The 72,089-nt window shown below is 35.2% G+C and overlaps 2 protein-coding genes across 2 annotated transcripts; both read left to right on the top strand.

The window, feature by feature from the left end:
* Positions 1-42,563: 42,563 nt before the first annotated feature.
* Positions 42,564-46,994, top strand: LOC145795475 (putative disease resistance protein At4g27220). The gene is made up of 2 exons (XM_082879949.1): positions 42,564-42,722; positions 43,820-46,994. The coding sequence occupies exon 2, from the start codon at positions 43,834-43,836 to the stop codon at positions 46,789-46,791; it is 2,958 nt and encodes a 985-aa protein (XP_082736075.1). The 5' UTR covers positions 42,564-42,722; positions 43,820-43,833; the 3' UTR covers positions 46,792-46,994.
* Positions 46,995-51,625: 4,631 nt separating this feature from the next.
* LOC145795476 (uncharacterized) lies at positions 51,626-54,532 on the top strand. Its single transcript, XM_082879950.1, has 2 exons — positions 51,626-52,017; positions 54,037-54,532. Exons 1-2 carry the CDS (start codon positions 51,753-51,755, stop codon positions 54,321-54,323), a joined length of 552 nt encoding a protein of 183 aa, XP_082736076.1. The 5' UTR covers positions 51,626-51,752; the 3' UTR covers positions 54,324-54,532.
* Positions 54,533-72,089: the final 17,557 nt, after the last annotated feature.

The following is a 72,089-nucleotide window of genomic DNA, read 5'->3' as shown; positions in this document are numbered from 1 at the left end:
TTTTGGAAAAGTAGAACAAAAGGTGTAAGTTCTATGCAAAAGGTGTAAATATGACGGCAAAAAAAAAGAGAAAGGTGTAACCTTTGGCGAAATGTGTAAGTATTTTCACCATAAGGTGTAGACTTTCAGAGAAGGTGTAAGTTTTTATAAAACATGCAAACTTTATGAAAACATAAAGGTGTAAATTTTTTCACAAAAGATGTAAGTTATTTGACAAAAGGCGTAAGTTCAGTTTTCGGAAAAGGTTTAAGTTCCCATAAAAGTTGTAAATTTAATGAAAGATTTTTTTTCACAGAAGGTGTAACGTTGCAGAAAAGGTGTAAGTATTTCCACCAAATAGTGTAAACTTTCGTAAAAGGTACAAGTTTTTAACAAACTTTATCAAAACATATTTTCCATAAAACATGTAAATTTTCAAAAAATGTGTAATTGTCTTCACCAAATATGTAACTTATGTCAAAAAAGTGTAAATTTTGTTTTCAGAAAAGGTGTTACTCCTATTAAAAGGTGTAAATTTTTTAAAAAAATTTGTTTCACAAAAGGAGTACCTTTTCAGAAGAGCCGTAAGTTTTTTAAGTTCTTGACAAATGGTGTAAACTTTATGAAAACATATTCTCCATAGAAAGTGTAACTTTTCATAAAACGTGTAAATGTTTGCACAAAATATGTAAGTTATGTGACAAAAGGTGTTAGTTTTGTTTTCAGAAAAGGTGCAAGTTCCAATAACAGGTGCAAATTTTATGAAAAAATAATTTCACAAAAGAAGTAACTTTTCAGAAAATGTGTAAGTATTTCCCCCAATGGTGTAAACTTTCAGCAAAGGTGTAAGTTTTTAACAAAATGTGTAAATTTTATTCAAAAATATTTTCCATAAGAGGTGTAAATATTTTTACAAAAGATGTAAGTTATGTCACAAAAGGTGTAAGTTCTAATAAAAGGTGTAAATTTTTTTAAAAAAAAAATTGTTTCACAAACGGAGTAACTTCTCAGAAAAGGTATAATTATTTACACGAAAAGATGTAAACTTTATGAAAACATATTTTCCATGGAAGGTGTAAATTTTTTCACACAAGATGTAAGTTATTTGACAAAAACTGTAAGTTCTGTTCTCAGAAAATGTGTAACTTCCAATAAAAGGTGTAAATCTTTTTAATAAAATTGTTTACAAAAGTAGTAACTTTTCACAAAAAGTGTAAGTATATCAATGAAAATGTGTAAATTTTACAAAATAAATTATTTCACAAATGTGTAACCTTCCACAAATAGTGTAAGTGTTTTCACAAGAGATATAAGTAACTTCGCAAAAGGTGTAAGTTCCATTTTTTTACAAAACATGTATTTGTCTTGTTCAAATATTGGCAATGTGAGAGAGAAGCGGCGTTTCGGAGGGCTTAGTCTTTCTCTCAGTAGAAGTCCATTTCAGAGAAGACCAGTTTGGGAGGGCTTGGAATACCGACTTCAAGCCCAAATCCAACCAAGTATGTCAATGTAAAAGAGAACCATTTTTAATAGAGAGGAAGAGAGAGAGAGATAGAGAGAGAGACAGACAGACAGACAGACCGACTGACTAACTGAGATCGACAGACAGAGAGACCGAGATAGACAATGATCGACAAAGACAGCCAGACCGAGATCGACAGAGATCGACAGAGAAGAGACAAAGATCGACATAGACAAACCAAGATCGCTGGAGACAGACCGAGATAGACAATGATCGACAAAGACAGCCGGACCGAGATCGACAGAGATCGACAGAGAAGAGACAAAGATCGACATAGACAAACCAAGATCGCTGGAGACAGACCGAGATAGACAGGGATCGACAGAGAGAGACCGACATCGATGGAGAAGAGGTCGACATCGACAGAGAGAGACCAAGATCAATAGAGAGAGAGAGAGAAAAAAAAAATCTTTGATTTGCGGCAGCGGTGATGGCGGTGGCGATGTCAGACGGCGGTAAGCACCGGAGGCCACCGACGCTTGAGTGGTCAGCGGGGTCAGGATTGGTGGTGACTATTCTGTGTGCGTGTGAGAGAATAGAGAAAGGGGCGGTGGGAAACAGAGAAGAGGAGGGCCGATGGTAATAAGATTTTCAACCTTTAGCGTCGAAACTGTTATTTGTCGATAAAATTTACACTAAACTAAATTTTACACCCTTTTTCTAAAATGTTACACCTTTTCTGAAAAATTTCTAAACTTATACCTTTTCGTCAAAATACTTACACCATTTTCTGAAAGTTTACACCAATTTCTGAAAGTTTATACCTTTTCGTCAAAACACTTACAATATTTTCTGAAAGTTCACACATTTTTCTGAAAATATTTTCACATTTGAAATTATTAATATATTATATTATTTAATTAATTTACCTACAAAACGACCCCCTTAACAGGTCACCAATGTGTAAACTTTCAAAAAATGGCCTATAAGCCAATACATAAAAGGTGTAAATGCAAAATACTAAGGGTGTAAATGCCTTACATACCATATGCAAGGCACACCAGAGAAAAGTCCTATGTGTATTTGTATGCATCAAACTGGATAAGTACATAGCAGGTGTCAAATAGGTTAGACATTTTTTTTGTTTAGTTGAGTTTATAAAATTTATTTTTTTCAAAAAAATTATAAACTCGTTTCATAAAAATAATTAAAAATATATATTTAAATTTTTAAAAATTATTTTTGCTTAAAAAAGAGAAAATCATATGAAAATGATTTATTTTTCACCGAATTGGTTTTTAAATTTTTTCAAAAAATAAAATTTGAAAACTCAATCAAATATAAAATTTATGATTGAAGTTGTTATATTTAAGCATAATAAAAAATAAAATAAAATAAAAGAATTGAATTAGATTAGTCTGCAAGGCATGAATTTGTAGGTTGCAACCTACTTCCTTCCAATACTGGATTGAGTTACAAATCAATCATAAACAAGTTGTGTTCCTTAGTCTCAATACATAAACCAAAAGTATTAAGGATGTATTTAGCTCTTAAATTTTAGAAAAAAATTGTAGAGTGCCAAAAAAAAAGAAAGAGAGAGAGAGAGAGAGAGAGAGAGAGAGAGAGAAATAACCTTAGTAAATTCCACTTACAATTTTTTTTTTTTTTAAAAAAAAAAATTCAAATACAACTTAAAAGAATACATTTTAGAACATTTTGGCACAACCTAGGCAGGTGATTTCATCCATTTTAGTCTAACTTTTATTTTTGGTGAAATTTTTTAACTTAGTCAAAATATTTTATGTTTTAGGTTCATCTAAATTAAACATTTTTAAAACTTAGAAAATTTTTGAAAAAAGTTCAATAAAGACAAAAATGAGCTAATTTTGTCAATTTTTTTTTATTTTTTATTTTAATTTTCAACGTTGATTGGTCTAGATAGATCTAAAAAAAAAATTTGACATTATTTTTTAAAAAATTACTAAAAATAAAAATAAGTAAAAAAAAATAAAGTCTTATATGTTGGTGCCAAAGAAAATCCTCCAATGATAAAAATGTAAAGTGGGCATCAAAACTTTGACAAAAGGGATTGGATTGCCAATTTGGTATTTCAAATTCATAATAGCATACATGCCCCTTTTGAGTCCTATTTTATTCTCACTCTTTTAAGTGTGTGAATAATATATATATTTTGATTGGTATAAAATTATAAGACCTACCATTTTTATTTATATTGTATTTGGTTGGTGAATTTGAGGAGTTATTTGAAAAGGAAAATAGAAATAATAGGTGAAATGTGAATAAAATATACCTAATTTCACCTATTTTACACATCTTTTCTCTTTCACTTTCTAAATCTTTTTCTAAATCTCCCAACCAAACACAGCATTATATTTTTTAAAAATGACATTCACATATTTAAATCAATAATATTTTATATATTACTGACACACTAAGGCCTCGTTTGGAAGCAGTCTATTTTGGCCTAAAAGTCAAAAAGTTATTAAGAAAATTAAAAAGTCAATCACTTATACTAAAAAATCAAAGATTCTATTTTCTCTCTATTTTTTTGTATATTTTTTCGTAAAAAAAATTAAAAAATCATCCCAAATATATTAATTATTTTTACATCATATTTTAATTAAAAAATTAAAAAATTACTAAAAAAATATATTCTCAAATGACGCCTAAAAATAGTATGTGAATAAATTCATTTTCTTCTTCCACATTTGATAACTGGTTGGCTAGGTCTGATTTAGGCCAAGTTTGGCATCCTCTAAAAAATCCAAAAAGTCAAAAAGTCACTATCCTATTTAAGTCACATCATCTTATTTAAGTCACATCACCTCTCTAACACATCACTTCAAACCCAACCCAAATCCAACCCATATTTCATAAAAAGTCAAAAAGTACACTTATTTAGTCTTCCCAAACTTGGCCTTATTTTGAGGGCCCTCTTCGTACAAATTTCCAAATTTCTGACTCATCAACGCAGTTAAAGCGTCAATTTTTCCAAGTTTAAACGGCAATCTTTTATTCCAAAAATGAGTCTATCCCACTAAAAATTATCTACGTGGCTGTGTATCCTATCATTGTGAACGGTGAGATAGAAGGGTCCCAATTGGAGGGTGACATTGGCTAAAAAGTCATATTATTGGTTACAAAATTTATTAGTTACCTAAAAAAGTCCCATTGATAAAAAAAAGAAAAAAGAAAAAAAAAATAATAAGAAGCCGCCCTGGATCAATTTTTTTTGTTTGAGTAAACCAATTCAGGTTTCTTTTAGCAGAGCATGCAGCTTGTAATAAATTAAGTGGTATTTTGAAAAGTTGATAAAAAATTAATTTTTTTATTTTTTTATTTTAGTTTATTTTGTCTTTATGTAAGTAAAAAATGTGAGAGGTAATGTGACCCAAAATGGATAAAAAGCTAAAAACTATACTCTTTTTTTTTTTTTGCTTTCCAAAAGACCCCTAAAAAAAATTTAGACTTATTTTTATTTTACTGTATTTAGTTGGAGGATTTGAAAAAGAAAATAGAAAAAATAGGTAAAATATTAATAAAATATACTTATATTTCACCTAATTTCACACATTTTTTTCTTTTCTCTATCCAAATTCTTTCCAAAATCTTCTAACCAAACACAGTATTAATGAATTTTTTAAAAATAAATTTTGAATCAAATTATTACACTATTTAGGTCCATCTAAATTTAAACGATTCTAAAAGATAAAGTAGATTTTTTTTTTATTAAAAAAAATAGTAAAAACAAAAATGCAATTTTTTATGGACTTTTTCTATAAATTTCTATTTATTTTTGTCTTTAATAATTTAAATTTTTTAATAAAAAATTTCAGGTTGATTAATCTGAATAAACTTAAATATATATATATATGTGATATGATGTAAAGTTTTAATCAAATGATAAAAAAGATATAAAGTAGGCAATAAACTTGACAAAAGGGTGTCCACTTTTAGGAGTCCCAAATTCATATGCCCCGTGTTCGAAATTTCCTCCAAATTTCCAAATTTCAGCATCAGCTGACTCACCGAATGAGATATTTACTTGGATAAAAGTATCCATTTCCAATTTCTATGTCCTTTTCCTCTATTCCAAAACACAAGTCTGTCCCATCCCACGTATGACATATTTATTTAGTTATAAATATATAAATTGTATGATTGTGAATGATGAGACAACAGGGTTCCCAACATGAGGTGTTGGCACTTTGTAGGTTCATCACGAATATTTTTTTTTATTTTTATGATTTAAATTATTTATTTTATAAATTTTTTTAAATAAATTATTGTGTAAAAAATTAAATAAATAAAAAAACTTTAGCTACATTATTGGATCATATTTATCTTTTAAAAAATAAAGGGGTTTTTTTTTTAAGATCTCTGGTATTATGATTTTATAGCATAAAGGACACTCAATATTTTTATAATGTTTAAGGTCCCTTAACATCAATTCAGAGAAAATTCGATCCAGAGAAAATTCGATCAGAGAAAATTCGATTCAGAGAAAATTCAATTCAGAGAAAATTCAATCCAGTGAAATTCTTTGGTCCAGACCCAGAGAATATTCAATTTAATCCAGAGAAATTCTCTGGTCCAAACCAAAGAAAATTCAATTCAGTGTTATTCTTTGGTAAAATTTGACTGATTAAGATGGAGCCCACTGATTCACTAAATTCAATTCAGTGAAATTCTTGAATTTTCAACTGAATCAGTGAAATTCAATTTAGTGAATCAGAATGAGAATGCTCTGAATCAAAATGACCAACCAGAGAAATTCACTTGTAAACCCCTTGAAACAATGAAAACATACCTGGAAACATAGCAAGTCATTTAATCATTTTAGCTTCAAGTTCAGATTTCAGCCTTTGTAACTTCCTGAATTTATTTCAAATTCTACACAAGAGTTTACTTCATTTTTGTTATCTGCAGTTTGATGGCTTCAGTGACTTGGATACATATTCACAGAGAAAATCTCATCACCAGAGAATCCAGAGAAATTCTTTAAAATCAAAGAAATTTTCTGCATCACTAAAAAAAAAAAAATAAATAAATAAATAAATAAATAAAAAAACCAACAACAACAACAACAACAACCTTAAACAATGGCTTGAATAATTGAATGTCTTTGCATCATCCATTCATCCATCAATCCCAAAAACCCAACTCAGTCACATTTACAATTAACCAACTCTCTGCATATTTATCACGTTCCTTTTTAATTCTGTTTTTGGTCTTTGAAATTTCTCTGGACATTTCAACCCAGAGAAATTCTTCAACCACCTCACTGTAGCACACAAATAACACACCATGACGTCCACTGAAATGGGTTATTAATATGGAATAGTTTATAATTAATTCATAGACATTAGAACAGATTGAGGTCATTCTTATGCTTTCATTATCAAAATAAATATTTTCATTATTCAATTTCTGCCCACAGTGAAAGACTTTTTCATTAACCAGTAGACATAATGCCCACTGTTATATTCCCCAAACCTACTGTGATGATTCCCAGCATACATAAAAGATCTACATAAATATATGTATGTATATGTGTGGGTTTTTATGGTAGTGAATTGAAAGAGAGGAAAGAGGCATGCGTTCTGGATGTGTATATATATAACTATACATATATATGTGTATGGGTATATATAGCTAGTTCAGTTGTGAAATCTGGTTGCTTCCATAGCACTCACTCTCAAATCTGTGTGTGTTTGAGATTACCATTACACTATAGCACTGACTCTCAAATCTAATGAATGAGTGATATCTATACATATATATATATAGAGAGAGAGAGGGGGGGAATACAGAGGAGAGAGAGAGAAGCGATGATGGCAACCGGAGCTGCTGGAGGAGGCGGCGAATGCAAAGTTGCGGGAGATTTTGTTGTAGATGAAGATCTCGTGCAGATTTGGTGCAACTGAGACGACGACGATTCATGGCAACGGCTGAGCTTCGCCGATCTGACTTCGTCCCCTTGCTGCGCCGACGACCCTGGTGGAGCATTTGTTGTTGGGCTCAACCCACACCACGGCATATGGTTTCAGGAGAGAAAGGACTGTTTTTCCGATCATTTTCATTTTCCCTCTCTAGAAAGCTCTGGGTTTCTCTCTCTGTATGTATGTATGTATGTATGTATGTACATGTCTATGTGTAGTGAACTCTCTGTGTGTGTGTGTTTGATCGTGGTGACGAGTGAGAGTAGACAAAATGAAGGGGGCTGAATTTCTCTGTGATAGATGTGAGGACCTTAGACATCAAAAAATAATTTCGTGGATCTCTTCCATTACGAAAAGTGGGAGAGGGACCCTAGACTAATTTTTCCAAAAATAAACATCTATTCACAAAATCATATTTATTAAATATTTTTTTTGAAGACAAATGTAATACAATCATGTAAGTACAATTGTCCAATTGATTTCAATCGAAACATTTATGAGCCTCTTCTATTAACCAGACTTATTTGCCTATAAGTCTTGATTAATAAATTTATTATTGTAAATTTATTCATTAATATTCACTATCCTTACTCATATTCACTTACTCACTTATAAGAATCCACCATCCTCTACGACATACATAAAGAACAAAAAAGACTAATAAATTTATCACTGAAACAAAAGAGGTTGTGGTGATATAGTGGGTGTGTGGCGATAAAGTGTATATCGACGACGGTAGAGTGTAGATTTGTGGTGATGGTGGTGGATATGCAACAATAGAGGTAGTGGGTAGACGATGATAACGGTGATAGTGGTGTTGAAACAATCTTCTGTGTAAAATAAATAAATTGAAACCAAATCAAACAAATAAAATAAATTACTTACAAAATTTATTTACCAAATCGAATTAATAATTAAAAGATCAAGTCGAGTGTGTGACACTCTGTCCTTAAGACAAATTCGCCTCGCTACGGTGCTTACGAATAAAAGGCGTCTTTCTTCCAAGATACAACGATCTTCACAAATTGTAGTAGCACTCTAAACAATTTGTACGGCGAACCAAACGTGTATTCTATACTCTCAGAAATTTTTCTAAAATAATATGTAGAATATATATACAAAAGAGCACAAATGAAAAGAAAAAAATAGATTTTCGGAATGAAGAAAAATGCTGGAAGATGGTTTGTATTTACAGGGTCGAACAGGTATGTTTTCAAACCTGAATATGTATGATTTCAAGCTAGAACAGGTGAAAGATTTGTTTGAACCCAGTTTGAATCTGTTCAAATTTGCCTGGGCAGATTTAAATCTGTTTGGGAATAACTGAATCTGTCTAGTGCAAAACAGGTTAAAAAAATGTTTGGACAGTTTAATCTGTTGTGGAATTCAAACTTGGAAGAGGCACAATTTTTGGAGAAAAAAATTTAAATTAATTCAATTTTGAAATTCAAATAATTTCCCGCAAAAATTTTAAAAAATTCAAATAAATTTTTGCCCAAAAAATTAATGTTAGAACCGACTTAACCCACAACCGACACCCGCCCCCTGCCCGGCTCGGCTCGGCCAGCTAGCCAGTCGGACGAACGGCAGCGGCGACCTCCGTGTGCGTGTGGTGGTTTGAGCTAAGGTTCAATTTGTCTATAGCTCATCTTTTCTACAAACTTAGGGTGTCCTTTGGGGCCCAACGCAAGTGTTGCCACTTAGAACTTATATACACACATAAGTTCTCTTTAGTTTCCAATGTGGGATATCTATATCAAGGAAACCCACATTTTACTTCTTTAATAGTCCATTCCACGAACCCGACACGATGTCAACTTTCCATTCACTCATTAATGGTTTTGACGAACCATTTGTATCGTGTGACTTGCCATGCAGTAAGGAACACGTCATCTCTTTGGACTCACCTCAATAGACGTGTGAACCCCACTTAAATTTGGGCTCAAAGTTGGCCCAAAATAAGCCTATAAAAACCAAATTTTCTAACAATCCCCCACATGAATGGAATTTGATAGAGAGAAAATGCAACAACATGATCTAATTACAAAGAGTATAGAAATTGAAAATATTCTGCAAAGAATAGGTAGCTTTTGGCTTTGAACCTTTCCTTGTGAGACATTATCGGATTTACTAGCTAACCAGTAAACATGATGTCTTGAATTGTTCAGCCGTTTGTATAAATCAAGACATAGACTCACACAGTATATTATTAGACACAGTTTAGTTCTCACTATTGTGTTCATTTTGGCCTTGAACAACCTGGTCTTTCATGAGTACTCTAGAGAATTATAGCCCTTCACAAATCTCATAGAACCGACCAAGTTCACACTCATATAGGTAATTTTTATGAAGAGTATCATTCCATACTTCACTAGGTATTCTTAGATATAGGAATCACTAAAAGTATTTATTTAACCTAAAGCGCTGCAAACATCACTATTTTATCATAGAAATGGGTAAGAGTTTGACTCCCCAATGATCCTTATGAGTCATACACAACTTGGTTGTCCCTTTGAACCTAGATCTTGGGATCTCCAGCCAACGAGGTTGGGTCGCCGTTGTGGTAGCTCTTATTTAATAGGCTTAAGTCTCATTCCTTTCAATGAATTCTCAACTAACTCTCTTGCTAACCTTTTGGTTAGTGTATCCGCTATGTTGTCTTTAGACTTCACATATTCAATGGAAATAATTCCATTAGAGAGTAGTTGTCTCACGGTGTTATGTCGATGATGAATGTGTCGTGGCTTACCGTTATACATATGACTCTGTGCTCTACCTATTGCTGATTGACTATCGCAATGTATGCATATAGCAAGCACTGGTTTTGGCCACATTAGAATATCTTCAAGGAAGTGGCGAAGCCATTCTACTTCTTCCGCAACTTTATTTAAAGATATAAACTCTGATTTCATAGTAGACCTAGCAATGCAAGTCTGTTTGGAAGATTTCCAAGATACAGCCGCCTCACCAAGTGTAAAGACATACCCACAGATGGATTTTGAGTCTCTAGTATCTGATATCCAGTTTGCATCACAGTATCCTTCAAGTACTGCAGGATATCTAGTATAATTCAGCCCAATGTTACGAGTAAATCAGAGGTATCTAAGAACCCTTATAATAGCTTTCCAGTGTTCTACTCCTGGATTACTCGTATATCTACTTAATTTACTTACTGCATAGGTTATCTCTGGGCGAGTGCAGTTCATCAAGTACATTAAGCCTCTAATAATTTGGGCATACTCCAATTGAGAAATACTTTCCTGTACATTCATAGAAAGAAACAAATTGACATCCACAGGTGTTCTAGCAAGTTGATCATCATCTTCGCTAAATTTGTGAAGTATTTTCTCAATGTAATGTGATTGTGACAGCATAATCTTTTGATATTTTAGTAATTTTTATACCAAGAATTACATCAACAATCCCCATGTCCTTCTTATCAAAATGTTTATTCAACATTTTCTTAGTAGTTTTAATCATGTCATTATTACTTCCTATGATGAATATATCATTTACGTATAGACATACTATAACATAACCGTTGTTTGTGTTTTTAATATAAACACATTTGTCACATTCATTAATTTTGAATCCATTTGACATCATTGCCGTGTCAAATTTCTCGTGCCATTGCTTTGGCTCTTGTTTTAAACTTTATAATGATTTAACCAATTTACATACTTTCTTTTCTTTTCTTGGAACAGAAAATCCTTCAGGTTGTTCCATGTAAATTTTTTCATCTAACTCACCATTTAAGAAAGCGGTTTTAACATCCATTTGATAAATTTCTAGATTGTACAAAGATGCAATGGCAATTAGCATTCTAATGGATGTTATTCTAGTAACTGGTGAGTATATGTCAAAGTAATCAAGACCTTCTTTTTGTCTATATCCTTTGATCACAAGTCTTGCCTTGTATTTGTCAATTGATCCATCCGCTTTCATTTTTCTTTTGAAAATCCACTTGTACCCAAGAGGTTTACAACCTGGTGGCAAATCTACCAATTTCCAAGATTGATTTTGCAGGATGGATTCAACTTCGCTGTTTACAGCTTCTTTCTATAAAGGAGCCTTAAGACTGGGCATAACTTCTTTAAAAGTTAAAGGCCCATTTTCTAACAAAAATGTTAGAAAATCTTGACCGAAAGATTTTGAGGTTCTAGCACGTTTGCTACGCCTAGGTTCCTCTTCCTCATTTTGATCTATCTCTTGCTCTTGTTCTTGATCATAACTAGTAATAGCATCAAAAGATCTTTTATTAGTACTAGTCTCTTGTCCAGTTTTCTTTGGAAACACATGTTCAAAGAAAGACGCATTCCGTGATTCAATAATAGTATTTACATGTATTTCGGAATGTTTTGACTTATGAATCAAAAATCAATATGCACTGTTATTCATGGCATAACCAATGAAAATGTAATCAACAGTTTTAGGACCTATTTTAGTGTTTTTAGGACTAGGAATAGCCACTTTAGCCAAACACCCCCACACTTTTAAGTATTTGTAAGATGATACTCTCCCATGCCACAATTCATAAGGTGTCTGATCCACTTTCTTTTGGGGTACTTTATTTAGGATATAATTAGTAGAAAGTATTGCTTCCCCCTACAAGTTCTGAAGTAATCTAGAACTTATTAATATGGCATTCAACATTTCTTTTAAAATCCTATTTTTCTTTTCAACAATGCCATTGTGCTGAGGTGGGTAAGGAGCGATGGTTTGATGAATTATTCTATGTTCTTTATAAAATTCACCAAAAGGTAATTTATATTCATCACCTTTATCACTTCTAAGTTTCATAATTTTCTTACCAAGTTGATTTTCAACTTCATTCTTATATTGAATGAAATTTCCAAAGTTTCATCCTTAGTTCGAATTAAATAAACATAACTATATCTAGTATAGTCATCTATGAAAGTGATAAAATATTTTTTCCTACCTCTAGTTTGAATTGATTTAAAATCACAAATGTCACTATGAATTAATTCAAGTGGCTCCGTACTTAGTTCAATTGAATGCAAAGGAGTTTTAGTTAATTTTGCCTCTATACAAATTTCATATTTATGATTTAAATCAATGTCAAATTTAGGTAAACATTTCATATTAATTAATCTAAGCAAAGATCCATAATTAACATATCCAAGCCTACCATGCCATAAATTTGAAGACTCAAGCAAGTAAGAAGAATATGCATTTTTATTAATAACAAAGGGTACAACAATCATTACATTCATTTTGAAAAGGCCATCAGACATGTAACATTTTCCTACATACATCCCATTTTTGGTAAGTACAAACTTGTCACTTTCAAAAACTAGCCTAAACCCATTTTTACTCAACAAAGATCCGGAAATAAGGTTCTTGCAAATGTCTGGTACATGTAGCACATTATTGAGAGTGAGTTCCTTTCTAGATCTCATCTTCGGAATAATCTTTCTTTGTCCTTCAACTTTAGAAGTCGAGGAGTTGCCTATAAAAAGTTATTTACCGTTGTCAACTATAGAATAAGATGTGAACATCTTTTTGTCGGCATAGATATGGCGAGTAGCACCAGTGTCCACCCACCATTCTTTAGGATTTCCAACAAAGTTTGCCTCGAAAACAACTGCAGAAAGATTTATATCATCTATACTATTAAAAATTTTGTCCACTTCGGTCATATTGGCTTAAGCAGGCTTCTTGCTTAATCTTCCTTTGCCTTTGCATTTGCTACGGCAATCTTTGGCCCGATGTCCCTCTTTGTCATAGATGTAACATTTTCCATTAAACTTGTACTTCTTAGTTTCCCCTCCTTTAGAGCCTTGTGAGGAGCTTTCTCTAGAAAACTTTCATTTTTTGTTGCTTTTGGAGCATGTTCCACCACATTTGCCTTAGACTCCGTTGGATGCTTACCAGCCCGCTTCTCTGATTTGCGGTTTTCCTCCTCAATCCTCAAACACAAAATCAATTCCTCTAAAAACATTTCTTTGCGCTTGTGTTTGAGGTAGTTCTTGAATTCCTTCTAGCCTTGTGGTAATTTCTCAATTAAGGCAACAATTTGGAAGGATTTATTGAGACACATGCCTTCTGCATGAATGTCATGCAAAATGAGTTGGAGATCTTGAACTTGGCTGATCACAATCTTAGAATCAACCATCACAAAGTCTAGAAATTTGCCTACTATGAATTTCTTCGAGCCAGTATTTTCTGTCTTGTATTTTTTCTCCAAAGACTCCCAAAGTTCCTTTGCCGTCTTGATAGGATTGTAGACGTTGTATAATGTGTTGTTAAGTCCGTTCAAGATGTAGTTTCGGCAAAGGAAATCAACATGTTTCCAGGCATCGACAGCAATAACCACTTGCCGGTCAGTTTTATTCTCTTTCAGAGTAGGAGCATTCTCACGGGTAAAATGTGCCAGGTTGAGAGTAGTAAGATAAAACAACATTTTCTGTTGCCATCTTTTAAAATCAGTTCCTAAGAACTTCTTTGGCTTTTCACCATGATTGACTGGCACAGTCACAACAGGAGAGGGATGTAGCTCGAATTTTTTGCGCCCCTTTTAAGAAGTTCAAAATAAGCCCTACAGTTTGGACTCCTACGGTTCTGAATCTAATCTCACAAGTGCAATGTGAAATTGATAAACTCCAAAGAGTCCAACTCTGGCAAATCTTTTGAAAAATTGATTTTGAATCAAAATTGCCAAAATTGGACTGCTTTGCAAGATATAGAGTCGCCGCCTAAATATTTTATTTTTAAAAAATTTAGGAAACCCATGACGCGTGCCAAAGGCCATGTGTCCGTCATCACCAAGATTGTCTTGGCTCGGGAACTTAGGTATCAGAGGAGAAGGTCATGAATGAATTGAGCACCCCCGCTTGCCCGATTAAAGATCGGTCTCTACTAATCATGATATGAATTTTATATACATTATGTGCTTTTGTTCTGTTTATTAGGCTAGCATTACTATGTGATGCGCACACACAATTATAGACTAAATCGCAAGAATTGAAACACTTGATTCATGTTTGTTTTGAAAATTGTTTCGAATATGTACCACTTGACAAAGTGATCGCATATAAACATTGCTCAAATTATTCCAATTCAAGCAACTAGCCTTCATCCACAGTCATTCAAATAGTTTGTAGTATTTAAGCACTTAGTCTTATGGTAAGCATGCTAAACATGGCAACATCACACTCCTGCAATATGCTAAAGCGAGTAAAGGCTCACCTAGTACTCCAAGCCAAAAAAGATAAAAGAGTTAAAAAAAATGCATGATTCCTAACTATGTAATATGACTAATGCAACACATGCAATATGCAATCTAAATAGGCTCGGCTACTTAAAATGACATGTGAATCATTTAAATAGCATGCGGTCTAAGCACGTATTCACAGAAGTATTAAACTAGTAATGCAGTTAGAATAATGAACCGAGCCTCGGTGCATGCAATACAAATGGATGCAAGCATAAAGTATGCTAAACAAAACATGATATCCCTAAACTAACCATCATAAGCTAGTAAAATAAAAGAGAGAAAGACGTAGGGTTGGAAGACATACACATTATTACAACATTGTGCTCTCACGAAGGAGAGTTTGAATAAACTAAGTTAATTAACTAACTAATTAAAGCTAAGCTAAGCTAATTATTACAAAACAAATGAATTTAACTAAACTACTTAACTAATTATTACAACAATGAATTAATTAACTATTCTAGTTAATTAATTATTCTAGTTAACTAACTAATTACAAAACGAAATTGAATAACTAGTTAACTAACTAATTAGTTGCAACACTTTACAAAATTAACTAGTTACAACTAATTAATTACAACAAATATCCAAGCTAAATATTTAAACTTAAACGTACTGGGCACGCGAGGAATGCTTATGCACATGCTCAGTTTCCACTCGAAAAGCCACGTTTTGCTTCTAGAGAGCCTTTGTTGCACAATAGAACGCTAACACTGTTGGCCTTTTCCAGAATAACTTTGTTTTGCCTAAAGAATACACTGCTGAATTTTGCATCAGTGGTCGGTCGACCAGTGATGAGGCCTGGCCGGCCATCAAAGGTGGCCAGCCGGCCACTGCTGCCCAGTTCATCTTACTACAACAGAGAACAAACAGAGCATGCATAGGGTATTTTCAAGGGTTTGTTTGCACAGTTCACCCCTCCTTTTCATAAACAAATCAAAGGAGTAGTGAACTTGGTCCACAAACCATCAACTCAAGCAATTTCATTGCATGATGGCTCAAGAACCAAAGTGTGCAAGTTTAATAAATGCAAAATAGGACACAAACCTTCATGAATCAAGGGAAGTGGTGACCTTAGAACCATGAATCATTTCATCACTAATGAGTATGAAATGGTTCAAGTTTCCATGTGTTCAATTAACGTCCGATTGAACACAACCAAATTATTATCTTGCTCTCTTTTGATTTCAAGTTTTAGTTACTCCATTTTAGTTACCTTTCCATCCTTTAATCAATTGAGTCCCAAAGGGTGAGATTAAGTCCTCTAATGGAAAAAGGGCTCAAACCAAAAATTATTTTAGGCATGAAAGAGACATCATACCGTTGGTAATGAACCCCCTAAGGGATTAAACCATTAAGCATTACACCTCAATCTCATGATTTCAACAAACAAGTAGTTTGAACCGCTTTCAAAGCAAAATAAAAAGCCAAGAAATGAGAGAGGTTGCAGAGATTATTAGTGTTGAAAATGAGTGAGAAAAACATAAATAAATGTTATCAACTCAAACAAGATGGTGTCTAAGGCCTAGAACACCAAGCTTATAAAGATGATTACACTACAAGCATGCAAAACAAAGCTCAAATGCAACTAACAGTCCAAAATAGTGCTAAAACAGGTTAAAAGTAGTCCTAAAACATGCTGGAATTGAGTGAAAAATAGCTAGATTAATAAGCTAAAACATGGCACCAACTAGGCTAGTAAGCAAGACACAAGGAGGGGAGGCTAACCCCTCCAAATTTGGACTTCAAACATGATTTTGGCCACTGAAAAAGCTCTGAAAATCAATGTTTAAAAGCTCAAAAAAAGATAGTAAAAGGGTGGGAAACACAAGGGTAAAGGCCTGTAAAACAAGGTATAAAGAAGGGTGAACCACCTCCTAACCTTTAATGGCCTTAAACCTAAGCTTCAGCCCAAAAAACACAGAGTTTTGACAGCCCAAAACAATGGAAAAATAATAGGAAAAAAAGTAGAGAAAGCAAGTAAATAGGTAAAGTCTTATACCTCTTGAAGAGAATAAGCAATTTAAGCAATAAAACCAAGCAAATAACACCCTCAAGAGCTCAAACCAAGCTCAAGAATATCTCAACTCAAAGATGAGAAGATTTGGTTTAAGGGTCTATAGGCAAAGGTTGAAGATTTATAGGCAAAAGTGTAGAGATTTGGTAAAGAGAGATGAAAATTTTTTATCTCAAAATTTTCTAACCTCAAAGTATGAGAGAGCGGGCTCCTATATATAGAAAATATGAAATTCCCTCAAGGAGATCCAGCCCTACACGTGGGGATAGATGCATGCATCTGTGTAAACAGTTGGCACAGCTGGCATAAAATATCTGCAAAATACACTGGTGGCCGGCAGCTAAAAAGTGATGGCTGGCAGGCCACCAGAGGCTGCAGGCTGGAAAAGCTAGGCTTGGTCCAAAACTAGGACAACAAATGTACAGGGTTTGAAAGGCTCAAAGTTGTGGCATTCCGCTGAGGATTTCGAGCACTTGGCGAGCATAAAAACTCATCATCGGGTATGCATGCAATGGTGTCCAAGTCGTAAGGGCGATAAAAAATGGGGTGTCTACAAGGGAGTTGGCGCAGTTGTAGCCACCATACCAATACTAGTTTGAGCATCAGTTTCAGTAGCCATGAATTCTAAGTTATAAAATAAAATTTTAATTAGAATTTTACACTATACAGAAAATTAATCCAAAACCACAGAATTAAATTCTGTAAAAATAAAAGAAATAAGAATTGTAACTTTTATTTCAATTAATTTGAAAATAAAATAAAATTTTATTTAAACAAATTAATTCTACACAAAAAATTAAATTCCTGCAGCACTTCAAAAAATAAAATACTGAAACAGAATTTTAATTAATGAAAACTAAGAAATAATTTCTGAAAACCAAAATTAATTTCTGATCAACTTTACAAATAAATATTCTGAATTATTAATTACTACCAGTATATTACTACTAGTTGTCAAAGAAAATAAACAGTATATTACTACTATTTTTCAAACAGTATATTACTACCATTTGTTTTTCCAACCAGAATATTATTTTGTAAAACCACAGAAAATTAATTTCTGTAAGAAGAAGAAACGAAGAAAAGGAAACAAACAAAAAATTCTGTTTAAACAGAATAATTCGAATCTGTCTTAAGATTGTTAGAATAATCTTCTGTGTAAAATAAATAAGTTGAAACCAAATCAAACAAATAAAATAAATTACTTACAGAATTTATTTACCGAACCGAATAAATAATTAAAAGATCAAGTTGAGTGTGTGACACTCTGTTCTTAAGACAGATTCACCCCCGTTACATTGCTTACGGATAAAAGGTGTCTATCTCCCAAAATACAATGATCTTCACAAATTGTAGTAGCACTCCAAACAATTTGTACGGCGAACCAAACCTGTGTTCTATACTCTCAGAAATTTTCCTATAATAATATGTAAAATATATATGCAAAAGAGCACAAAGGAAGAGAAGAAAATAGATTTTCGGAATGAAGAAAAATGCTGGAAGATGTTTTGTATTTATAGGGCCAAACAGGTATGTTTTCAAACTTGAACAGGTATGATTTCAAACTGGAATAGAAGCAAGATTTGTTTGAACCCAGTTTGAATCTGTTCAAATCTGCCTGGGCAGATTTAAATCAGCTTGGGAATAACTGAATCTCTCCGATGCAAAACAGGTTAAAAAGCTGTTTGGACAGTTTAATCTATTGTGGAATTCGGACTTGGAAGAGGCACAATTTTTGGACAAAAAATTTGAATTCAAATTTGAATTAATTTAATTTTGAAATTCAAATAATTTCTTGTGAGAATTTGAAAAAATTCAAATAAATTTTCGTCTAAAAAATTAATGTTAGAACCGATTCGACCCACAACCCACACCCGCCCTTGGCCCGACACAGTACGGCTCGGCCGGACAGCGGCGACGGCTTACGCACATGTGGTGGTTTGAGCCAAAATTCAATTTGTCCTTAACTCCTCCCTTCTACAAACTTGGGGGGCCCCTTGGGGCCCAACCCAAGTATTGCCATCTAGAACTTATATACACACATAAGTTCTCTTAAGTTTCCAATGTGGGATACCCATTTCAAGGAAACCCACATTTTACTTCTTTAATAATCCATTCCATGAACACGAAAATGACGTCAACTTTCTATTCACTCATAAATAGTTTTGACGAACCGTTTGCACCGTGTGATTTGCCATGCGGCAAGGAACACGTCACCTCTTTGGACCCACCTCAAAAGACATGTGGACCACACTCAAATTTGGGGTCAAAGTTGGCCCAAAATAAGCTTATAAAAACCAAATTTTCTAACAGGTGGTGGTAGTAGGTGGACGACAACAGTGGTAGTTGTCATGACGCAAACCCGTGCCTATAGGTTTAGCATCGTAACCGGCCAGTAATCTTGGGATTACCCAAGGCCTCAGAACAAATCAACACATAATAAGAGGTTGCGGATGCGGAAGCAGATATGTAAAACATACATAGTCCATAGAGCTGTGCAGACATACATGAGACACAAATTTAAAGCTTATATACATAAACCCACATATGTCGTCTTATATATATCCATCTTATAGCGTTATTAAATATATACCACAAAAGAACTGGTCTAAAATAAACAAAAGTCTCAAACTATAATTTGATTCATAAAACTAGACCAGTGGCATTCCGAAAACCTACTAGGGAGGCACTGTGGTTGGCTGGACAAAACTGATCTCCAAGCAACAATTTAGGCCTTGTCACGCGCCTAATCACCTATATACATAAATAATACGGTGAGCTGGAGCCTAGTGAATAATAACAGAGTAAAGATTTTAATGAATGATGTCCATAACAGATTCAGAAATCAGATTTCAAAGCTCTTATCATGCAGAAACATAAACATGTTGGTATTTGAATCAGAAACAGAGTCATATTTATATTCATATCATGCGGGTACATCTATTAGCGTTAACAAATCGCATTGGTCATTTATTTCAAGTTCCACAATGGAACCTTCGGTACCAGGTATCATATCATATTCATAAGCCACGGTATTGTTTCCTCCTGGCGAGGGCCTCATGACCATAAGCCACAGTATTATGTCCCCTGAGCGAGGGCTTTTGCTAAGGATACCACGAATACATTTCAAAGAATTGGGCCATCATTCATGTAACTTCAACATAACATTTTGTACCATTCTTTTTAGAAACATACCATATCATATCATAATGTTCAGAAAGTATTTCATATTAAACTTAGTTTTGCAGAGTTATTACTCACAGATAGTTTGATAACAGAATAAATGGATCAACAGCTCACGACGCGTGACCTACACAAACATAGAATAGATACACATACTGAAACACACACTCAGATAGTACTTAACTTATTTTACTTCATTTTTGGTGTGTTTTTAGCCTTTATTCTTGTAACGGCCCCAAAATGCGTGTTACAATTATTTTTCTTAATTATGCGTTAATATGAATTAAATTGAGAATATCTATCGAAATTGGAGAAATATTTGTTGGGGCTACGACTTTGGAACTGAAATTGATGACCTTAATGGGTTGAGAAACTGAAATTGAGTACATGGTTATGCTAATGGAAATTTTTATAGCCATTTGAGAAGTTTAATTGAAAATTGATTTCGGCTGATTCGTTAAGGTGAGTTTTGATGGTTTCATTGCGACTTTACACTGAAATTAAAGACCTTAGAGGCTTCAGAAACCAGAACGGAATACATATTTGTAATCAGTGTGATTTTTAAGACCTAATATGAAGTTTTATAAAAATTTGATTCAGAATGAATTAAATTGGAGTTAATTAAATATTAGATAGTATATATATATATACATTGCTTAGAGTAAATCTGGATAAAGAGAGAGAGGTCTAAAGAAAGAGGGGAAACCAAGAGGAAGGTGTGGAACTTGAAGGAGAAGCTCAAGATCAAGCTTGTATTTAACAAGATTTTGCAAAATTATGCAAGATTAAGTACCTATAAAGGCCCTAGGTAAGAATCTAACTCCTAATTCTTGAAGATTAAGTGTTATAGAGTTGAATTTATGATTTATGTGTGAGTTTTGGATATATTTTGCCATATATTCTTAAGAACATGTTGTATCCTCATGTATGGTAGAGATTCATGGAAATCATGTTCATAAATTTGTTTTCTTGCATGCTTCTTGAGATTTGAAGAATAAACCCCATGAATTTCAAGGATGGGAGCTCAATTTGCATAAATGATGGTTTTGTATTTCAACTCAAGGGTTTTAATGCTTTGTATAAAATTTAAGCTCCATTTTGAAGTTATGATTTTGTTTAAACTAGATATGTTGCATTCAACATGTTTTTATGAGTTTTTGGCCTTGAAATACATGGAAATGAAATATGATATTGGAAAGAATGAGATTCCATTCAAGAGCAGATTTTTGAGCTGCAAATAGATCTAGACCGCTCGAGCGGCCAACCTTCATTTACCCAAAAATGCCTACTGTTTCACCACCGCTCGTGCGGCCAATAGGGCAAATCCAACCTATTTTTCTAGCTATGTCTCGAACTGTTGGGCCTCCGTTTGCGTGGTTTTCATGTGGTTTCCATGTGCATTCGCATCTTATAAACATGAAGGAAATTAAGGAACGAAACGAAAAGATTAGTAACGAGTAGTTGAACCAGTGAGACTGTATATTAAACCATTGTGCTTGTCTATGTTTATATAGGTCAGACGTTGCACCCTAGCCACGTGCCCCATAGAACGAACTGTGAGTAACAATGTTGTAAAGATATGTTTCAGTTATTCTTCCTGACTGTTATTATTATTGTTAAGAATTGTTTTTATAGTGATATGATTTTTGTGTATCTGACTGTAATTGTTATTGTTAAGAATTGTTTCTATAGTGACGTGATTTACTGAATAAATGGGTATTCCATTTCATACAATATACTCACGTAGCCCATACCTGGGGGTAATAATACTGTGGTTATGTTCATGTGGCCCATACCTAGGGGTAACAATACCACGGTCTACGTTCACGTGGCCCTTACTCGGGGGTAATAATACCGTGATTTATATTTACGTGGCCCTTGTCCGGGGGTAACAATATCGAGGCCTATATGCACGTGGCCCTCGCCTAGGGGGTAATAATACCAGGGCCAAATGTGTACAAGACATCAAGGTATGTGATTGTCCGTATATATTATGGGTTGAAAGACCACTATAAATACAAGTGGATCCTTATGACTGCTATGCTTTTCCTTAATGCACATGTGAATTGCTTTTAATGTTTAAGCGAACATTATTACTAACCCTTTTACTTTAATGTTATTCACTAGGATATAGCTCATTTTTTAATTTTATTTTATTTTATGTATATGTATATGTATAGGTGAGCGTCCTGGAGGACAAGCTTAGAAGGGATCTTTAGCCAAGCTACTGTTTTGAAGCCTACCAAGTTGTTTTGAGTGCCTCCGAGTTGGGGCTAGGCCTAGAAGGCCATTGTCAAGCTTTTGGTCATGATGCACATATTCAGCATGTGCATATGTTTTGTATAAGATATTATGTTATAAGTTATGTATCGTTATGTGGGTAAGTTAATGGTTATATGTGTACATGTTTATTCATATAAATGCATAGCTCATTAGACTATTGGTATTTTTGTATTTTGCTTCCGCCGGTCCCGATTATTTTTGATTGTACAGGAAGGCCTTTGGTAATCTCAGATTACTGGCCGATTATGACACTAAACCTATAGGAGCGGGTTTGGGTCGTGATAGAATGGTATCAGAGCATGAGTTAATTTACCCACACATGTGTCCACATGAGCTGTAGGGTGTTCTAGTAAAGAATTAGGGACATTGCATTAGCCTGTGTAAGTGTGTGAACTATTATGAACATGACTGACAAGGAAATGAAGATAAATTTTATGAATACATCTGAAACTGAAATGAAATGAATGCATGTGCATTGAAAGGAATATATCAAAAACTAAATTGAAATCTGTGAAAAAGAATTATCAGCCTATGATTATACGTGTTACAAAGAACAAGGAACAAATTTGACAGGAATTGAACAATGTGAGAACTGTAAGAGTGTTATCTATGTTTCTTAGTGTTCTGTTTACATATAGGAAGGAAAGGAAAGAACGGTCAGTGCAAAGGCCAAATGATGTGGACTGTGTGAATATGTTTGAAATAAAATGAGAACGACAACTATGGGAACTATTGCCTGTGCTTTTGATGGTCTCTGCCTAGATAAAACTAAATCATCAGAGACTAGACGTGAGTAGTTAGAAAGAAGGGTGAAAGCTTTAATTGAACTAAGGAGACAACTAACACAGATTGTGTGCAAAATATTTAAGTGGAATTGGAAATTGTACACTTTTGACTAAAGATGTATATATTGTGAACATATACTTCGATTTTGAATGCTCCTAAGAATTAACCTACGGAATAGATGGGAGTGAAATGGCTTGTCATCATAGTGCGTTTCTTAGAATATAAATTTTGTATGGGTACTGGTAATGAATGACTGACAATTGACTATAGGAACCTATAATAATGTGAATGTGTTTGTTCTCATCTGTTTATATGAAATGGTTAAATTGCATGACCTACTCAGTTGTGTAGCATCCGTGGCTTATGTGATTACTGACTGATCAGTCTCACGTAATGTGCTCTAAACCATGTGTGAAAGAACCGAATGGCTGATAATCGGTCACTCTATTGTGTTACATTACCAAATCGTGGTTGAATTTTATTATATCTAGAAGAATTATGCAAGCATTGATGACTTGCTTCAATATGTATCTTAAATTTTGAGAATGTGTTGGGTTAGTCCTTTACTCCGTACTTAGACAATTGAATATGAATTGTTATGAATGACATTTAGAACTCTGTTGGAAATGGATAGATATGGGAACATACCATAATTGACTGCATTATGGAAACGCTACGTATGTTTGAACCATGACCTCCTTAAAACATTGTGATGACGTAATGGTGGATTAATGACATATGCTCCAATTTGTTCGTGAAATATTTCTTATCATTTGCTTATATGTACTAACGAAACTATAAGAACACATGCTTTTGGGATATGCTATAGTCCGATAAGAACTGTGTAGAATGTAAAGTAAGGTTGTGAATTTGTTTGCTCCAATATTGAATTGACTAGCTTGCCGCGACATTTCATTGTCACACCACCCAAAAAAAAAAATGAATCTAAATTCGTTAATGTCCAAATTGACTGACAAGAAAGAATAGTGGAAGGTTTAATTGAAACGGTGAGATAACTGATGCGGGGTATTACCTGACTTATGTAGAACGAGTTATGTAGGAATTAGTACGAGAGTTGTACATTTTATGACTTGATATAAATTGTGAAGATACTGACTGAATCCATTTGGGAATCACTATTAGTTATTGGGAAAAATGAACTTTTGTTAATGTTACTGAAAAGCTATAAATAGACTTGCGACTTGTAAATGTACTAATCACGAAGAAGCTAAAAGAAGATTTTGAATACTCTTGAGAATAAGAGATGGACTTTATGAATGTGAGAAGTTATCGAATTTTGTCATCACGGTGTGTGTGTGTAAGTATTTCTTAAGATGAGTTGCAACCAAATATTGTTCATGGTCAATTGGTAATTGGTTATGGGGATTTGTGATTACGACCGTGTTTAATATTATTTGCTTATAAAGAATAGTTAAACGGGATGAATGACTCCACCTATAATGAATTATTCACTTGTGTGACACCCATGCGAACAATGTAACTATTGACTGCTTCTGAATCGCATGTTAACGAACTAAATGACTGGTAATCTGATAATCTAGTATAAGAAACAAAATTCTAACGGTGCTATATAATTGACTCATGATTGGAAAATCTTTTCTATGACATGTTTCCATGTATATAGATGAATTTTGTTAGATTAGTTCCTTATGCCATGCATGACGTGTTAAACTATATTGAAATGAGTGGACCATGAAGCATCCTATAATTGATTGTGTTATGGGACTGTTATGTGTGTCTGGGACTATGACTTCAATGAAATTTTTGTGATGGATTAATGATCCTTATTGTGAATTGTTTGTGGAATCTTTGATATGAAGTGAACGTATCTCCTAGTATAAGCAAATATAGATGTGCATGACCCCTTGCTTGGAGCTATGGGATCAACGGATAAAAAAAAAAATACTTGGTAGTAAGACTGGGAATCTATTTGTTACAGTAAGTGACACAAAGTGACTAAATTGCATAATGATTGGTGTGTGTAAGACATTTGGGACATATTTACTTGGACTACTTTATGCAATGAAATTGTGGGAAAGATAGTTTGTCTGTTGAATGACTGCGATCATGAGTTTTGAATTTGGTTTCTTACTTTATATGCGAACATGTACATACATCTGTGCTTGAAATGAATATTATATGACTAATTCCTATCAAACAAACTATGGATTTGTGATTATATGATTTGTTCGTGATCTGGTCGACCACCTTGACAAGTGAATCGTCTAACATATATAACTGTGAACCTATACGCCTACATGTGACATGATACTTATTGACATGACTTTGACATGATTTTGATACATCTATGAGAATTAGTGGCCTTAAAACCGTTGTGAAACTACCAATTGTTTATTCTTGGACTAAAACTTTGATTGTGATTGATGGGATAGACCTACCATCTAAATTTGACTTTATTAGATCATTATTTGATTTGATATGATTAAGCCTTTATTGCTTTGAGGTAAAAGGAATCTTTATCTGGGTTTATTTCATTACAAGGGTTTATGAACTGGTTAGAATGAATGATTAGATTGTATAGCGAAGAGAGATTGAATTGCCTGACCGTTTACCTTATGCTTAAAAAATAAAAAATTAAAATAAAAATAAAAAAAAAAAAACTTGAATCTGCCTTGGGCATCACTTTAATGACAAAATTGTATGTAGATTGTCAAAAACAAATTTGTAACAACTCGAAAATTTAAGTTATCCCTTAAATTTTATACTAGTATTATGGTTGTATGTGATGATATATTATTAAATAAATAATAATAAATACAGAATCTAATTTGACATTGGATTATCAATATGAGATTAATTAGGGATTATTATTTGGGGCTAAGTTAATAGAAATATGGAATTATAATACTAGTTGGGCCAAATTAAAGTTAAAGATATTAAATAAATAATAATAATAATAATAATGGGTGTCGTAGTAAAATAAATAATTAATTTACTGTTGGTATACAATAGAGTGTAATTTAATTAGGGATTAATTTATTTATAGTTATATTAGAAAATTGGGCCAAAGTGTAATTATCTTAAATATTTATTAAAGATAAGTATGAATCCATGTAATTTATTATCAAATCTGGAGAGGGATGCGCGGACTACGTTCTTACCTCCCTATAAATAGGGAGGAGGTGATCAACTGGGCAGAAAGAAAAGGAAAAAAAAAAAAGAGAAAGGAAGGAAAAGAGGATAAGGAGAAAGGGAAAACGAAGGAGAGCGAAGGAACATCCGTGAGAAGGTAGTAAAAATAAGAAGAAAATAGTAAGGGTAAATATTAAGGCGAGTTATATTATACCTTGAGTCATCATAATATATTTTACGTATATTTTGACTTACCATAATTTATTTTATACAAGTTATATTTTATAAGTTATATTGATTTAAGTATGTTTTAGAAATATTTCAATTACGTAGATTAATTTTTGAACTCTATTTGTTAAAATGAAACCCATGGATATGTTTGTTTAAATTTTAAAGAATATTTGAGTATAACCTTATAAACAATTATGTTTTGTAAGTACCATCACGAGAGTCTCACACATTGGGGGACTTAAATAATCATTGGCCTCTGTTTGGTCACTTTGTGGGCCTCTATTGTCATGGATCTATTGACCTCTGTTCTGTGCGGAGCAAAGTGCTGTGCGGAGATAAGTGCTACACTACTGTGGGAGCTACCTCTATAATCCGTACGAGCAACCTACTGAATCCGTACCTTTGTTATGACTGTCACTCCTGTGACCTTTGTTCCGTTTTGTTTGGTACCGTGTGATGATTATTTATTTACATAATCTCAGTTTTGCTACTTAAATGATTATTTGTTTAGACTAAATTATCTTAAATATTTTAGTTACATAACTATCCATGGTTATTTTGTGTCCCTTGTACTCTTGGCATAATATTTCTCACTCTGTCATGTGCTTATAGTTGTTTACCAATTTTCAGAAAACAACGCAATTCAGAAATAGCTTTTGGAAAGTCTTAGACGCGGGGCTGCAAAATAGACACGTACAACACTTTTATAATATTTTTATATGTAAATATCGGCCTTTTTGGTCAATAAATTTTGTAATAAAAATAGAAGCTCCAATGATTATTTTGGTACTCTCACTTAAATATTAATTCTATTCACATTTATTAATTTGTTCAAGAATTGGCCGGAGGTAACCTCAGTTACTAGCAATCACGATGCTTAGCCCTTAGGTATGGGGAGTAGGTCGTGACAAAATTACCCTGACTACAAGTACTATTGGAATATTTGCCTTCGACTGATTGAAAATATGTGTTAGAGATGAACTAAATTATTTCTGTTTTACCATGATTTTGTGACGAAGGAACCTATTTGAAATGGCCGGGTTATCTTACTATAGCTTGTTTAGGGAATAGCTGCATTTATGTTACTAAGTTTGATTTCAATGTTATGAGATCAAAGTTTCTAATCTTGTTACAGGATAAGATAAGTTTGGAGGACCAAACTTCCTAAGGTGGGGAAAATGTAACGGCCTCGAAATGCGTGTTACAATTATTTTTCTTAATTATGCGTTGATATGAATTAATTTGAGAATATCTGTCGAAATTGGAGAAATATATGTTGGGGCTACGACTTTGGAACTGAAATTGATGACCTTAAAGGATTCAAAAACCGAAATTGAGTATATGGTTATGCCAACGAGAATTTTTAAAATCATTTGAGAAGTTTAATTGAAAATTGATTTCGGCTGATTCGTTAAGGTGCGTTTTGATGGTTTCATTGCGACTTTACACTGAAATTGAAGGCCTTAGAGGCTTCAAAAACCAGAACGGAAAACATATTTGTAATCAGTGTGATTTTTAAGACCTAATATGAAGTTTTGTAAAAATCTAATTCATAATGAATTAAATTGGAGTTAATTAAATATTAGATAGTATATATATATATATATATATACGTTGCTTAGAGTCAACAAAGAAGAAGAAAAATTTGGAGAAAGAGAGAGAGGTCTAGAGAAAGAGGGGAAACCAAGAGGAAGGTGTGGAACTTGAAGGAGAGGCTCAAGATCAAGCTTGTATTCAACAAGATTATGCAAGATTAAGTACCTATAAAGGCCCTAGGTAAGAATCTAACTCCTAATTCTTGAAGATTAAGTGTTATAGAGTTGAATTTATGATTTATGTGTGAGTTTTGGATATATTTTGCCATATATTGTTAAGAACATGTTGTATTCTCATATATGGCATAGATTCATGGAAATCATGTTCATAAATTTGTTTTCTTGCATGCTTCTTGAGATTTGAAGAATAAACCCCATGAATTTCAAGGATGGGAGCTCAATTTGTATGAATGATGGTTTTATATTCAACTCAAGGGTTTTAATGTTTTGTATAAAATTTAAGCTCCATATTGAAGTTATGATTTTGTTTAAACTAGATATGTTGCATTCAACATGTTTTATGAGTTTTGGGCCTTGAAATACATGGAAATGAAGTACGATATTGGAAAGAATGAGATTCCATTCAAGAGCAGATTTTCGGGCTGCAAATAGACCTAGACCACTCGAGCGACCAACCTTCATTTACCCAAAAATGCCTACTGTTTCACCACCGCTCGTGCGGCCAAGGCCACCGCACGTGAGGCTAACAGGGCAGATCCAACCTGTTTTTCTAGCTATGTCTCGAACTATTGGGCCTCTGTTTGCGTGGTTTTCATGTGGTTTCCATGTGCGTTCACATCTGATAAACATGAAGGAAATTAAGGAACGAAACGGAAAGATTAGTAACGAGTAATTGAACCAGTGAGACTGTATATTAAACCATTGTGCTTGTCTGTGTTTATATAGGTCAGACGCCGCACCCTAGCCACGTGCCCCACGGAACGAACTGTGAGTAACAATGTTGTAAAGATATGTTTGAGTTATTCTTTTTTACTATTATTATTATTGTTAAGAATTGTTTTTACAGTGATATGATTTACAGAATGAATGTGTATCTGACTGTAATTGTTATTGTTAAGAATTGTTTCTATAGTGACATGATTTACTGAATAAATGAGTATTCCATTTCATGCAATATACTCACGTGGCCCATACCCGGGGGTAACAATATCGTGGTTATGTTCATATGGCCCATACCCGGGGGTAACAATACCGCGACCTACGTTCATGTGGCCCTTACTCGGGGGTAATAATACTGTGGTTTATATTCACATGGCCTTTGCCCGGGGGTAACAATACCGAGGCCTATATGCACGTGGCCCTCTCCTGGGGGTAATAATACCAGGGCCAAATGTGTACAAAACATCGAGTTATATGATTGTCCGTATATATTATAGGTTGAAAGACCGCTATAAATACATGTGGATCCTTATGACTGCTATGCTTTTCGTTAACGCACATGTGGATTGCTTTTAATATTTAAGCGAACATTATTACTAACCCCTTTACTTTGATGTTATTCACTGGAATTTAGCTCACTTTTTATTTTATTTTATGTCTATGTATAGGTAAGCGTCCTGGAGGACAAGCTTAGAAGGGGTCTTTAGTCAAGCTACTGTTTTGAAGCCTACCAAGTTGTTTTGAGTGCCTCTAAGTTGGGGCTAGGCTTGGAAGGCCATTGTCAAGCTTTTGGTCATGATGTACATATTCAGCATGTGCATATGTTTTGTATAAGATATTATGTTATAAGTTATGTATCGTTATGTGGGTAAGTTAATGGTTATATGTGTACATGTTTGTTCATATAAATGCATAGCTCATTAGACTATTGGTATTTTTGTATTTTGCTTCCGCCAGTCTCGGTTATTTTTTATTGTGCAGGAAGGCCATTGGTAATCTCAGATTACTGGCCGATTACGACACTAAACTTATAGGGACGGGTTTGGGTCGGGACAATTCTCATTATTATGTCCTCATTAGGACTGAAGAATGCCTAAGATGCAATGAGGATGCCAAAATGTGCTTCAAAATATTTAGTCAAACTCTCAAAAATAGGACAGTTCGCTCGAGCGCAACTTCGGTCGCTCGAGCGGTCTGCAAAGTCTATAAAAGCACTAGTTGCATGAATTTTTCGCTCAATGGACACTCGAATGTCGCTCAAGCGTAAGACTGAACAAAAAGGGTCTCCGCTCGAGTGCAGCTTTGGTCCTCGAGTGGTTTGCAAAAGTCTGTAAAACTTCTGAGAGATCTCATTTTACGCTCGAGCATAATTTCAATCGCTCAAGCGGAAGGTCAAAAATGAGAGTGGCCGCTTGAGCGCAAATTCTGTTGCTCGAGCCAACCCCCAAACTCTGTAAAAATACTAGGAGCTTGTATTCTCCGCTCAAGCGCAGACTCCACCGCTTGAGCGGAGGGTGCAAATTCTGGAATTTTTAGATTGTTGATGCAAGTTCAAAACATAACTTTATGTTAAAACCTACAGTGGTGTGTGTGTAAATTAAATGCATAAATTTAATAAACAATAAAATAAAATAATTCAGAAAATAATTATATAAATTATTTTCCGAATTAAATGCTTACAGAAATTTATGTCGAGGCTTGCGTTGGACACAATCTCCTTAAAGTAGATTTCACCCTCGCTCTAGTGCTTCAAGTTTTACCAGTGTCTATTTCCCAAGATGCAACTACTAACACTTTAATTTGCAGCACTACAAATTCAAGTATGGCGAACCAAAACTCTATTGTAACTCTCTTTTTTTCTTCTTAAAAAATAAATGCAAAAACAGATGCAAGAGCACAGGAAGAACAGAAGAAGAAGGACGAAATTCTAAGGGGAAATTTTTTTTTTTGAATCAAATGAATTGCTGGAAGCAGGCTTTATATAAGCATAATGGTGGCTGTTCCAAATAAGTAGAAACCTGTTCGGACAGATTGAATAGGTACCAGACAGATTTGAATCTGTCCAAACACATTCAGTTTGAATTGAATAGGTATGAACCTGTTTTGAACCGTTTTAACCTATTCCGGTGGGCCTGAACCTATTAGGGATCTGTTTGGGTGAAGGAAAAATTTTGGACCAATTTCTTTTGATTTTTGAAACCAAAAATAAAAATATATAAATAAAGTTCAAATGTTTTTAGCCCAAAAAGATAAGTATTGGGTCGGACAAGCTCAATTCAACCTCAGAACACACCCGTGCCCAAGCCCAGCCCAGCCCAGCTTAGCCCACCTGATGAACTGAACGGACGGATGGCGGCGGCGGCGGCAGCGCGCGCATGTGATTTTTGTTTTGGATCCAATAAGTCTAGCCCACTTTACCCATAACCTCACATTTTCACAAACTTAGGTACCCTTTGGGGCCCATCCCAAGTATCCCAAGCTAAGGTATATAAACCCATTCAAATTCATAAGCCTTTCCAATGTGGGACAAGCACATTTCACAAATATGTAGAAAACCCACCTAAATTCATTTCCAGGAACTCAAAAATGCGTGTTGAATTCTCATTCATCCGAAAATGGTTTTACGCAACCAAATACACAGTTTTATTCACTACGAGGCATTAAACATGAACCCAGTGAAAAACATTAAAAATAACGCTTAGGTCCTACTTTAATTAATGTCAAAGTTAGCAAAAAATAAGGATTTTCAAAGCCATTTTCCAACAATCCCTCACATGAATGGAATTCATGATAACGGACATGTAACAAGATGTAGACAAAGAAAAAATACATTAAGAAGATACACCACATCGAGATAAGTAGCTTTTGGCCTTGAACCTCCTCTAGTGAAAGCCTATCGGACTTACTAACTAACTAGTGGACGTGATGCCTTAAACTGTTCAACTGTTTGTGTAAGTCAAGACAATAGACTACACATAGTTTATCCACAGACACAGTTTAGTTCTTACGGTTGTGTTCATTTTGGCCCTGAACAACGCCTAGTAATTCATGAGTGCTCTAGAGAATTTAGCCTTCTCAATTCTCACAGAACCGGCCCAGTTCACACTCATAAAGGTGACTTCTTATTAAGAGTATCCTGATATACCCCACTTGGATGTCCAAGCTATAAGAATCATTAAAAGCAAAGCTTATCCTACTAACGCTGCAAGTATCACTCTTCTTATCATAGAAATGGGTAGGAGTAAACATCCTTAGTGATACGTGAAGTCTCCATAATTCGGTTGTCCCTTTGAACCTAGATCTTGGGATCTCCAGTCAACTAGGTTGGGTTGCCATTATGGCGAATTTTAAGTAATAGGTTTTAATCTCATTCCTCTTGATAAATGGTACACTTGTTCTTTGGCTAGCCCTTTAGTCAATGGATCCACAATATTCTCCTTTGAGTTTACATATTTTATGGAAATTATTCCATGTGAGAGCAAATGCCTAACGGTATTATGCCTTCGACAAATATATCGAGACTTACCGTTATACATATGATTTTGTGTCCGTCCTATTGCTGCTTCACTATCACAGTGAATGCATATAGCTGGCACAAGTTTAGGCCACATTGGAATGTCTTCTAAGAAATTACGAAGCCATTCTGCTTCTTCTCCTGTTTTATCTAATGCGATAAACTCAGATTCCATTGTCGACCTTGCTATGTATGTCTGCCTGGAGGATTTCCAAGAGACTGCAACACCTCCCAGGGTAAAGACGTACCCACTAGTGGATTTTGAGTCCTTAGTATCTGATATCTAATTTGCATCACTGTACCCCTTGAGTACTGCTGGATATTTGATATAATGTAAGCCATAATTCCATGTATGTCTGAGATACCTAAGTACCCTAATTATCACTTTCCAATGATCGAACCCTGGATTACTTGTGTACCTACTCAATTTGCTTACAGCATAGGCTATATCTGGCCTAGTGCAATTCATTAAGTACATCAAGCTTCTGATTATCCGAGAGTACTCTAATTGTGATATGCTTGCACCTGTATGTTTTGACAAATGAAGACTAATGTCAACAGGTGTTTTAGTAGGACAGTTTTCATGCTTTCCAAATTTGTCCAGAATCTTCTGAACATAGTGAGCCTGAGATAAAGCATATCCTTCAGATGTTCTAGTAATTTTTATTCCTAGAATTACATCTGCTACTCCCAAATCTTTCATGTCAAACTTTTTGTTCAATATTTTCTTTGTGGAATTAATCATATCATTATTGCTTCCAATAATGAGCATGTCATCCATATAAAGACAAACTATGACATAGCCTTTGTCTGTACTTTTAACATAGACACATTCGTCACATTCATTTATCTTAAAACCATCCGAAAGCATAGGGTGATCAAATTTTTCATGCCATTGTTTCGGAGCTTGTTTTAATCCATAAAAGGATTTGACAAATTTACAAACCTTTTTCTCTTAGCTAGGAACTTGAAACCTTTCCGATTGTTCTATATAGATTTCCTCATCTAACTTGCCATTCAAAAAAGCTGTTTTAACATTAATTTGATGTATTTCTAGATTATACAAAGCTGCAATCGCAATCAACATGCGAATATATGTTATTCTTGTCACTGGTGAATAAGTGTCAAAATAATCAAGGCCTTCCTTCTACCTGTATCCCTTAACAACAAGCCTAGCCTTGTATTTATCAATCGAACCATCTGCTTTCATTTTTCTCTTGAATATCCACTTATATCTAAGAGGTTTACACCCTGGTGGAAGATCCACCAGTTCTCAAGTATGATTTTACAGTATTGATTCAATTTCACTATTCACAGTCTCTCTCTATAATGGAGCTTCAGGACTTGACATTTCTTCCTTGAAGTTTTGAGGCTCATTTTCTAACAGGTATGTCAAAAAATCTAGACCAAATGATTTAGAGATCTTAGCCTTCTTGCTGCGTCTAGGTTCATCTAATTCATTATCATTGTGGTCTTCATTGCTACCCATAGCAGTATCAAAAGTTCTTTAATTTGAACTTTTCCCTTCAGTTTCCTTGTATGGAAAAATGTGTTCAAAAAACGACGCATTCCTTGACTCAATAATAGTGTTTACATGCATATCCGGATTTTCAAATCTATGAACTAAAAATCTGTATGCACTACTATTATTTGCATAACCAATAAACACATAATCAACGGTCTTTGGTCTTATCTTAGTCATTTTGGGACTAAGGACTGCCACCTTGGCCAAACACCCCTACACTTTGAGGTAATTGTAGGTAGGTCGTCGACCTTTCCATAATGCATAAGGTGTTTGATTGAGTTTCTTGTGGGGTACCCTGTTAAGGATAAAGTTAGCAGACAAAATCGCCTTCCCCCATAAGTTTTGAGGTAACCCTGAACTAATCAACATGGCAGTCATCATCTCTTTAAGAGTTTGATTCTTTCTCTCAGTAACTCCGTTTGACTAAGGAGAATAGGGTGCAGTGGTTTGGTGAATGATACCATGTTCAGAACAAAATTCTTCAAATGGTGCATCATACTCACTACCTCTGTCACTCCTCATTATCTTTATAGTTTCACCAAGTTGATTTTCAGCCTCAAGTTTGTATTGCCTAAAAGCTTCTACAGCTTCATCTTTACTTCTTAATAAGTAAACATAGTAATATCGAATGCAATCATCAATAAAAGTAATAAAGTACTTTTTATCTTCTCTAGTTTGAACAAATTTTAAATCACAGATATCTGTGTGAATTAAACTTAGAGGTTCAGTACTTCTTTCAACTTTATTAAATGATGCCTTAGTGAGTTTTGCCTCAACACAAATCTCACATTGATGATTATGATCAAATTCTAAGTTTGGTAAACATTCTAAAGAAACAAGTCTACGCAAAGAATTAAAATTAACATGTTCTATTCTATCATGCCATAAAAAAGAAGACTCAGTAATATAAATAGAATATGTGTTCTTATTATTAAAAGTGAAATTAGGTACAACAGTTATTACATTGAGCTTAAAAAGCCCATCACTCATATAACCTCACCCCACATACATTCCACTCTTGGAGAGTACAACCTTGTCAGATTCAAAGACTAATTTAAACCCATTCTTGATCAACAATGACCCAGAAATCAAATTCTTGTGAATCTCTAGCACATGGAGTACATTGTTAAGAGTGAGTTCTTTCCCTGATGTCATTTTCAGCACAATCTTTTCTTGTCCTTCCACAGTTGAAGTAGAGGAGTTTCCCATAAAAAGTTGTTCCCCACTTTCCACCACTTTGTAGTTTGTGAACATCTTCTTATCTGCATAGATATGGCGGATTGCTCCAGTATCCACCCACCACTCATTGGGATTTCCCACTAAGTTTGCTTCAGAGACTACTGCAGTAAGATTGATGTCTGCCACTCTATCGGAAAGATAAAAATCATTGGCTATATTGGCTTGTGTTGTCTTTTTGCTTGAACTCCCTTCGTCCTTGCGAACGTGACAATGCTTAGCACGATGTCCATCTTTGCCGCACACAAAGCACTTGCCTTTAAACCTCTTATTGAACCTATTATTGATCCCTTTGTTGATCTTGCTAGTGGATCCTTGTTTGGGACCATTGCCATCATGCTTATGTTTTTTGTTGTTAAACTTTGACCATTGTCCATGTTCCACAATATTTGCTTTAGCCTGCATGACATAGTTTCCTGACTTCTTGTTGGAACCATGATTGTCCTCCTTAATTCGAAGCCGCACTATCAGTTCCTCCAATTTCATCTCTTTGCGCTTATACTTTAGGTAATTCTTAAATTCTTTTCGAGATGGTGGCAATTTTTCAATGATTGTCGCTACTTGGAAAGATTCACTGAGAACCATCCCTTCTGCATGTATGTCATGGAGAATTAATTAGAGATCTTAAACCTGGCTAATAACCGTCTTGGAATCCATCATTTTAAAATCCAGAAAACAGCCGACAACAAATTTCTTTGTGTCGGCGTCCTCTGTCTTATACTTATGATCTAGAGATTCCCACAGTTCTTTAACAGTGCTTTTGATACTATACACATTGTACAGTGTATTGTCCAACCCATTGAGGATATAATTCCGACACAGAAAATCACCATGTTTCCATATATCGACTACGGTAACCACTTTCTGGTTAGTTTCTTCCTCGTTCAATGCCGGTGCCTTTTCACGAATGAAGGGAGCCAAATTCAATGTCGTAAGATAAAACATCATTTTTTGTTGTCATCTTTTAAAATCATTACTATTGAATTTTTCTGGCTTCTCCCCATGATTTACTGGCACAACAGGTGTAGGGGTCGGAGTAATAATAGTCTTAGTACTGTTAGTTATCATATTTCTGACGAAATAAAAATGTACCAATCACAAATTTATACACAAAAGAAATTACACACAAAATATACAGAAAAATATTTTGTAACAAAATTCCAATGCTAAACAGTATATTACTACTATGTTATCAAAGAATCACTAAATAGTATATTACTACTATTGAAGAAATTAAACAGTATATGACTACTATTTAATTTTCCGAAACAAAATATTCGTTTGTCTAACACAAATAAATAAATAGAAATCTACTTTAAGATTGTTAAAACCCACAGTGTTGTGTGTGTGTAAATTAAATGTATAAATTTAATAAACAATAAAATAAAATAATTCAGAAAATAATTATATAAATTTTTTTCCGAATTAAATGCTTACAAAAATTAATGTCGAGGCTTGTGTTGGACACAATCTCCTTAAAGTAGATTTTGCCCTCACTCCGGTGCTTCGAGTTCTACCGGCTTCTACTTCCCAGGATGCAACAACTAACACTTAAATTTGCACCACTACAAATTTAAGTCTGGCGAACCAAAACTCTGTTGTAACTCTCTCTTTTTCTTCTTAAAAAATAAATGCAGAAACAAATGCAAGAGCACAAGAAGAACAGAAGAAGAAGAAGAAGAATGAAATTCTAAGGGAAATTTTTTTTTTTTTTTGAATCAAATGAATAGCAGAAGCAGGCTTTATATAGATAGAATGGTGGCTATTCCGAATAGGTAGAAACCTGTTCAAACAGATTGAATAGGTACTAGATAGATTTGAATCTGTCCAAACACATTCAGTTTGAATTTGTCCAAACACATTCAGTTTGAATTGAATAGGTATGAACCTGTTTTGAACCCTTTGAACCTATTTAGGTAGGTCTGAACCTGTTAGGGATCTATTTGGGTGAAAGAAAAATTTTGGACCAATTTCTTTGATTTTTGAAACCAAAAATAAAAATAAATCAATAAAGTTCAAATGTTTTTGACAAAAAAAGATAAGTATTGAGCCGAACAAGCCCAACCCAACCTCACACCATGTACCTGTGCCCAAGCCCAGCCCGACTGGATGGATGGCGGTGGTCGCGCGCAGGTGGTTTTTGTTTTGGGTCCAATGAGTTTAGCCCATTTGACCCATAACCTTACTCTTCCACAAACTTGAGTACCCCTTGGGGCCCCATCTCAAGTATCCCAAGCTAAGGTATATAAACCTATTCAAATCCATAAGCCTTTCCAATGTGGGATAAGCACATTTTACAAATGTGTAGGAAACCCACCTAAATTTATTTTCACGAACCCGAAAATACGCGTTGAATTCTCATTATTTGAAAATGGTTTTGAGCAACCAAATACGCGGTTTTATTCAATACGCGGCATTAAACATGAACCCAATGAAAAACGTTAAAAATAATGCTTAGGTCCCACCTTAATTAATGCTCAAAGTAAGCAAAAAATAAGGATTTTCAAAGCCATTTTTCAACACTTTAAAACCTTCAAGATACCTCCTTTTGGGCCAAAACTCAAGAAAACATGTAAAAACTCATAATACATCATGAATTGAGAGCCATTTCACAAAATTAAACCCAAAAGCATAGTCATTTATCCAAAACCAAGCTTGAAATTCAATATAGACAATATGCATGAATTGATATGAGTTCTTTTCTTTCAAAACATGATCAATAGAGATAAAATGATATAGAATGTGATGAATTCCCAAAACTAAGTTAGAACATTGGCATGCATGAGGAAATTCTTTGGACATCAACTTCAAAATGCCATGAAATATGCATGCATGCATGTCTTGAGTTTTCATTCTCCAATCTTCGCTTAATTCTTGTGATTCAACTCTTAATCCACTTGAATTCTAGCATTAACCAACTCAATTACATAACTAAAGGGTTGAGTTCTTACCTTAGCTTCTCAATTGAGCTCTAGTTGGCTAATTGTTTGAGTCTCTAAATTCAAAACCTTGAATTCTCGACAAATCTTCTCCCTCTCCTTTAGTTTCCAAGCTCAACACTTGGTCTCTCTCTAATGTTTTTGATGCTCAAAATGTGAAGATGGTATCACTCTAAGGTGTTGTATAAGCCTTATATAGGCTAATTAAGGAACTTAATCAAAATTGGTTTAAGACTAATCAAGTAACATTATTTTATTCTAATTACTTCCCGAATCGAATTTCAATTAAACCTACTATAAAATTCTAAAAATCCTAAATAACACATAAACTAAGTCAATTTCGTAATCAGATGTCGATAAGGCCTTCAATTCGCTAAACAAAACCGAAATACAAACAGATATTTCTACGATAGACAGATACAAATACAAATAACATATAACACATGCAATTAACGCAAAATTTTCTCTTTATTACTTATTAGGCATTCTTAATCATGGTTTAACAGTTAATCATAGGTCGGGGTTGTTACAGCGGTGGTAGGTAGATAGGTAGGTAGATGGCAACGATGCTGATGTTGGTGCTGGTGAGTGGACGGCGACTGCGGTGGTAGTGGTGGGTAGACGGCGATGACTGTGGCAGTGGCATGTGGACAGTGATAATGACGGTACAGTAGACAATGGTGGCGTGAAACTTTTGAAAAAATAGTAGAGAAAGACAGAGAAATAGAGAAAAGATAGAAGTGAAGTTGAAAGAACTTGATAGATAATAATTTAATAAGGGCATGACTTGTTGGTTTATCTAAAAAGTCAATAGAACTTAATGATATTTAACTCTATTTAATAGGACTGAGTTGATAATTAATTCTTCTTTTTAATTTTTTTATTATTGATTTGCTCAAATATTTTACAAGTTAAATGATTGAGATAATTGAAACGAACCCCATACGAAGCCATAAAGGATCAAAAACACCCACCAGTTAGAATTATCAAGAGGAGATAATTCTCTCATACCATTATGCCAATTAATGATGATATGTGAATCCAAATCACACTACTCTTTTCATTTAAATGTGATTGGTTTATAATATTACTTTTATGGGGAAAGCACCAATAAATCCCAAATTTGAAAATGTTAATCTACTTAGTCCTGAATGTTTTTTGTTGGACTAATAGGTCATATTTCTCTAAAAGCTTACTATAGGCCTTTTTATGTCAAACATTATTCATCAAACGTCAAACATTATTCATTAGTAACGTCAGAAGTATTTATCAAACATCAAACATTAGTAACGTCAGAAGTATTTATCAAACATCAAACATTACCAACGACAAAATTATTCGTATAATTTCGGTGAAAACGTTATCAACGTTAGAATTATTCATCCAACATCAAATATTATAATCAAACATCAAACACAACTATTAAACATTAAGATTATTCATCAAGCATCAAACATTATTCATCAAACATTAAAACATCAAATTTATTTTTAAAAAAATTGAAACTAAACATCACAACATTATCATCAAAATAACATCAAAAATAATGATTAAACAATTTTTTTAATAACGATTAAACATCAAAATAACGATTAAAATAATCCTAATGTTTAACGGTGTTCATCCGATGTTTGTGGGTGTTCATCTGGGTATCATCAACATCAGACATTACAATCATCAAACAAACATCAGATTATATACCTTTTTTATGATGTTTCAAACACCCACAAACACAGATGCTAAAACATCGAACACCAAAACAAAAAATTTGATTGTCAGATTATCACCGATGATCATCAAAAACAGAACATTTGATGTTCTGCTGTTTATCAAGTGGGTTAGGACCAAACATGCTGAACAAAGAATCTGATGTTCAACTAAATGTAAAGACATTAGTAAATGGGTTAACACCCACCACCATCATCAAATAATCATCAAACATTTTTGATGATGTTAGGATCTATTGGGTGTTCTTGATTTGATGATGTTTTGATAATCTGATCATCGTGAAACACCCACAAACATCATCAAAATATCAACATTAACATCATCAAACAAACACTAAAAATCATCCGTCAAACTAAACAATTTTTTCTGATCAAACATCATGATCATAACAATTTTTTTTTTTGATCTAACATCATCGTAACAATTTTTTTGTTCAAACATCATCATAACATCCGGTTCAATAAAAAAAAAAAACATCACCATAACATCAAAAACATCTCAGATCGAAACCCGGCTCTGATTCGGAACACATCTCAGATCGAAACCCAGATCTGATTCAGAACACATCTCAAAAACCCACATCTCAGATCGGCTCTGTGAGAAATAGAGAGAGGGAGATGGGTTCGGAACCCAGATTTGATTCGCGGAGTAGGGATGAGGCCTCGTACTCCACCGCCTTCATAATCGAGAAGGCTGAGAGCGGCGGATGAGAGAGGAGTTTGTCGGAGGTGTTGAGAATGTGTTGCCGGAGGATGGATTCGAAGGGATTGGTGAGGTTTCTGTTGGCGAAGAGGAAGGAGTCGGTGACGCTGAGGGCGGAGATCGCGGCGGCGGCAGAGAAATCGGTGGACGCGATGAGGCTGGTGCTGGATACGGTGGAGGAGTTTGTAGAGATGAAGGTGGAAGGGAAGGTTGGGATGGTGGACAGGAGGTAGGCTTGAAGCAGATTAAACATCATTGAATAATATCTATTTGTAACACCATTAAAATCGAACCTGGGTTTCTCTGGATACGGTTGATTTTTTATGATGTTTTTTAGTGACGTTGGTGATATAGTTGATGTTTGTTGATGGTGATGATGTAGTTGATGTTGTTGATGTTCGGAAGGGAGAGAAATCATAAACAGGACTAAATGGTTTAATAAAAAACATTCAGGACTACCCAGAGCAACATTTATCAAAATGGGATTTATGAGTAATTTCTCCTACTTTTATTGATATAACAATTTTGAGAAGGGGACATAAAATAGAACAAGTGATTTTGATTTCTATTGGATGGTGACTTCGCAATATTTTTGGATGCTAAATTTATCAAGAGAAAATAAAATGAAAGATTTATGAAATTACTTAGACTTTTTTTTTTTTTTCAGTAACCAAATAAAATGTAATTACTTTTACAAATATCTATTATTTTGTTAACTTACAAAAATAATAGATATTTATTTAAATTGTCACTTCTCTATTATCAACGAATACAAATGGATGGTTAAAATTAATACCATTTTAAAAGTTAAAGGTTTAAATTGAAATAATAAAAAAGTTAAAGTTTGATTTGTTAACAAGGTTAAATCCTAATTTTTTTATAATAATTTTTCCAAAAAAATAATTTAATATCTTTAACTTCATTTTTTTAAAATCTGTTAATTTAATTTTTCCTTTTCATCCACAAATTTAAAATTTAAAAACAACATTTATATTTTTTAAGAACTCCCTTAGATTGTGATATGTCATGAAGTTTGTAACAATCTCTTCAAGGTAGTACCATTGGAGTTTACTTGATTCTCAGTCTTTCTTTAACATTATCTGTAAATGTATATCTTCAAGCAAAGATGAAAAAGACATGAGAGGTCCATTTCAGTGCATCTTCAAGGAACAAAAGCTGGGTGAGTACACAAACGACAAAACCTAAAAAAATTAAGTTATATTGAAACATCGGTTATAACAGAAAAACTCTTAGCTCATAACCAAAAATGTTATCATAATAACTAATATCATAATAAATTATAACTAATAACACAATAGATTATAATATCATAACTTAAGATCCGCAGAGTGTATACCGTAGAATTTCTCAATTTGTTTTCCAAATTCGACTTTTCCACCTTCCCATATTATTATGAAATTTTGATGCAAGATTTCCATTATTTGTTTTCAAAATTCAACAAAATCACAAAAAAAATATTCTTAAAACCAAACATCCAAAATAAGGTAGTTTTGTCTCAACTTCAAATTTTGACCGTTGGATTAAAAATAAAAAACATGACAGATGATCCTATGATTCAATTTTTTTGATACCTCTGGTAATATTGTTTAATGTGTGTGGGGGGTGGGTTAGAACGTGGCAAAGCGTTGACGTTGCTTGTCGTTGCTTGCTTCCCAAGTCGTTCCCAAATCCCAATATCTCATAATAATAATCCCTGTTTGATTTTAATTTTTTGAATTTAATATTTTAAAAATTAAAATTTTTTTTTTCATATTTTTTATTTTTAGCGAATATTTGTAAAATTTTAAATAAATTTTTTACTTTTTTAAACGTACCTTACTTAGATATACTTTAAAAGTAAAATATTTATAAAAAAAATATTTTTAAAAAATAAAAAAATACACAAGAATACAAAAAATATACTGAATTCTTATATTTTTTTTAAGATTTTTGGTATTTAGTAAATTTTCTAAAAATTTTTTCACAAATATTATACTTTTAAAGTGTATTTATGTAAGATGTAACTAAAAATTAAAAATATTACTTAGAATATTTTTAAAAAAAAGTGAAAATAAAAAGACATGAAAAATAAAAAATATTTTTTTAAAAAAAAAAAGTAAATTTTGAAAAATCTAACCAAACAAGTTGAATATTATCATTTTGAGTTTTAGTCTTTCACTTGACAATGAGTTTGAGCTCTCTCTTCTTCATTTGGGATCATATATACACTTTTTCTCTGAGAAAATTCTTCATTAGATGTTTCATAACTTGTACTTCATTGCCTACACTTTGAGCTTCTTTCTTCTATCTATATAGTCTTTGGATCAGGTACACTCTCCTTCTATTCTAGCATTTTCTAAATTCTTTGTAACTTTGGTTGAATTTCTTCTTTGTTCTAGTTGTTTGATTATGTTCTTGTAATATATCAGAGGAGAGATAAGAGAGAAATTTTGATGAAACAAAGAATGCTGCAAAAAAATTTCAGTATGTTAAGTTGGGTTGTGTTTTTATATTTTGGTGAATTGTTTCTGAAAAATATTTTTTTGATTTTTTTTATAAAAAAAAATAGGAAATATCAAAAAGTTGTTTTTGAATTAAACACAAAAATAAAAACCATATGAGAAGATCAGTATTTCCAAACTTTTCATTGTTTTTATTTTGAAAATACGAAAAAGAAAAAGGAAGAAAAAAAAATGAATACACAAGTTGCATTTGGTTTTCTTTTTCTTTTCTTTCTTCTTTTAATTGTTATTTTGTTTATGTGATAATGGCCTTGATTAGCTTAGGATTCATCAATGGCTGTGTTTTTTTCCTTATGTTCTCTCCATCTCTATCTAATGCAATCTCTAACATTTTGACCCCAAAAAAAAAAAAATAATAATAAATAAAAACCAATGTTGAGTTAAGATATACTCCAATTCCAAAAAATTTATAGTGAATTTTACTTGGAAATATCTAACAGGTGTGAAAATTTTTCATAATTCTTATTTAGAAAACTATACTAATTTGTCTAACAATAATTATTTAATGTCAAACATGACACCCATGGTTATAGCTTGTAAAATCAAAAGTACAACTATCATATCACCCAAAATATGATTTGTGTATAAAAATTCAGTTTGTGCACTATTTTCCAAATTTATTTCCTTTTCATATGTATTAGTACTTGCATCTACCACCCGTTTCGATACCAAAATAAAAAGAAAAGGGCATAATTGAGAAATATAGTCTAAGCTCTTATTTTTCCATCAGAATAAAAAGAACTAACACAGAGGTCAACAAAAAGTGGTAAAAAGAAGTACTTTAAATATTTGAAAAATAGTATGTTAAATTTCATTTTTTCTTGAGCAGTTTTGGATCCTAACTAGCATGTAAAAAGTTTATGAAATTCTCTTATGATATATCACATTTTTATGTCCTTTTAGTACTAGACAGTGACATGGCTAAGGAAGCTTTGGGCAGCTATGTCTTGGAACAGCTAAGCAGTATCCACAGCCTTGATGAAAACATGCAAACTCTCAGAATAAAATTGGAAGAGCTGAGTTGCCGAGAAACTGACATAAATTCAGAATTAGAAAACGTGGAGCTCCTATCAGGAAAGAAGCGAAAGCGAGAAGTTCAAAATTGGTTGAGAAACGTAGAAAAGAAAAAATTCGAAGTTCAGACCATAGAACATGAATTAGGAGAAAGGAGAATTTTTTCGCAAGTGAAGCTGGGAAAACGCGTAAAAAAAATGATTGGAGATGTGGCAGATCTTGTTCAGCAAGGTCAGTTTCCTGAAGGGCTTGTGATTGATTCATGTGAGAGTAGAGGAGATTTATTAGTAACAACAAGGTTGGTGGGTCAAAGATGTCAAATAACTTTGGAGAAAATTTGGGCATGGTTGATGAATGATGAGGTTTTGAGCATTGGCATTTATGGAATGGGGGGAATAGGTAAAACAGCCATAACTATGCATATAAATAATCGGATTGTAGAAGATGTTGGTTTGTTTGAGGAAGTTTATTGGGTCACTGTCTCGCAAGAATTTAGCATTCACAGATTGCAAAATGACATTGCCAAAGCATTGGGGTGTGGAATTGGGCGTGAAATTTCTCAAGAGGGAGATGAAAAGAGAAGGGCAGCCCTACTGTTCAAAGTGCTGAGTAAAAGAAAGAACTCTGTACTTATTTTAGACGATATGTGGGATCATTTTCCTCTGGAGTGGGTTGGAATTCCTGTCAGAGCGAACGCGTGCAAGTTAATTATAACAACTCGATCCCTAGATGTGTGTCGCAGGATGGGTTGCCAACAAATCATAAAAGTGGAGCCCCTTTCAAAAGAAGAAGCGTGGGTGCTATTCATGGAGAAACTTGGGCACACAAAGGCGTTTCCTCCAAACATAAATGAGATTGCAGAGTCTGTTGTTGATAGGTGTGGTGGTTTGCCACTTGGGATTATTACAACGGCTGGAAGTTTGAGAGGGGTTAATGATATTCAGGAGTGGAGGAATGTGCTAGAAGAATTGAAAGAGTCTACAAGGCAAGGCGACATGGATCGCGATGTGTTCCCTATATTGAAATTCAGTTATAACCGCTTGAGGGATTCAAAATTGCAGCAATGTTTCTTATATTGTGCTCTATATCCTGAAGATGCTTACATAGAGCGACGCGAACTGATAGAGTATTTCATTGCTGAGGGGTTGATAGATGGAAGGAAGAGTAGGCAGGCAGAGTTTGACTTGGGCCATTGTATGCTGAATAGACTTGAAAATGCTTGCTTGTTGGAAAGTGTCAAAGGATTTCAAAACAATCGGTGCATGAAAATGCATGATTTGATAAGAGAAATGGCGATACAGATTACCAGAGATGGTCCTCGTTACATGGTAAAAGCGGGCATACAATTGAAAGAATTACCGGGTGAGCAAGAATGGATGGTAGATTTGGAGAAAGTGTCCTTAATGAAGAATGAGATATCAAAAATTCAATCAGGCACATCACCAAGGTGTCCTAGACTTTTGACCTTGATACTGAGAGACAATCCCCTAGAGAGGCTTCCATACTCGTTCCTCCTGAATCTTTGCAGCCTCACTGTTCTTGATCTATCTCATACCGACATTGAGATTTTGCCAAATTCTATATCTGGGTTGGAATGTCTCACTGCATTGTTGCTTAGTCGGTGTGAGCAACTCATACATGTACCTTCATTAGCAAAGCTCAAGGCACTACAGATATTGGACCTCAGTTTTACTAGTATCAAAAAAGTACCTCAAGGTTTGGAAAGTTTGTCAAACCTCAAAAGCTTAAACATGCATCACACGTGGAACTTGACAACGGTACCAACTGAATTACTTTCAAGACTCTCCAATCTCCAACAACTCATACTAGACTACTCATCCGAACATGTAATGGTACAAGTAGAAGAGCTAATAAGCTTGAGGCACTTGGAAGAATTTGAAGGCCAGTTGTGTGATTTGCATAGTTTTAACAGATATGTCAAATCTAAGCATTACAAGGGGTTGAGTTTGTACCGTCTTCAAGTAAGGTCAGGCGATTGTCATAGTCGTAGCGCTTATATTGAAATTGAGGATAAATATGACAAGGAAGTGAGATTAGTCAACTGTAGTTTAATTGGAAAAGATCAACTTTTGCTCCCACATGACATTCAGTACCTTGAGATCGATGAATGCCAAATTGTAGCTGGCTGTTTATGGGATGTTTCTTCTTCGTTGAACAATGCTACAGAGTTGAAGGCATGCTCAGTTATTCACTGTGATGGGATTGAGTCCATTCTTTCATCCCCATCATTATCATCATCATCATCATCAACATCCTCGTCCTCCTCATATGCCCCGCTTCAAGGCCTTGAGAAATTGGATCTTCATGGGTTGAGGAATTTAAGTACCATCTACAAGCAGGGAAGAGGAGGCACTGCACCCCACGATGGCACGTTTTCCAATCTCAAACATTTAGATATCAGTGGCTGTCCAAGTATCAAGAAGCTATTCACGCCTCGTTTGTTGCAGTGTCTACACAACTTGGAACTTATTTATGTATGGGAATGCAAGCAAATGGAGGAGATCATAGCACTGGACGATGAAGACAGGAATGAAAAAGAAGGGATGGAAGTTGATGATGGTACTGTGGTTTCATTTCCAAAGTTGAAGAACTTGTCATTGCAACAATTGCCTGAGTTAAAGAGCATTTGTAGAGGAGTAATGGGTTGTGATTCTATTCAAAGTATTGCTGTAATTAGATGTCCAAAGCTAAAGAGACTACCTCTCTCCCTCCTCCCTTCCAATGAACAACCATCTTCGCTTGAAGAAATTTTGATTGATGACAAACAATGGTGGGAAACTCTGCAGTGGAAACATCCAAACCACAAAAATGTCCTTGAGCCCTTTGTTCGGTTTTGGTAGGCTGACAATCTGTTCCCAAGAAATGCGTTGGCATGGTAAGACACCTTGTTCATATATATAGTTATGATTGTATTCAATTATTGTCATTCTCTGATGTGTGTTCTTTTTCCTGAATGATTGTATTCGATTGTTTAAGCTGTAATCGAAGACCCTTTACATACTGTACATATCCCATAATTTTTGGTCCTGTGGATAATTGGTCTTATACTTTTTTCTCTTTTTTCTTTTTTTGTATATGGTGATAATTGGTGACGGAATCAGAAATTTAGTACTTGTTTGGGATCTTTAAAAAAGTCAAAAAATCGAAAAGTTATTAAAAAAAATAAAAAAATTTATATTATTTGAAAAAAGTGTGTGGGGGAAAGTTAGAAGGTAAAATTGTAATTTTACCTATTTGAATTAGTCAGCCCAACAGTGCACACAGTTTACTTTGTATTTGCATTTCCCAAGTACATACCAAGTGACACAATGCAAGGCAAAAATTCTCATTAAAAAATAAAAAATAAAAAATTGAAATGCAGTGTACTTGAATTAGTCCATGCCACGTGGCCTGTTGAATTGTCAGTGTACTTTGCATCAACAATATTTTAATACATATTTTTTTATAAAAAGTCAGAAAGTTATCTTAAACATATATCTTTTGTTTTTTTAATTTTTTTACTAAAAAGTTATAAAGTGCACTTGTATAGTTCATTCCAAACAACTCCTTAATATAGAGACACCCTTTAATTATAATCTTAAAATTTTTCTTCCCCAATCAATAACAATAATATAATAATTTTTTGAGTTAATATTAAATACAAAAAATTAATATTCATTGCAAAAAAAATTTAAATTTAAACTTTTACAATTAACCCCGACAAGTTTTCATCTTTTGAAGGCTTTCTATGATAGTATCATTGTCAATGCCATCAAAAATATCTCTCTTAATGATCACAAGGTTGACAAGGACCGTTTTGTAGATATGCCCTACGAATTTGGTCTCAATCATTAGCATTATAGTTCATAATCTGAGGTCGTAATCTTGGGTTTGTAGGAAAGTCTGTTAAGTTGATTTTTATGCGACTTTGTTTTGCGGATGAATAATTATTCTCTTCTTCTCGAGGAAGAGATGATTTTTGACAAATTTGATTTTTTTTTGAAATATTTTTCAATGATGCTTTAAAAATAAAAATAAAAATTCCTAATCAAAATCCTCAATTTTAATACAAATAAAAAAAATAAAAATTTAGCACAAATCATAACAAATCAATATTCCTAATTTTAGCACAAATTATAACAAATCAAAATCCTTAATTTAAATATTAATCATTACAAATTAATATGTTTAATTTTAGAAAAAATCAAATCCCTAATTTTAGCACAAACAACAATAAATCAAAATCCCTAATTTAATATAAATCACCACCAATCAAAATTTATAATTTCAGCATATCAAAATCTCTTATTTTAACATAAATAATAACAAATAAATTTTTTTTACAAATCAAAACTTAACAAATAACTATAAATTAATACTCATAATTTTTATTTTAAAGTAAAAAATAATAAATAAAGTTACATGTAAACAATGAAGAGAAGACATCAAGGTTGTGGTGTGATCCCAAATTTGTGTTGTGCGATCCTAATTTGGTGAATCGTGAGTCGGTAAATTGCAAAACAACAAAAAAAAGACAAAGAAAATACGGAGACACTTAATAAGCACTGTGAATAAATAAAAAATAAAGTATTTCATACACTTTTAGGATTTTAAAGGTCCTGTCGACTGTTTCTAAAAACCTTCCTTGTAATAATTTTTTTTTTAATTGACCCTTGCCCAACAAGTTAAGAATTTAAACCAAAAAAAAAAAAAGAAAAAGAGTCGAGATCCATGTGTGTCAATGTTTAGTTTATTTAGGACTCAAAAAAAAAAAGAAAAAAAATTAAAATTATAAGGTCAAGACGTGGGGCTATCAGTGTTTGGTTGAGGTGTGTGTAACTTTGGGGGGGCTATGGACTGTGTGTGTCAATGTTCAGTTTAGTTAGGACTAAATTGAAAACTAGGGGCTGTGTCAGTGTTTGGTTGGGGTGTGTGTCACTTTTTAGAGAAGAAAAAAAGAAGATCATTTGAAAAGTTAGGAGGCACGTGACCCTCTTGGCCTCTTGGTGCCTCCGCCCCGTGACCCTCTTGGCCTCTTGATGCCTCTGCCCCAGATGATAATACCAACAATGTCCATTTTTATTGCTTCATTAACAAAATGTAATTTAGCTTATCTATTTTTTTCTAGCAGCTTGAAGCTCCCATTGCATTTTATGTGTTTGTGTGTGTGTGTGTGTGTTTTTCTTTTCTTTTTGATCAACAAGACAAAACAATTACTCAAGTTCTTGACATTGAGGCTGCCAAGGCATGGTATGATCAGTTGGCTAGCGTTTGATTTTCTTCTTTCATATGTGTATGGGGAGTAAATATTTGTCACTATCCGTACTCCTCGTATCCAAGTTTCACTTCGCTCCGAATAACCTGAGAACACAACGACAGTGAGCTACCCGACGGGTGTGCTGCCAGAAAACCCCTCTGACGGTCAAGTTAGCACCATTTTAGAGAGAGAAAGAGAGAGGAGACAAAAGATAAATAGCCTTGATAACTAAGATTCCAGACCTGTGCACAAAGGCATTGCGCTTTTTATACAGCTTCTGCGCGCACTCCTCTACTCATCATTTCCTGAACGCATGGATGTATAGCCCTTTCTATTCCTTACATGTGTACACGTCAATATTGCCAAACAAACAGCCAAACGATATTGACGCACAACTATCAACAAGTTTTCTTCCTCGCACTCCAATTGGGTCATGTAGCAACTCCTGCCTTACTACCCATAACCCAGCACAAGGCCGTTTACCAACTTCCATCAATCAGCTCAGCTTCGAGTTGTCCAACCGGTCAACCATGACTCAGCCAAATATTGCTCGGTCCATACAGAGGACGGTGTCATTAGCTCGGACTATCCTTAGGTTGGCCCATTCCACATGCAATCCAGTCCTTTGTTCAGTGTGAATTCCTTTCAATTGCAAACATAGCTCAGCACACACTTCTCGACCGAGTACATACCTAGCTTGCCCCATTCTACTCATTGGATTTTCCCTTCTCAATATGCATTGTCATGCTAGTGGCTTTTTCAATCAATGGAGAAGATATACATTCATCATGCATATTAAGCTTGTCACATTTTTTTTTTTTTGCTGTAAATCAGAGCCCATAGCTTGAGGATGGGGACAATCCAACAACCTATGACAAGGCTTGAATCCTTTGTTAAAGGGGTTGATCAATCGACTGGTAGAGCAAGATTCACACTATTACTTTGCCATCCTCACTAACACCATTACTGTCATCACTGCTGTCACCATTACCTCAAATATCATTTATTATAAGAAAAAATTAGAAACTCTAAATATTTTATTAAATTTTACATAAGTGTGAGACCCATATCATATGAGTCCTATATAAATCTTACATTCATGTGAAACTTTTGATAAAATATTTGGTAGTAAAACATTTGAGATCATAAATATATACTTTTTAAATATTCCTATGGCAGCAACTACTTCTGCCCTGGGCAATAGCAGTGCCAATTAGGAGTGCAATTTAAATAGCCTCAACTTGAATAATTAAAATTTAGAGGGCAATCTGAATTTTTTAAGACTCGCTAATATAATTTTTAATTCGCTGAAGACTCCATAGAAATTTAGAAACTCAATAATCCAAAACTCAAATTATATACTCCCCAATTTCAAAATATTAGTTCTTATTTTATTTTTCATTATCCTAAAATATTAATCTATTTTCAAAAATTAAAGAATAAAATAATATAAATTTACTATTTTACCCTTCTTAAATTCATTAATAATACAAAAAGTATAATTATGACAATTGATATTTTGAAAAAAATATATTATCAAAGACAATTTTGAAAAATTAATATTTTTAAAATATAATAATTGTACTATAAAAAAAAAGTTAAATTTTTCAAAAAGAACTATTATTTTAAGATGGAGGGAATTTAAATTATTAACGGTTCAATGATTTTAAAATAATTTGAACTATTAAATCATATCCATTATATATATCATATACATATGTAACATAATACAATATTTTTTTGGAAAAATTACATACATGTGGAAGAAAAAAAAATATCAATACATGATAGAGTGCAAATAAAAGATTGTGATATATTGGTAATTATTTTCCTTTTCTCCTACCTACATATAATTTTTTTTTTTGTTTTTTTACTCAAAAATAGTAAGGTCAACCCCACGGTGAATCGATTACTCTATTTTCATCGATCTACTTGTTGTTTCTATCACATCTTATAAATTATTTATTTTAATATTTTCAAAAAAAATGTTAATAAAATTTATGGCAAACTTCACTTTATTTTTGTGATTTAAGTCATGCGATTTATCTCTTAACATTTGAAAATGACCATATAATCTCCTTGTCATTGTGGATTAAAGTGCACCATTAGGCCCGTTAACGATTTAACGAAAAAGATTAAAATACTTCTGTATTTTCGTCATTTATTTAGAAGACAAAGTGCACTTTAACCTCTTATACTTTATTTCATGTGCAATTTGCCCTCTTAAAATTTAAAAATAAACATATAATTTTCTTAGGTTTGTCATGTATTTTACATTTGCGGTTAAGTTAGACAAAATATTAGTGATATACTTTAGTTCACAAATCACAAGAAGTTATGTGACCATTTTTTAAAATATTAAGATAAATCGCACATGACCCAAATCAGATTAAAGTAAAATTTATCCTAAAATCTAATTATAACAAACTAATCAAACTAAACACCAAAAAAGTATAAAATAAAAAATCACATTTGTGGATATTTTGGACCTAATTGCACCTAATATGAAGGACTAGCGTAAATGAAGATAGTCGATGTGTATTTTACTCATTATCATAAACGCCAATGGGTATTTGGGACGAACTCCGATTGACCGCCGGCAAACTGTTCGACAGAAACTTCTCAGGCGGACTTTCCGTCACCGATGAAAGAAGGTTTTCGGCCAAGGCCGTTACGCAAACCGGTGACGCCGTTAGGTTTAACGGAGCTGAGAAGCTGAGAGACTCCGTCTCCGATCTCGGTCGCCGTGAGAAGATCGGCCAGATCCTGTCGAACATCGGTAAATTCGCCGTTGATTCCGCCGTCGACGAGTCTCTCAAAGGCGTCACTGGTCAGTCTTGAATTGTTCGATTCGAAGTAATTGTTAGGGCACACTTTGGATTTCATGAATGAAACTATCTGATTACAGTTAACTATATGAATTTTTTGATATTTTTGAATAGTATTTGAGTTTGTGCTTGATTTAGGTTATTATGAGTAGTCTGTATTTAGTTTTATTGGCGTTAAAATGGTTACAGTTGTTGAAATACTCAAATTTGGGTTGATTAGGCTGGCTCAAGTGGAGGAGCGCCTTTTATAGAACAATTATAAGGCCATCTATGTTTATATAATGAGTGTAGTTGAGAAGAGAATATTTAGAAAAGATAGAATCAAAACATGAATATTTTTTGTGAATGGTAGGACTAAAACCAATTGAAAATAAGTTGAGAGAGAACATGCTAAGATAGTTTAGTTATGTACAATGTAAATCTATCGATGCAACGGTATGGAAGAGTGATATGATCACTATAAATAGAAATGTTAAAGGGAGGGAAAGACTTACACTGACATAGGCTCTGATAGTAAAAAATGATATGATAGAGCAAAATTCGGGAAAAAATAAAAAAATTCATGTAGTTGACTCCACTTGATTGAGACACGAGACTTAGTTTGGTTTGATTAGTATGTTGACTTAAGGTGTAAGCATTCCTGTGAATAGGACTTAACTTGGGGTAGTAGATGATTTGAAATGGCACTGGAGAGTTTTGGATTAAAGAAGATAAAACAAGATAGAGTTTCTTTGTTTGCTTTTTTGTAAATCAAGAACTTTTCTTTCGTACTAGGAATTATCGATGCAATTTCTCTCTCCGATCACCACGCCTATGTCTAGAACTGAAGCAGGAGGGAGGACTGACACTGTTTGGTTTCTAAGCTGCGTTGTATTTTGTATACATTGCATATATTCCATCTAATTACTTTGAAATGACTTGATAATTGGACTTCTCCATATAGAATTTTCAAGTTCAAGGTATTCTTGTTCTGTATAGACTCTGTCTAGTCCTTTTGGCCTCTAGATCTTTAGCTTCTTTAAGTCTGGTGAATTTGTAAGCTGCCCAACATTCTTGAGTGTCCCATCTGTTTTCCACATCGTGCTTTTTATCATCCAAGGACTTCGAAGCCTATCTTGCAAAATCTCTTGATGTATTAGGAACCTAAGGTAGTTATTCATTTGGGGGTTTCTTATATGAGGATGCGTTTTTACGAGCTCAGAGTGATAATGAAACAGTTTACTCGGGATGGCTTAATTGAATCGAACAGTAAATTTTGTGAGTTGGGAAATGTTAAATTGTGGGCTTAATGGGTGTAACTCTGATAGATTATTTGATATTCCTTTTTGAGGTTTATAAAGGAAAGGGGGGTAGTGTGTTTATATTGGAATATCACAAACCACTGATGTTAAGGTTGAAAAGGGTAACTTTTGGGTGTAGCATTATGAATTTTTGGTCTGTCAAGTGTTGCTCCAACTTGCCTGACATGCCTTTGACTGTGGCTATCTTAATATTGCATGGTTCTATATTTTTTTTTTCATCCGACACCTTAACCATGGGACATGCTGCACAGTTTTGCCCTAACTTCATTTTTAAAACTGCGACACTAACAAAACTTCAAAGAAAAAATGCCATTTATTTATCTATAAAGTGATGTTTGAGGCAATTTTAACTCCCCTCTGTCTAAAACTTTAAATAATCAGTGTACGCTTCAGTGAGTTGAGTTTATTTTACTTCGGAGGTTCAATGCATCCTAACAGAGTCTTTATCTTATCACATTGTGTGGATGTATAAAGTTTGATCCATTATGGCCAAGTTAGGTTAAACCAACTGAAATTTTCAAATTTTAGTTGGTTTGTTAACTTCTTTGGTTGAGTGGGATTGTTGCTATTCGACTGCTCGAGGGCACAATCAGTATTTCTGACTGATTTTGTTAAGTCTTTCCAGTTCACCGTTGTACCGTATCTCTAATTTCATCTTCCCAATTATATTTTCTTGTCTTCTCATTGTGTATTTTCGTCCCCAATTTTGAGTATCTGCAGGTGGGGTCCAAGTATACAAGATTGTGAAGGAAGGATTAAAGGATCAACCCCAATCACACAATTCAAATGAGAATAAGAAACCAGACCTCACATTCGTGATAGAGGAGATGCATGCAAAGATGGAGAAAATGGAGGAAGATATGAACAACATAAAGCAAAAAAGTGAGGTATCATCCCTGAGTGCCAAAGTATCAGAGCCTTTGAAGGAGTTGCCAAATGATCCCACTAAAGGATTAGTTCCTCTGAAAACTGATCCAAAAAGGGTTATGATTCGTTCGCGGCTATAAAAGGGTGCAGTCCAATGACCTATGCTGCTAAAAGGGTTACAGTATGGTTGGCAATTGGCATTTTCTTTCATCAAATAGCTATGTTGCATCTTTTAACATAAAATGGAAAACATTTACATGACGTAGAGAGCTTTGTGGTCTGTTTGTAATTTCATCGACTACACTTCTATGTTTGAAGTTGAAGGTTTACCTGTACTATCTCATAAAAACTCTTCCCCCTCGCTGTGTATGTTTTGCTTGCTTGTTCTCAATTTGTCGGGATTGCGGAGCTTATCTTTGACAAAATAAATTGCCAGTGTCATTGGCTCTTGCTGCTCTTCTACTCTGAAGTTAAACATGCACTCTTTTCAGATTACCTGAGCACCAAGTCCACTTTCTTTGATTGCAGAATTATAAGCCTGTGTTGGGAAATTACCTGTTGGCCCCTGAATTATGTTATTCATTTCAATTAGCCCCTCAATATGTTGTCTCAGTTTATCCCTTAAATTCTGAAATTTTTATAAGTAAACTTACACTGGAAATGAACATTTAAGAGAGAATTTATTATCTAATGGATGGAAGATCACTTTTTGTAGTTGAGAGGATAAATTGAAATAAAATATAATTGATGAGCTGAATTGAAGCTAGATTACAAGCTCTTGGGAGCAAATAATAAAAGCAAATTTTTTTTTTTTTTTCTTTGGAAATTAGAAGCAAGAATTGTGGTTCTAAAATGACACCAAATCATGATAGTTCTTTAAAGTAGCAAATTTTCAGATCCTACAAATTTAATACGAACTATTTTGTTTGATAAAAAATGGGTGGAAATGAGCGATTAAAAACTGATTTCTTTATTTTTTTTAAAAAAAATAAAAATAAAAATAAAAATAAAAAATAGTTTTTAACTTAATTACCAAACAATGCCAAACTATAGCAATTCTTTTTCAACATGGCTAAGTGCTTTTTGGCAACTTAATAAAAAGTTACGTTTGTAGCTTGTTTGTTAAAAAAAATCAGGTTGGTTTTTTTAGCAAAGAGTCATTTGACAAGTTTAAAAAAGTCACATATAAAATTACAATTATATTCTTTATATTTTTTTATATTTACATGGGTGAAAATATAAATTTTTTATATTGGATGAGTATAGTTTAGTCATTTTATTATGATGTGACATCATAAACAAATATTAATAAAAAAAATCAAAAGTAACTTTCACTAACTTCCCAAACCACTTTTGTAAAAAAAACTAAAAATTTTATTAAAAGTCAAAAATTAACTTTTAATCATTTTCTCAAAACATTCCTAAATAAGTCTCTACTCGTTGCGAAGCTAAATGGGAGGTTGGCCCTAAGCAGGCTTGACAAACTCACGTACTATTATATAAGAAATTATAAAAGTTTTTACAAGATAAACTTGAATCATAATTTAATTTTAATCTTACTAAATTTTTAATAAATGAAAATAAAAAATAAAGTCGATGAAAATCACGTGGCCTCTATGGAGACTAAGGAGTATTTTGAAAAGTTGATAAAAAGTTACTTTTTGATTTTTTTTTAGTCCAAAAAACTAGGTTTTTAGATAGTGACTTGAGTAAAAAAGTAAACTTTTTTGGCTAAAATAACTAAAAGCTAACTTTTTGCTAGCTTCCTAAAATGGCCCTAAGACCTCATTTGGAGTTTTGTTAAAAAATTATTATAAATTATTACATCACTCTTTTTATTTTTTTACATATTTTTTTTTTTGTATAAAATTAAAAAATTACTAAAATAATATAATCCTAAACGAGACCTAAAACCCAAATCACTTGCTTACCAAACTCAGTCAAGTGTATCTATACCACGTCGTTTGCTTGAGGAGATGAGAACTATTTTGAGTAGGATTAAAAATTGATTGGAATATTTTACTCAAAAAATTATTATAAATTATTAAATCACTCTCTCTATTTTTTTACATATTTTTTATAAAAAATTATAAAATTATTAAAATAATATTTTTTCAAACGAGGCTTAAAACCCAAAATCACTTCCTCACCAAACTCAGTCCACCAAAAGTGGTATGAAAGTTCAGCCGACCATAATTAAATTTAAATGTATATGATAAATAAAAAATTAACACCTATCTTATTACATTATTACGAATAAAATTATAAATAGGTTTTTAGAGTTTCAAACATTTGTGAGTACTTGATGGGGGAAAATTACAAAAAAAAAAAAAATTCCCGATTGTTTCGGTCATTTAAGTATTCTTTTTTTTTATTTATTTATTTAATATATATTTTCAAATTAAGTTAGGACAATGATAGATACCACTAAAAGTGATACTTTAAAACAATCACTAATGATGTGGCATCCATTTTTCAAAACAAAAAAACAAAAACAGACACAATAACACTGTAGCAGTGGATGAGACCCACTGCCACATCATTAGTGGTGGCACTAATTAGTACTCCCACTCACTTTCCTTAAGCATATTCCTCTACTCATTTCATTTCTCACTCTGGCACTCTAGCGTAACCTCACCGCTCACTCTCACACACACTCTCTCTCTCTCTCTAAAAAGAAAAGGCAGAAAAAGCTTTGGAAAGCAACGATGGCAACGGCGTGGAGAGGTGCGGCACGTGAAGCTGCGAATCTGAGTCAACTCTTCTTACCCAAATCGCTGGCTTCGACTACTCAAGCTGCCAACCTAATCTAGCGGCGCGGCCTCGCCAGTGGCGGTGGTAATCTCCGCCTTCTTTCCTCCATAACCAATTGTGTGTGTCAATTTCCGACCACGCTGCCAACTTAGTACTTAGCTGGAGAGCACTAACAGAATAGACTAAGTCCGAACGACCTGCAACAGAAAGAAGAGATTCTAGCGGTGGTTCGTCCACCCGGGGGCACTCCGACGATCAAGTCAGTTATCTCTCAAAGATAGCAAAAGTGCTCAATTCACTATTCAGAATATAAATTATGTACCTTAGACCCATGTAGGTGCCTCTCTTTTATAGCCAATACAATCCTAGTCCCAATAGAAGCCTAGCTCTAGTGGACTTAGGATTACTGTTATTCTTGGACTCCCAGTAGGATTGGGATAAACTCTTTAAGAGTATTATCTTTACCCAAACTGAAGTCTTCTCTCACTTTAGGACTCTTGTCCCTTATTCGCTTATTCCGAATTCTGATATCTTCGGAGATAACCTCGGCCTAGCCGAGATCACCTTGGCGTCATGACCAGGGCAAGTGGCACCTCGGCTGACACTTTGGCGTCACCTTGGCCACGTGTTGACACTCATAAAATATGTCCTCACAACTGCCCCCTAGATTCTATTACCTCGGCATCCTAAGGTGATAGAACCTATATCGTCATATCGTATAGCATGTCGGCTATCTTGCTCTATCATCCATTACCAGGTCTTGTAGTCTGTCTTATCAAGGTTTTTTAGAACCAATAACCTAGTTTGTTCAAGTTCCTCAGCTGAGATCATCCTCCAAATCGAGGTTCTACTCCGTTAAATCGAGAATTCTAAGTGCTTCAACACGCGTATAAGCTGTCACGCATGATTACTCAACTGTTTTTACCGCGCGTCTCTCTCTCTTTGGGTCGTACCTGTCACGCGCCACTAAGTTGAATTGCTCTTGCGTACGCCGTCTGACACATACGTTGTTTTAGGCACATTAATTGCCTTTTTGTAACCGTTTTTGTGTTTCAACAAAACTTCCTTCATTTCTCTGTCTTTTCACTTTACACCATCGTTTCTGAAGCTTTTTCTCTCTCTAACTTTTTCTCCCAAATCTTCCATTGCCGATCTCGCAAAGCTTTCTGTGACCAACCTCACTCTCTCCTCCGGCGGGGCTTTTGCTGCACTTCCTTGCTTTCGGCTACCATCTGATCCCGGCGAACTTTACTTGGGCTTCATTTTTCTGGTAAGCCACTATTCTTCTTGATTTCCAGTTCTTGATTTCACTACGTATTTTGCGAACTTGCTTATGTCTTTGATCATTCTAATCTGTACCTTGATTTCCACCATGTGTTTGAGTATGTTTGCTTCGTGATTCTGTTTTTGCCCAATCCTTTTCTCGAATATTCACATTGCTTGCATATCTGTTGATCTTTTGCCACTGTTCCTGGCTTCTCACCCTTGTGCACACTTTGTCACAATGTTTTTGATAGTTCATCACTGTTCGTGATTCTAAAACACGTTCTTGTTTTTTGTTTTCTGTGTCTTTTCCAGATACGTGCCTTCAACCTTCGTTTCCATAGATCGAGGTTTGGGATTTGCTTGTAGAACTCACAAATTTTAGGAAAAACTGAAACGAGTTCCCTTTAAAATCCCCACAAATTCTTACCCCAGCTCACTTTTAGGTTTTAGCCGAGGTCTTTCAAAACCGTCACAAAACACTTCCTTCTGAAATCCTATACCTTCCCCTCAAGCTGATATCATGGGTATGCGGAAGCATAGGGTAGAGACCCTGACCAAGTTAGAATACTTTAGGCGGGAGTTTTCCATTCCCGCCGACGTCCATCTGAGGTTGGCTGGGGAGGATGACTCCATCATGCCCATAACTGATTCCATGCCCTTCCCCGTTGTAGCTTTTATTGAGTGCGGACTTAGGCTCCCACTCGACATCCTCTTCCGTGAGATACTCCATTACTATAAATTGAACCTAATGCAGCTCACCATCAATTCCTACCGTGTCATCAATGGTATAATAGCCTTATGTAATGACCCCAACCTCCGATTAATGATAATTCATGATTAATTATGCTTACTAGTAATTTAGGAAGGATTTGGGATTTATTTTCATGTGTATTGCATTTATTATGTGTTTCTATCTGTTTGCGATAAAATGATATGTTCATGTCTTTGACTTTAAATTGCGAATTGAAAGCCTTATCGGCGTCCGAATCAAAAATCGATTTGATTTATGTGCTAGTTAGGATTTATAGAATTTTATGGTAGATTTAATTAAAATTCGGTTCGGAGCGATCGAATTAGATTAAATAATATTAAATTACATTAGTTCAATTATTTACGACATTGCCATTGGTGGGCCACTTAGGTACCATTGCTTGGAACTCAATTGCACACACTTCATAACATTTCTTCAGCCATTTTTTGTGACAAAAAACGTAGGAAAGAGTGAGAGAAGAGAAAACTTACCTTCCATTGAGATTTAGCTTAGAGACTTGAGGAATTGGTAGAAGATTTGAAAAATTGAGCTTCCTCACCTATAATTCAAGACATAAGGTAGAGAATTCATCTTCTCCATTGTGATTTTGAGTTACTTCTTGCATGGTTCATGGTGAATTAGAGTTTAGAGTCAAGTTTTGGTTCTAAATGTTGAGTTGAGTAGGAATTCTTGCATGCATGTGCATATCTTGAAGTTTGAAGTTGTTTTCATGGAAATTCTTGCATGCATGCTTACATTTTGGTTGAAGTCCATGATTTCATCTTGTTTTTGAAAAAATTGGCTCTTAGGAGCATGAATTGGAAGCCTTGAGGTTGATTAAATTCATGCATGTTACATATTCTTCATGTTCTTGAAGTTTATTTGAAAATTGTGTTTAATTGAACTACCGTTGGGCTTTGATTTCTCAAATTGATCTTTGAAACATGTCATATTATGAGTTTACAAGTGTTTTCCAGAAAATTAGCCCAAAAAGATCGAATTTGATGCATTGTAGTTGAGTTTTGAGCGTGAGGTTCAAATCTGGAAATTTCAGATTTTGGACTCACGCTCGAGCGGACAACTCCGCGCTGGAGCGTACATACTGAGTTCATGCAGTACGCTTGAGCGGGTAAAATGACGCTCGAGCGGGAATTTCGTGTATCCAGTACTTTGCATGTGTTTACAGTCCGCTCGAGCGGGGTAATGCATGCTCGGGCGAGGACTTGTGTCTCACGCTCGATCGGGTATCAAGCGCCCACCAAGCGCCAAGCGTGAATTTCTTGCATCCAGTACTTTTACTGTAGCTTGCAGTCTGCTCGAGCGGAGTAATCCACGCTCGAGCGGATTCCTTTTGTCTGCATGTCCGCTCGAGCGTAGAAGGCCACGCTCGAGCGGGACCCCTGTTTCAGCAAAATTCTGAAAAGTGTTTTAAAGCACATCTTTGCATCCTCATTCCATCCTAGGCATTCCTAGGCCATGTTTTAGACTCTATAGTGAGGGTAAGAAATTAGAAACACACTAGGAGCCAATGAAATAAGTTTTGTACAATTAGAACGTGTGTTTCAAGTGTGTATCTATTATGTGTCGTGTAGGTCACGTGCCACATCCTGTCTGATCGATCTGCTCTGTCTGTCTCTCTCCAAGCCCACTGTGAGTAATAACTCTGTAAAGTTATGTTTAACCTAAGTATTTTCTGACTGGTATGGTATAATTTGTTTTCTGAAATGCTATCTTACTAATGATGAATGAATGTCTAATTTTTTGAAATGTATTTGTGGCACCCTTAGTTCACATGGCCCTCGCCGAGGGGTAACAATACCGTGACCAATCTGCACGTGGCCCTTGCCTGGGGGTAACAATACCATGGCTACTTGCGCGCAAGTTATGGACCTTTGTGGTCGTTGGTACCAACTATGTTTGTGGGTCTCTGGACCAATCTGTTCTGATAGCTAATGGGTGTACCACGTATGATCTTATGCAAAATCTGAATATGAAAGTGTATATGAATTTGTTTCTGTTTTGAAGTCTGATTATGCTCTGATTTAAATGCTGGATTCTAACTTGTGCTGGACATCATTCATATAACCCCTTTACTCTGTTATTATTCACTGGGCTTTCGCTCACAGTTTATATTATGTATGTAGGTGAGCCGGCACATGACCAGGGCCAAAGTTGACGGCCCTCTGTACCGTTTTGTTAGCCAACCCTTGTGCCTCCCGAGGAGGTTCCGATCGAAGTTTAATGCCAAGGCTGTTTTTCCTTTCATGCTAGTCTCTGTAACTGTTTGTAAAGTCAGATCTTGGGAAGTTCACTTCTGTAAATATTTTGTAAATATTGTGTATCTGGACTGGCATGTTTATATATCTATAAATAAGTTTTAAAATGTTTCATCCCATATACGTTATCACAGCTCATTAGACCTTGTCTATTTTGTATTATTGTTTCCGCAGCCCCTTATTATTTGTTAATCTATTCAGAGGCCTTTGGTAATCCACGAATTACTGGCCGGTTACGGTGCTAAACCTACAGGGGCGGGTTTGAGTCGTGACAGAGTGGTATCAGAGCACGTGTTCTACCGCACACACAGGTCCGTATGAGCTTAAGATGTCCTAGTAAGCGTTAGGGGCATTCCATCTGTATGTGTGAGTGTGTGGTAATGTAACTGAATATGAAAACTGAATGTACATTTGAATCAAATAAATTGAAGGAAACGAATAAGATTATGCCTGTGTTTATTATCATTTGATGTCTGTATAGTAAAATGGACAATGCAAGGGGAAGTGGTGAAAGTGAATCTTCAGAGGCTCGCATGGGCCGAATGGAACAGATGTTAGCAGTGTTGACTGAAGCCTGGACACAACAACAGAGACAACAACCTTTGTCCCCTCCGCCTCCACCGGCACAGGCCGAGGTAGATAATGTTGATATCATCAATCTGACACAGAAATTTATGAAAATGAAACCACCAACGTTCTATGGTGGAATTGAACCTTTGAAAGCAGAGATGTGGCTACTTGAAATGGAGAAGTTGTATGAAGTGTTCCCTTGTACCGAAACTCAGAAAGTCCTCCTAGCCACCTACACTTTGAAGGATGAAGCTCGCAGGTGGTGGTTATTAATTCGAAATAGAAATGGGAATATGACATGGGCACAGTTTAATGCTATCTTCTACGACAAGTACTTTCCCCAATGTTTCAGGGATCGGAAAGTGTCAGAATTCCAAGAACTTAAACAGGGAAGAATGACTATAGCAGAATATAAAGCCAAATTCACCGAGTTGGCGCGTTTTGCTCCACATATGGTGGATACTGATTACAAGAAAGTACGGAAGTTTGAGGGAGGGATGGACCTAGAAATATTTGACCGAGTGGGTGTCCTAAAGTTACCTACTTATGTGGAGGTACTTGACAGGGCATTGATGGCGGAAGCCACAATAGCAGCTAAGAAACAAACTACAACACCAACAACAGAATGAAGAGGAAAGAGGACTGGATCCAGTTTCAAGAAAGGCCGGTCGTTTTCGAAAAGGCAATATACAGGATCCTTTGGCAGCTCTAGCCAAAGTAGCGGATCTACTCCAAACTGCCCCGACTGCGGAAAGAAACAAAGGGGTGCTTGTTTTCGGGCATCAGGTGCGTGTTTTCGCTGTGGCAAGACTGGCCACATGGTGAGGGATTTCTCGATGAGATCCAATGAGGTTAACCGTCCTATGACAAGTTCCACCGGGTCTATTTCTACAGCAAGACCAAACGCAAGGGCCGATGTTAGAAGGAATGCAAACAATGAAACATTAAGGCAAGGAAAAGTGTTCGCCTTAGTGCCTGGTGACATACCCAACACCTATACTGTGGTGTCAGGTACACTTTCTGTATGTTCTCGAAATGTATGTGTACTGATAGATTCTGGTTCTACACATTCCTTTGTATCGCATGCTTTCTCTCGAAAATTGACTAGACCAATAGAACAAATGACATATGTGTTATCTGTATCCACATCGTCTGGGGATTCTATGATGTGTACTCATGTTTATCCAGCATGTGATATTATGATTGGTGATATGGTGTTATATGTGGATTTATTACCCTTGGATATTAGTCATTTTGATTGTATTTTGAGGATGGACTGGTTGACTAAATATTGTGCTACCATTGACTGTGCAAATAAAACTGTTGTGTTTAGACCACCGGGTATGCCTGAATTTACTTTTATTGAGAATGGGGTAGTTCCTCCCCCGTATTTGATTTTGGCTATGAAAGCTGTAAAACTCCTTAGGAAGGGATGTAGGGGTTATCTGTGTTGTATACTGACTGCACCATCTGACAGTACTACTGTAGAAACAATCCTTGTTGTTTGCGACTTTCCTGATGTGTTTCCGATTGACTTACCTAGGGACTTAGTTAATACGGAGATTGAATTCACTGTTGAAGTGTTTCCGGGGACACAACCTATTTCCAAGACTCCCTATAGAATGTCTACCTCTGAACTGAAAGAATTGAAAACCCAACTTCAGGAACTGTTAGATAAGAAGTTTATCTGTCCGAGTACTTCACCTTGGGGTGCTCCAGTTTTGTTTGTCAAAAAGAATGATGGATCTTTGAGATTGTGTATAGACTACCGGGAACTGAATAAAGTGACTATCAAGAACAAATACCCTTTGCCCCGAATAGATGACTTGTTTGATCAACTTCAGCGTGCCCAAGTGTTTTCCAAAATTGACCCCAGGTCCGGGTATCATCGACTAAAGGTTAGAGCTGAAGACATAGAGAAAACTGCATTCCGAACTAGATATGGACATTATGAATTTTTAGTGATGCCGTTTGGGATGACCAATGCACCCGCAGCCTTTATGGACCTTATGAATAGGGTGTTTAAATCATATCTGGATGATTTCATTGTTGTATTTATTGATGACATTTTGGTTTATTCTAAAGACAAGGAAGAACATGAGAACCATCTGAGAACCACCTTGCAAATTTTGAGAGAAAAGAAATTGTATGTTAAATTGTCCAAGTGTGAATTCTGGCTTGACAGTGTGGCATTTTTGGGACATGTAATCAACAAGGATGGAGTTTCTGTTGACTCTCAGAAAATTGAAGCCGTTGTGGATTGGCCTAGACCAACAAATGTGACAGAAGTCTGAAGTTTTCTGGGACTTGCAGGTTACTACTGGAGGTTTGTGAAAGACTTTTCCAAGCTTGCCCTGCCATTGACTCAATTAACTCAGAAAAATGTGCCATTTGACTTGAATGAACAAAGGGAGGCAGCTTTCCAAGAGTTAAAAACCAGGTTAGTGACTGCACCAATCTTAACTTAACTTTTCAAGTGTACAGTGATGCTTCTTATAAAGGCTTGGGGTGTGTACTAATGCAAAACGGGAGGGTGATTGCCTGCGCTTCTAGACAACTTCGATCTCATGAAAAGAATTACCCAACACATGATCTTGAGCTGGCAGCCGTGGTGTTTGCTTTGAAAATCTGGCGTCATTACTTGTATGGGGTAACTTGCGAGGTGTACACAGACCATAAGAGCTTGAAATATTTCTTCACCCAAAAGGAATTGAACATACGACAGAGACGATGGTTAGAGTTAATCAAAGATTATGATTTGCAGATCTTGTACCGCCCAAGGAAGGCTAATACCGTAGCAGATGCCTTGAGCCGAAAATCCGGTGCAAGTTTGTCATGTTTGTTGTCCAACCGAAAAGAATTGCCAAATGACCTAGAACAAGATGGGCTGTTATCTGCTATTTCTGCTCAACTTGCTATTCTTGATGAGATTAAACAAAAACAATGTGAAGATGAATACCTGAAAAAGATCATAGAGGAATTTAATTCGAAGCCAAGGCCAGGATTTGTGTTTGTGAATGATGTGCTGAAATTTCAGAACTGTTTTTGTGTACCCGATTGCGATGATTTGAGGAAACGTGTTATAACTGAAGCTCACAGTAGTAAGTTTGCTACGCATCCGGGGAACACGAAGATGTATCATAATTTGAAACAGAATTTTTGGTGGCCTGGAATGAAAAAGAGTATTGCAGACTTTGTGGCTAGATGCCTACGTTGCCAACAGGTTAAAGCTGAGCATCAGCGACCCGCTGGTTTGCTACAACTGCTCCCAATACTGGAATGGAAATGGGAGCACATTACTATGGATTTCATTGTGGGATTGCCTCGTTCTCCTCGAGGTATGGACTATATCTGGGTTATAGTTGACCGTTTAACTAAGTCTGCCCATTTTTTACTTGTCAAAACTATTTATAATGCTGATAAATTGGCCAATATCTATATGACTGAAATTGTGAGATTGCATGGAGTGCCAAAGTTTGTATCGAGATTTGGCAGAGTTTGCAATAGGCTTTGAGGACTGAATTGAGACTGAGCAGTGTCTATCACTCACAGACAGATGGCTAAACTGAACGAACGAACCAAACTCTGAAGGATATGCTCAGAATGTGTGTGTTAGACTTCCAAGGGAATTGGGAGACCTACTTGCCATTAGCCGAATTTGTGTACAACAACAGTTACCATTCAAGCATTGGAATGGCTCCTTATGAAGCTTTGTATGGAAGACAATGTCGATCTCCGCTATGTTGGGCTGAAGTAGGCGATAGACCTTGTAGACACCTCATTTTTGACCGTCATCGGGACTTGCTTGTGCTTGCAAGTACACCCAACAACTAGTTCTACTGCTCGCCGAGTACTCGACTGTTGCGGCGGAAGGTCACCAGTTCGAGCTTCCTAGACCTTGTATCCTTTCTGCCCCATTTTTGGACCTTGGCTAGGTCCTTTCAGAGTGACCCTTTTGGTGTACTGCCGGCCATGGCATGGAACTGCCGGCCATTGCTTTGCTCCTGCCGGCCACTGGTGAAGCCCTGCCGGCCATCAGTGAGCCGCTGCCGGCCATTGATGATGGCCGGCACCCCCTCTGTCTCAGCTAGTTTTCCTCCAAATCTTTTGAGCCAGCTAGTTTTTTGTTTGCTCCCCTCCATACACGTGTATGGAGGGATGAAGCCCTTGTAAAGCTTCTTGAAGAAGCTTTGGCTTTACATTCCTCTATATAAGAAAGAGGGCTCCCTCTTTACTAGAGGTTCTAAGTTTTGGAGAGCAAAAACTCCCTTTCTCTCTATATTGTTTGTATTTTGTGCTTAGAAATTGGATTTCCTTGCACTTTTACACTACAACACCTAGATATACACCACCACCATTGAACCAAGCTTCTTGGGAGGTCTTCTTGAGGTCTGAAAGCGAGCTTCCACCCCCTGAAATTGCTGGTTTCGAAGAGGGTCTTCAAGGGTGAGCATTTCCTCTATTTTTGCACTTTTTTGCACCTTGCTTTAGCCCTCTTTTCATATTGATTTAGGCTTTGCTTATAACTGGAAAAAGTCTTGTTTTTAAGTTCTTTTTAAGTTTGGTTAAGGTCATTTTTCTGTTTGGGGTGTGTAGCCCCCTTGCATGCTTTGTTTGGCTTTGTTTTAAGCCATATCTTGAGGCCTCCGAGCTAGCCTTGGTTTGGCCTTCCTACCACTGAAATCTAGTGGGATTTTGGTGATAAAGGTGTGGTTTTGAGGTCCCAAATCAGAGAGGGTAGTCCCCTCTCTTTGTGTCCCTCTTTACTTGCATTTTTGGCCTTCCAAAAGACCATCCTTCTATGTATTTTTGAGGCTTGGTTCAGGCCTATTTTTGTGACTTTTAGGACCTGCCTTGGCCCTGTCCATGGCTGGTTTGGTCATATTTTGCATGCATATAGTATGTGTAGTGTAACTCCATCCATAGCTTATCAAAGTAGCATGTGTGCTTAGTTTGTGTTAAGTCCATTTCAGTGGGTTTTTGGTGATGTTTTACCATGCCATGAACCTGTTTTGGGTTGGTTTTGTTACATCATGCTTGCATGATATACTTGTAATGTAAATCTCCTAAACTAGCTTCATATGCTCCATGCCATGCCATGTCATTTTAGCTTGTTTGGTTTACATTCCAGCATGTATTTGGTCATCATTTGGCATGTTATGACCCTATCCATAGTTGGTTTAATCATCTTTTGCATACTCTATATAGGTGTAGAACAAATCATGTTTACTAGCCCTTTGTGCATGATGTTTTGACTCATCATACTAGCATATTTTGGCTTTGCTCAAACTTGATTTTATGCTTATTTTGAAGTATTCTAGGACTGTTTTGGGCTGCCATGGCCATGTCACTCATGCTTTGTATAGCTATAGTGTAAATGCTTAGGCTAGTTTTCGGTTTTGAAGCCTCTATCATGCCATACATGTGATGTTTGCATACCTTGCCCTCATTCCACATACTATTTCAGTCCATGAAATATTGTTGTTCACTCACATTTGACATGCCTTGAATGCTTTGTATAGCTTGTGCTTTATGCTTCAAGAATGGATTTTTGCGCATGCCGCTTAGCCTAAGCCTTTGGCTCATCATTTCAGTACATTTTGGGTCCTAATATACCATGATGTAACTCTGTTTTTGGTTGTCCAAGTCATGCCATGATTGGTTCTCATAGGTGTAATGCATCGCCTCTTTTGTAGCCTTTCATGTCCTATGTTTTAGCATTGTATGCATCGCCTCTTTTGTATGTTGTCGCATACTTGTTTAGCTTTGCATACCTTGCATGCTCACATGTTCATGTTGCATTTTTTCATGTTGTCTAAGGTCATCACCTCACATCATGCTTACATGCTTGTTGCATGCTTGGTTTAGTTGCATGTTTGCACATTTAGGTCATGTTGCATGTTTGCCATGCTTATGTGTTGCATTGCCTGGATTAAGTGTTAATCCGAGCACGAGGAACGAGGGGCATTTCATACTTCAAGTGATGGAACGTGTCTCAATTCTCGGTCGTCAAAGCTCTTGATGATTCATGATAGAGTTCTAGGCTTTACTTGCTTTATTTGTGCATTCATTTTCATATTGATTGGCATAAGTTGGATCTTTGGCCATCATGCATCGGGATGCGTGATTGATGGTCGTGGATCCGACTAGGCCTCTCCCTTGATGTCTTGAGGTGATTTGGAGTGCCACGGTGCGTACATATCCTTGGGAAACCCTCAATTTTCTCTATTTTGTGCTTCGTTGCAGTTTGGTGTCACAGCACACCAGTGGTCGGCAGTGTGCCACCCTTGGCCGGCAATGGACCACCTTTGGCTGGCAGTGATCCTTCCATGGCCGGCAAGCCACTGGTGACTTCCCCTGCAGTGTTTTGGTAAGGTTCAGCAACAAGCGCTGGAAGACACCCTGCAAACAGAGCCTCTAAAGAGCAACCGGAAGGCGTTTCTAGGCGAAGAACCGAAGCGAGCATGCATGCCTCCCTTCTTCAAATAGAGCTGGAATAGCACCGTTTACTGCTTTCCCTACTTGCTTGTTTTCATTCATTAATCAGTTAATTGATGTGTTAATTAATTAAGTTGTGTAATAATTAGTTGTAGCTAGTTATTCAATTTGGTTCTGTAATAATTAAGTAGCTTGTTAGCTAGTTAATTAGGCAGCTTGCATTATTTATTCGGACCCTCCGAGCGAGGGCACAATTGTAATAAGTGTGCGTGCGTGTGATGTGTGTCTTCCAACCCCACGTCTTTCTCCCTTTTATTTACCCGCTTATGATGGTTAGATTAGGGCATGTTTCAATTAACATACTTATGCTTGCATGTTTGCATCATTCATCTGTATTGCATGCATCGGGCTCAGCGCATCATACTAACTGCATTGTATTTCAATTCCGAATTGAATACGTATTAGCTGTAGCATCATCATATGCCATCCTTAGAATAGCCGAGCCTATTGTAGTTGCATTTTTGCATGTGTTTCATTAGGCATTTCTATATAGTTAGGGTCATGCATAGATTTCTAACATAGTTTCTGTTTTGGCTTGGAGTACTCGGTAAGTTTATGCTTTAGCATCCTTGCATATGTGTGAGTGACTGCCATGATAGCATGCTTACCATGAGGCTAATTGCTTATGTGATATAACTGTCTGAATGCCTGTGGGTGAAGGTTGGGTTATTTGGGTTGGAACAATTCATCAATTGTGAGTTTTAAGCCCACTAGATAGTGGCAAATCATCTTGTTTTCTAAGCCCACCCGAGGGTGGCAAAACCAGCATTTTAAGCCTACTTGCGAGTAGCAAACCGTTTTCAAAATAAACATGAGATGTTTCGTTCCAATTCAGGTGATCCAGTCTATACTTGTATGTTGTGCGCATCACATAGTAAATCTAGGCTAATAACCGGAATAAGAATGCATAATGTTTTCAAAACTAGATATCATGGTTAGTAGAGGCCGATCTTTGATCGGGCAAGCGGGGGTGCTCACGAAGTGACCTTCCCCAATCGTACCCAAGTTCCTGAGCCGAGGCAACTTTGGTGATGGCGGACACGTAGCCTTAGGCAACGAGTCAGAGTTTCCTAAATTCTCCCAAAATAAATATTTAGATGGCGACTCTGTATCTGGCAAAGCAGTCCATATTTGGCACTTCTTTCAAAAAATTTGTTTTCCAAAACGATTTGCCGGATTTGGACTCTTTGATGATTCATTGATCTTGCATTGCACTCCGCGAGATTAGATACAGGACCGTGACATTGAGTCTTGAACTGTAGTGAGCCCAATGAACAAAACGGGATTTCCCTCCCGGGACGTTCGGGGACGTCTACAGACCTCTGTTGGGACCGAAACTTGTGCAAGAAACAATCGAGAAAGTGAAACTGATCCAGCAACGCCTGAAAACTGCACAGAGTAGGCAGAAAAACTATGCCTATGTCCGAAGAAGAGATAGGGGATATGAAGTTGGGGACCACATGTTCATAAAGGTGACCCCGATGAAGGGTCAAACTCGGTTTGGTATTAAGGGAAAATTGGCGCCAAGATATGTTGGACCTTCTGAAGTCCTCAAAAAGATCAATTCGGTTTCATATCGGGTAGCCTTGCCTCCAGTAGTGGAACATATGCATAACGTCTTTCATGTATCGATGCTACGAGAATATTTGAGAGATCCACTTCATGTCATTGAACACATGTACTTTTGAAAAATGACTACACTTATGAGAAAAGACCTATCCAGATTGTGAATCGCCGAATCAAAAGGTTGAGAAATAAAGAAATACCGTTGGTAAAAGTTGATTGGCAAAACCACGAAGGAACCTATGCAACTTGGGAAACCGAGGAAGACAAGATGAAAAGATATCCGAAATTGTTTCCATTGGACCCAATGTTGGTTCAGAATGAAGGTAATTCGAGTTTGGAGGACCAAACTCTTTTAAGGGGGGAAGACTGTAATGACCCCAACCCCCGATTAATGCTAATTCATGATTAATTATGCTTACTAGTAATTTAGGAAGGATTTGGGATTTATTTGCATGTGTATTGCATTTATTATGTATTTCTATCTGTTTGCGATAAAATGATCGGTTCATGTCTTTGACTTTAAATTGCGAATTGAAAGCCTTATCGGCGTCCGAATCAGAAATCGACTTGATTTATGTGCTAGTTAGGATTTATAAATTTTTATGGTAGGTTTAATTAAAATTTGGTTCGGAGCGATCGAATTAGATTAAATAACGTTAAATTACATTAGTTCAATTATTTACGACATTGCCATTAGTGGGCCACTTAGGTACCATTGCTTGGAACTCAATTGCACACACTTCATAACATTTCCTCAGCCATTTTTTGTGACCAAAAACGTAGGAAAGAGTGAAAGAAGAGAAAACTTACCTTCCATTGAGATTTGGCTTAGAGACTTGAGAAATTGGTAGAAGATTTGCAAAATTGAGCTTGCTCACCTATAATTCAAGACATAAGGTAAAGAATTCATCTTCTCCATTGTGATTTTGAGTTACTTCTTGCATGGTTCATGGTGAATTAGAGTTTAGAGTCAAGTTTTGGTTCTAAATGTTGAGTTAAGTAGGAATTCTTGCATGCATGTGCATATCTTGAAGTTTGAAGTTGTTTTCCTGGAAATTCTTGCATGCATGTTACATTTTGGTTGAAGTCCATGATTTCATCTTGTTTTTGAAAGAATTGGCTCTTAGGAGCATGAATTGGAATCCTTGAGGTTGATTAAATTCATGTATGTTACATATTCTTCATGTTCTTGAAGTTTATTTGAAAATTGTGTTTAATTGAACTATCTTTGGGCTTTGATTTCTCAAATTGATCTTTGAAACACGTCATATTATGAGTTTACAAGTGTTTTCCAGAAAATTAGCCCAAAAGGATCGAATTTGATGCATTGTAGTTGAGTTTTGAGCTTGAGGTTCAAATCTGGAAATTTCAGATTTTGGACTCACGCTCGAGCGTACATACTAAGTTCATGCAGTACGCTCGAGCGGGTAAAATGACGCTCGAGCGAGAATTTCGTGTATCCAGTACTTTGCCTGTGTTTACAGTCCGCTCGAGCGAGGTAATGCACGCTCGAGCGAGGACTTGTGTCTCACGCTCGAGCGGGTATCGAGCGCCCATCGAACGTGAATTTCTTGCATCCAGTACTTTTGTTGTAGCTTGCAGTCTGCTCGAGCGGAGTAATCCACGCTCGAGCGGATTCCTTTTGTCTGCATGTCCGCTCGAGCGTAGAAGGCCACGCTCGAGCGGGACCCCTGTTTCAGTAAAATTCTGAAAAGTGTTTTAAAGCACGTCTTTGCATCCCCATTCCATCCTAGGCATTCCTAGGCCATGTTTTAGACTCTATAGTGAGAGTAAGAAATTAAAAACACACTAGGAGCCAATGAAATAAGTTTTGTACAATTAGAACGTGTGTTTCAAGTGTGTATCTGTTATGTGTCGTGTAGGTCACGTGCCACGTCCTGTCTGATCGATTTGCTCTGTCTGTTTGTCTCCAAGACCATTGTGAGTAATAACTCTATAAACTTATGTTTAACCTAAGCATTTTCTAACTGGTATGGTATAATCAGTTTTCTAAAATGCTATCTTACTAATGATGAATGAATGTCCAATTTTCTGAAATGTATTTGTGGCACCCTTAGTTCACGTGGCCCTCGCCCGGGGGTAACAATACCGTGGACAATCTGCATGTGGCCCTTGCCTGTGGGTAACAATACCATGGCTACTTGCGCGCAAGTTATGGACCTTTGTGGTCGTTGGTACCAACTATGTATGTGGGTCTCTGGACC

Source organism: Camellia sinensis, chromosome 7, assembly GCF_055761805.1.
Source record: "Camellia sinensis isolate YWXY chromosome 7, ASM5576180v1, whole genome shotgun sequence".
Classification (NCBI taxonomy): domain Eukaryota; kingdom Viridiplantae; phylum Streptophyta; class Magnoliopsida; order Ericales; family Theaceae; genus Camellia; species Camellia sinensis.
This window is presented reverse-complemented; position numbering and strand designations above follow the sequence as displayed.

What these genes read in the sequence shown, in the direction of transcription:
- LOC145795475 (XM_082879949.1), top strand. Translation starts at nt 43,834, where the DNA reads ATGGCTAAGGAAGCTTTGGGCAGCTATGTCTTGGAACAGCTAAGCAGT.
- LOC145795476 (XM_082879950.1), top strand. Translation starts at nt 51,753, where the DNA reads ATGGGTATTTGGGACGAACTCCGATTGACCGCCGGCAAACTGTTCGAC. An exon ending in GTCTCTCAAAGGCGTCACTG is followed by an intron (nt 52,018 to 54,036) that starts GTCAGTCTTGAA and finishes GAGTATCTGCAG; the next exon opens with GTGGGGTCCAAGTATACAAG.